The sequence below is a fragment of the Pocillopora damicornis genome, chromosome 12, assembly GCF_964200805.1.
Source record: "Pocillopora damicornis chromosome 12, jaPocDami1.2, whole genome shotgun sequence".
Taxonomy (NCBI): domain Eukaryota; kingdom Metazoa; phylum Cnidaria; class Anthozoa; order Scleractinia; family Pocilloporidae; genus Pocillopora; species Pocillopora damicornis.
In genome coordinates this window covers 13,132,642-13,197,991 of record NC_142681.1, presented here as the reverse complement: position 1 = coordinate 13,197,991, position 65,350 = coordinate 13,132,642, and the positions used below count along the sequence as shown (strand labels likewise).

The 65,350-nt window shown below is 39.3% G+C and overlaps 3 protein-coding genes, 1 long non-coding RNA gene and 3 pseudogenes across 9 annotated transcripts in view; 4 read left to right on the top strand and 3 right to left on the bottom strand.

Moving 5' to 3' along the window:
* The first annotated feature begins 1,330 nt into the window (after window positions 1-1,330).
* Window positions 1,331-3,007, top strand: LOC149036559 (uncharacterized; annotated as a pseudogene).
* Window positions 3,008-5,458: 2,451 nt separating this feature from the next.
* LOC113686432 (uncharacterized) lies at window positions 5,459-10,352 on the bottom strand (annotated as a pseudogene). Its single transcript, XR_016181635.1, has 4 exons — window positions 9,198-10,352; window positions 8,947-9,093; window positions 8,481-8,620; window positions 5,459-8,380 (listed from the first exon to the last, which is right to left on the bottom strand). The product of XR_016181635.1 is annotated as an uncharacterized LOC113686432 (transcript).
* Window positions 10,353-15,390: 5,038 nt separating this feature from the next.
* Window positions 15,391-39,869, bottom strand: LOC149036557 (trafficking protein particle complex subunit 11-like; annotated as a pseudogene). Its single transcript, XR_016181442.1, has 33 exons — window positions 39,843-39,869; window positions 38,795-38,964; window positions 38,135-38,205; window positions 37,548-37,662; window positions 34,017-34,089; window positions 33,325-33,351; window positions 32,933-33,006; window positions 32,556-32,652; window positions 31,606-31,739; window positions 30,981-31,041; window positions 30,462-30,542; window positions 29,652-29,739; window positions 29,278-29,357; window positions 28,882-28,960; window positions 28,540-28,592; window positions 27,916-27,987; window positions 27,462-27,597; window positions 27,082-27,154; window positions 25,905-25,962; window positions 25,241-25,375; window positions 24,681-24,858; window positions 24,227-24,352; window positions 23,995-24,038; window positions 23,468-23,562; window positions 22,487-22,546; window positions 22,007-22,072; window positions 20,613-20,720; window positions 20,071-20,122; window positions 19,208-19,319; window positions 18,696-18,787; window positions 17,469-17,602; window positions 17,083-17,250; window positions 15,391-16,217 (listed from the first exon to the last, which is right to left on the bottom strand). The product of XR_016181442.1 is annotated as a trafficking protein particle complex subunit 11-like (transcript).
* LOC149036558 (uncharacterized) lies at window positions 34,798-37,530 on the top strand. Its single transcript, XM_089189361.1, has one exon. The coding sequence runs from the start codon at window positions 35,526-35,528 to the stop codon at window positions 37,266-37,268; it is 1,743 nt and encodes a 580-aa protein (XP_089045487.1). The 5' UTR covers window positions 34,798-35,525; the 3' UTR covers window positions 37,269-37,530.
* Window positions 39,429-43,356, top strand: LOC149036556 (uncharacterized). Its single transcript, XM_089189367.1, has 2 exons — window positions 39,429-40,112; window positions 41,392-43,356. Exons 1-2 carry the CDS (start codon window positions 40,060-40,062, stop codon window positions 42,905-42,907), a joined length of 1,569 nt encoding a protein of 522 aa, XP_089045493.1. The 5' UTR covers window positions 39,429-40,059; the 3' UTR covers window positions 42,908-43,356.
* Window positions 43,357-44,729: 1,373 nt separating this feature from the next.
* On the bottom strand, window positions 44,730-61,374 carry LOC149036555 (uncharacterized). 4 transcript variants are annotated; one of them, XM_089189285.1, is made up of 5 exons: window positions 60,862-61,374; window positions 60,639-60,768; window positions 56,569-56,774; window positions 45,842-50,363; window positions 44,730-45,525 (listed from the first exon to the last, which is right to left on the bottom strand). In XM_089189285.1, exons 4-5 carry the CDS (start codon window positions 50,326-50,328, stop codon window positions 45,459-45,461), a joined length of 4,554 nt encoding a protein of 1,517 aa, XP_089045411.1. In that variant the 5' UTR covers window positions 50,329-50,363; window positions 56,569-56,774; window positions 60,639-60,768; window positions 60,862-61,374; the 3' UTR covers window positions 44,730-45,458. The 4 variants fall into 4 exon arrangements, with proteins under 4 accessions (XP_089045411.1, XP_089045410.1, XP_089045412.1 ...); XM_089189284.1 differs by lacking the exon at window positions 56,569-56,774 and having other exon boundaries at window positions 60,862-61,373; XM_089189287.1 differs by lacking the exons at window positions 44,730-45,525; window positions 56,569-56,774 and having other exon boundaries at window positions 45,838-50,363; window positions 60,862-61,373.
* Window positions 61,375-64,649: 3,275 nt separating this feature from the next.
* LOC149036554 (uncharacterized) overlaps window positions 64,650-65,350 on the top strand; it is a 3,640-nt gene continuing 2,939 nt past the window's right edge. Inside the window, exon 1 of the long non-coding RNA XR_016181683.1 lies at window positions 64,650-65,350. This exon is cut by the window's right edge and continues 1,219 nt beyond it. This is a non-coding gene — a long non-coding RNA (uncharacterized LOC149036554).

The following is a 65,350-nucleotide window of genomic DNA, read 5'->3' as shown; positions in this document are numbered from 1 at the left end:
GTCGCATTTAAGGAGCTTTGGTTTAATTTTGACAAAGTGCTGTCAAACACTTGTTGCAACATCGTCAGGAATCAAGGACATTTCGAGCCCGCTAACAATTATCAGCGGTATATCGTATTACACTCCGGAACAATAGAATATCAAGAGAATTCAATATGGCGGCGATCACGGCTCGATCTGCAAAGAAGAGTGTTTCATACCATGACTTATACAATTGGAGCACCGCAGATCTTCTATTTGATGAAAAGGAAAAGAAAAAGAAAAGAAGACCTGCAAGTAAATCTTTGGGATTTTTCGAGGCAGAGCGATGACATGATGTCAGAATTTTGATTTGCTTTAATTTAATTTTCTTGCTAAGACTACTGAATTTGCATTCAATGCCTGGCATATTTTTATTCCGAAAAGGACCTGAGAACTAATTTATTTCCCTGCAAGAGCATAAACAAATATGGCCGACGATTCGAAGATCAGCGTTGCTCGTGTTTATCTATTTCAGTCATAGTTTTCAACATGGTGTCTCGTCACTTACTCAACATGGAAAATAAGGGATATTCTGGCGCGTTGGGAAGTTTTTTGATGGGAGGAAATGGCAATTTTACAGGATATTAGGACGCTTCGAACTCTGTAGCAGTCAATTCGGTGTCAGGTTGTGTCGCCCCATTGCCTTGTCGCCCCAGGTTACGTCGCCCCAACCGAAGTTACGTCGCCCCAACATCGGAGTTGTGTCGCCCCAACATCAAAGTTGCGTCGCCCAAACGCGCAACTTCGCTTATCAAGTAAAAGTTTGTAAGATTCTCCGATCGATTTACGCGAACGATCGACTTATAACATAAACATAACACTGATGTAAGATTTATCGATCGATCGAAGGAAAAGTTTGTAAGATTATTACGATGTAACTCGATGTAACTTATTTCGAAAACCACCCGTTGTTTATTGTTTTTACAATTTCACAACACAAAATCTTTATGGAATCTGTTTGCTCAATAGATTAATTTACTTATTAAATCCTAAAACCATCCTTTTAATTTTAAACCGTTTTACAGTTTCACAACAAAGATCTTTTAAACGGACTGGAGCAGTGTTGTAATTATTATGCGGCAGTTTACAGTAGGTTAATTATGGCATTCGTTTTCTAACTAGGTTGGTGGACGCCGTCATTTGATTTTCGCGACACGACGCCAACTCGACCTACTCAACAGAGCAAAAAGCTGGTACGTGGATGCGACCTTCAAGCTGTACCGTCAGCCGTTTACCCAGCTGTTAACAGTCAACGCCTTCGTGAAGGCAGTTGACTACGTCAAGCAGGTGCCGTTGGTTGTTTGTCCTTATGTCGGGCAAACGGAAGCGTGATTACAGAGCTGTTTTCCGAGAGCTACTAGAGCTGTTACCATCCCCAGCGCTACGAAAAGTCACGCTAGACTTCGAGTGTGCAGTATGGAAGGTACTTCGACAACTGCTCCCAGACGTCAAACTACTGGGGTGCGTCTTCCATTGGACTCAAGCCCTGTGGAGGAAGGTTAGTGTCACTTACCATTATTTAGTATATTCTTGTTTTCTCTAAAAAATTTCGTCATTAGTTGTTTTTGAAGGCCATAATTCAATTTATTATTTATTATTTGTTAATGCCGTATAAAGTTTAAAAATATCGCCGTTCGTTGAGGCCACAATTCAATTGACTCTGAGTGTGTTTGTTGGTTGTGTACTTTCAAATAAATTTAAAGGAGCTACGTCTCAATATTTTGAGTCATTTATTCGATAGCCTAAATCATGACAATTTTTTTTTTAAAAATCAATGAACGGCGACGTAGCTCCTTTAAAACAAGTCTTCTTCCTTTAATTTTTCTAAGTGCAAGAGCTTGGCCTCCAGGTTTCGTACAGGGAGGATCGGGACAGCCATACTTTCATACGGAAGGTCATGGCTCTACCCTTCCTCGCTTTCCTTAAGCGGAGTTACTACTCTTCTGACCTACTACGAAATTTAGTACCGCGATGTCAATTTTCAAGACCATATGCCCTTAGGGCAGGAAGAACTGTGTCTGTACCTACCTCCTCAAGATCTGTTAGATTTGGAAATTTTTGTACTATTAAATATCAGAATCATGTGTAATATACTTAACTGCAATTTATCTTATTACTTATAGTATTTAATGTTTACACAATATTTAATATTTATATTTAATTGATATCTAAAATAGTTCTATGTATGCATAATGTAGAAGTATTTGTAAATTATGACCCGCCTTGTAATTCAGTTTCTACTGCAAGAAGGCTGAATAAACGATCATCATCATCAAGAAGAAGACATCAGGCCGCAGTTCCAGCGCCTCCAGCAAACAGCAAACACAGCACCTCTTCGCCACTTCACCGACTACGTATCGAGCACCTGGATCGAAAGCAACACCTGGCTGCCATCCTCTTGGTCAGTCTTTATGCAGTCGGTCAGGACCAACAGTGATGTGGAAGGTTGGTAGCTCGGTCTGCACACCAGAGCCCAGGGCAAGAGCCAGCTACCCATGTACTTACATATCTACCTGCTCTACAAAGAAGCCAAACTAACTTCCCTGAACGTGCATATGGTCGCAGAAAAGAAACTTCGACGAGTTCAGCGGCGCAGATATCGTCAAATCCAGGCTAAGGTATTTTCAATGTGGGGACAATATGAAGGGGGCGACAAGACGGCGAGACAACTTCTCAAGGCTTGTTCATTACTTGTTGGGCCGAGAGGCGCTTAAAACAATTCGTTAAGTTAGTTATAGAAAGTGGGTCGAGACACTCCAACTTTACGCTTGTTTTGTGAAGTTTTTTGATTGCCCTTTCCTCTACTAAAGCATCTTTTGATATAAAAACACGAATGAAAGGTTAGTTAATGTTACATGACTTCATTTTAAGCATGCTTTACATCAAACTATTGAAATAAAATCCTGAAGTAAGCCGAAATGTTCGAAGTAGATTTATCATCTTCGCAGTACACAGGTGCATTTTGAAATAACGGCAAGCGGGTCAGCTAAACTTAATACTTTACTTCGATGGGGCGACATAATTTTGATGATGGGGCGACACAACTAATATGTTGGGGCGAGACAACTCCGATGTTGGGGCGACGTAACTTCGGTCGGGGCGACATAACCTGGGGCGACAAGGCAATGGGGCGACACAACCTACATTCGTCAATTTGATCGAGAGCAGTTGACTTTATTTATGCACTTTCCTGTAATTGGCGAGTCTTTGGGATGGAGAACGACGGATTTTGAAGAACTGAATGGCGACCTAGGTCAATGATCAATGACAAAAGAACTGGCTCGGGAAGTAAGTGGTTTTTATTTATCGAGTCCCTGTGAGGTTTGATGAATAGCAGTACTGAATATGTCTCGATCGAGAGCAGACGGGACCATGAGCTCCTGATTGTTATATTTTAGAAATTTTACAAATTTCCATACAGTTTCTTATATTATTTGGTCGCCATTATGGACGAAATGCACAAGCGCGGCCGCCATCTTGTCCAATATTTCTGCCGATGAAAAGCGGAAAATCGAGCAACTTCAAGCCTTCAAAACGCGTCTTGGTATGTGTGACATCATGTCAAACTACATACTGGCACAAAGTTTGGTCTTTTTTCTAAAATAATAAGAAATAAAAAATCTGGGTAATTCAGAAACGTGACGGCAAAACATAAAGGTTTGCGACGCACTGTGGCCAGAGGTCACGAATTTGCATGATGCAAATCAGTTGTAGAAATCGCACCGCCTAACGGTTCTGGTGTAGGAAGGGCTCTTTTGACGGCTACAACATAAACATTACAAGAATAATGACCAGTATTTAATAGCATTTAATTCGTCTTTAAGCCAATGAGTTTTTTGTTTCATTTCTCGTAACTGTCTTGACGAAAAGCAAAATGTTTCAATAGCGTGACAGTTGTCACGTTGGATTAAAGGTGAAAATGCCGAGTAAAGCGGACACGATCCTTTTTCGTAAAAACTCCATTCTAAAGCATCCAGTCCTATATATCTCGTTTTGCATTACTTGTGTAAATCCTTTTATGAGTCTATATCAAACAATATCTAGCTGGCCTGATCCTATCTGACTCCAGGCTGACTGCCAAGTGCGGTTCGAAGGGGACTTTTTCGTTTCCGGTTGCGCCTTTAATACGGGGACCGCGGAGCTATGGGGTTGAATGGGCTGTAGCCCCACCAAGAACAATTTATTATTATCATTATTATTATTTATTTTAATCTTTGTGGTAAAAAAATTGACAAATTTTTCTTAGGATTAAAACGTGTTTCGGGTGATTTCAGAAGCTCTAGATTTTAAAATTTGCCAGGGGAGGCCCCAGGACCCTCATATATAAGTTGGTGCCAATGAGCTCACACTATACGGGAAGTACAATAGCTCCTCCGATCCAAGATATGCTACATGGCCCCCGTTCTATATCAACGTTCATAGAAAACTCAATTTTTGAAGCAGCCTTTTGCCATTTGCCTTTTAAACTGCACTGCAAGAGCAGCATCTAACAAGGTCTTCGAGCAGAGCGATGTAAGTTTTTTTTATTTTTCTCTGAACAACCCCAGGTGGTAATGCAAGATTGAAACTCTCGCAAAGGAGTTTTAAGATTGTAAGTTTGAGGTTTTTGAGTGTGTTATTCTCGACCATGGAACAGATGTTGTACTGTTGGTAATGAATAGAATGAGTTACATTTAACTGCTCAAAAATAGACTCCTTAACATTTGACAAATAAAATTCTTCCTCCATAGCAACCAGATCTTGCTCAGTTACAGCTTGTGCGCAGGGGGCTGTCTGCTGTTTCACTTTTGCTGCCATTCTGGAAAAAAATGAAGCTACTTGTTGAGTTGTCAAAATCTCAGGGACACCGAGCAAGCGCTCCCCGTTCAATCCCTTTGCTCTTCTCATTTCTGTTGCAACAATTTCCGCGTAGACCCTCTTGCCGCTTCCTTGTTTGATGGTAAATCTAACAGTCAGATACTCTCGTTGCTTTTCGTTAAACCAGTAAGCATTCTTTACGTGTTTTAAAGCGAAGCCTTCAGGCGGTGTTACACACCCACTGCTACGAGGACACGTTTCAGGAGGTAGAGGAATAGTTGGCACGGAACTTGAACCTTCCTCGGGTCTTGCAGCATATTTAACCTTCGCTTCATCAAGAAGTGTCTCCCTTTCAATCGTCTTTGTGCATGTTCCGAACGCGAGATGCTTTTCTAGAGAAGAGTGCCGTTGGAAACTACGCGTGCGGCCCTCTTTTGGACATTGAAACACTTGATCATGGTCTTTCGCTTCACGGCCATAGTCCTCTTCTTCTGCGTGATCCGTTGTGGAAGTTTTACTAGGCTCTTTAAGTTTTCTCCTTAGGGCGATCTCTTTAAATTCTCCGAGGGTAAAGTAACCGAAATATTTTGGTAATGGCGTTTTGTGGAAAATAATAACGTGATAGATAAAACCAAACACACCTAAACATTATCCAGAGCGAGATTTTGTTCGTTTCACATTGCGAAAATAGCGTTAGGTGCAGCTTGTGGACTGCTACCTAAATGAAGTAGAAGTTTCTTTTTCCAGTATAGCGTTCTAAATAAAAAAAACTTGAAATAAATTTTTATAACAAAAACTGGCGCCAGGTTTGATGTTTTCAAGTGATCTTGATTTCCAGCTTTCCCTTGCTGAATTTTTCAGTCTCAAAACTAAAGATCATGCTACATTATAGCTAGAAACTGCATAGAGAATATAACGTAAGGTTCACCATTTGTTCCTTCCAAAGAAATGCATTTGCTGGGGCCTCTATCAAATGCCTGCCACACCCTCATTCCACCGGGATAAAATCTGAAGTTGTTCTATTTACTGATGCCACTAATCTTCTGTCGAGTTGGGAGAACAGTTTCGGGTTCCCCAAGACTGTCTAACATCACTACACGAATCCCAGGTAGACCCCATGGGATAGAATCGTGTTTCCCATTTCCTTCGCATTGGTAACATTGTTCTCCTCGTTTATGAATCGTGTTATGTGTCCTTTAATTGTTGCAGCCATACGATCAGCAGGCCCTTTTCCGCCCTGGGGACCTGAGAAAGCTATCACAGAAACGCGAATTCCTGCTTCTTATTCTATTGTTGGCACTGACAATATAGTATAAGTGCTATGGTAGCACCCTGCGTTGTCTTGACGAAAAAATGCTTGATTGATTTCTGGGTGCTCTGATTTCGAAGTTCTAAGGATATGCGCCATAATGGAGACCACAGCGGAACTTCCTTGGGTGCAGTTCTGGATAATATGTAAAAATTCTTGTGACTCAAACTGGTCAGCTTGGCGGCGCACGAAAACGCATATAGACCAAGAGATGCTGCGCCTACCAAACCAGTCTGACTGAGATTCACGGTACTTGCGCGGTAGAAATTTCATGGCCCAGTCCTGGGTAATAAAGACTGAACCACTATCTAGCTATGTGAGAATCTTTAATCTAGACTGGTCTTGCCTCACTGTACGGAGCTGGTGAGCCTTCCAGGGATGAATTATGTCCCTGCTGTGCTTTACCAAGTATGTGGCTTCGTCATGATCATTTTTCGTGTGAAAAGAAGCTTCCTCAACAGCCACTTGAATCTCATCTAGAAAAGTACCAAGCTCTTCACATTGAAAACGGTGGTCCCCATGGGTATGTTGGCGCTTCTGCTGAAAACAGCTGTCACTCGGATCACTCAAAGCATATGACATACCATGATCTGCTATGGTAGCCTCATCGTCAACGTGCACCAATTAATATACCATCATTTCTCAGTATGTAAACGCAGAATAACAAAAACTTAAATCACTCGCCCCACCCCCCATTTCTAATATGTATTCTAATTGTTGCTATTAGTTGTAATTTTTGAAAGACTTAACGCTTCTTAGTTATAATAGAGTGCTTGCAGTCTGCATTTTCTCATCTGTCCAGTTCTTATCTCAGTCAGCGCGATTGCAAACCACGACGTTATCGTTTATCGCAGCTCGCGGCTTCGCCGCTCGCTTGCTTGATTTTCGCGTGCAGTAACTTGGCAAAGAAAAACAAGAGATTTCTCGCAGTCTAAAGTTATAAAAGTAGCATGGATAATTAGGGCTGGGGTAGAGAAAATCACAAATGCAGGCGATGTTAAAGCCCACCCTGAAATCAATAAAAGGGAGAACGAGTTAATGAACTTCAAAAGACCCTGTCAATATTCCATTTTAGAATTTAAAGTTACCGCTCAATACAGACATTACCGACGCATTCATAAAAGGTTAGCCTCGACATAAAGTGAATATTTACAGATTCCGGCAAGTAAGTGTTTTAAATTTAAAAATACACAATAGATAGAGTAACAAACAGGTCTTCTTCTCGTTGGGAATTTCGGATGGAGGCTAAGCCTGTAAAAAATGCTTCTTCACTTCTTTCATTCAGCGGTCATAGCAAACCCGAAACTGGACTAGTATTTCTTTGGGTAATATCTTATCTTGAAGTCCGCCTTTAGGTAAAGTTTTGAGTTCTTGAGCATTTCCTGCCATCTTCCTACCGTGGTATCTTCAACCAGGCCTTTTTGGTTGATTTAGGAGTGAAATCATCTTGTCAATGCAGAGGCTCCATCGGCTGCAAAATAGTCCAGTCCCTGGAAGCTCTTTCTAACCGTCGTGCCACAAGCAGCTAATACACGCAGTGGTGTTCTTTTACTGAAAGGGATAAACTCGACTTCTTCGCAATACTGCTCATATTGAACAGCAATTCGCTCTGGTATTAGACACTGAATCACATTTGGTACTTCTAATACGTTACCGTTACATTTGGACAGGCGTAAATTCTTTAGACCAAAAGGCATATCTTGAAAAATATGTGGGCTTGTTATGAACTGCAAAAAATGGTCAAGTTGGGCCTCGTCTATCCGTATCCTCGCTGAAGGCTGTACAGGAACGGGCGTCGCTACTCCATGTTGAAGGCGATGTAAGTTCGCCACAGTGTATCTATACTGGGACAGACCAGGAATAAATTCTCGTTTGGTAGAAAAACTCGCAGTGGCAGTCATAATTGAGAGGATTTGTCTCCGCGTGTCCCAGCTGCCGGCATTTTTGTACGTTTCTGCTATGGCCTCAAGGTAAAGACGTTGGGATGGGAGCATTATACCCTCTGCACCAAGCTCATCATTGACGGCCCTTGAAACTTGGAGTGCCGATCAAACGCTGCGACAAGGATATCTCTAGTGTGTTGTATGTACCTTCGTTTTGCTCTATCCGCTATAAAGGTTTGTTGGCACGAAGAACCACTTCACCGGAGCTAGTTGTGCTTGTGTTTTCGGATAACCCAAAAATGTAGCTGTCGTCAATGGAAAAGTGTTTTACATTCTCACGCATATATTCTGTACTATTTGCCTCAGCTTCCTAGAGGAGGGAAAAATATGAAAAGTAATTAAATGATCGCAAATTAACACAAGATACCAATTAAACCTATAGACTGCCTATCTGTTTAAACGACAATTACCAATGAAAGCGTTTCCTGTCTTTTATGTACGGACACGGGTTCAACAACAACTGTTGGCGAAGATAAGGCAGTTTCTGTTGAGTCCGCAGAAGTAGACACCATCATTTTACCCAGATGATCCCTGCATTACCTGCAAATAGCTACGGATTAAAGAAACACGGAGTTAGGCAAGGATAAATTGGCATGGTGATAGAAATGGTGTTATTCTTAGTCCTTCTTACTCATTAACGCTCACTCGTTCTTTAGCGTAACCTACAAGGGGATACCTCGGGATGATCCTCTTGGGCACATTGCGTCCGTTTTATTTGTCAAAAGAGGGTCAAAGCATTAAGAGTGTATTAGATTAACATATTTCTCCTACTAAAGCAGTGTATGGTTTGACTGCACTTACGCGACCCAACTGGGACGAGCATTCCAGTTTCTTTAAAAACGAACCAAGATTTTTTTCTGTCAATTCCACGATCACCTCGACAGGTTGTCGACTTGTGACCCGCTACTTCTGCTGGAACGCAACATCTAGTTTTGCCTGTTCGCCAGCGAGTACCGTACGCGTCTCCGTGTTTAGGTCATACCGGCGTCATATGTATCTGACATTACTGTGCGATGAAAATCCCTGGTAAAGAAAAATTAATTAGTAAATTAATTCTGTAGAAATTAATAGTCCAAATGCATTTATTTTGCAGTCGAAAATTGTAAATCAAAACGATCTTTACTAACCTGCCCGTGTAAGTAATAGTTTCCTTTCGTTGTTGACGCTTTTAACATCCGTCAAAATGTTATAACTCTTCCAGTGAGCTGTAACGTCCCTAGTACAGTCTTTCAATTCGACAAAGTCAGCCACGTTTGGATCGTTGAAATAGCGAGTCAACAATAATATAGTCTTCTGCAATTCAAATTAACAGAAAAATTCGTATCTATACATCAATTTACAGCCCTCTTCAGCAATGTCTACGGATTTTTTATTGTATAATTTCATATCATTTCCATATCAAAGAATTTTTTGACCATCTTTAACTATCTTTTTTACTTCGTAGTTCTCAAGTACGATTTCTACAGCTGATTTGCATCATGCAAATTCCTGACCTTAGCCACAATGCGTCGCAAACTCTTTTATTTTGCCGGCACTTTTCTGAATTACCCAAATTTTTTATTTCATATTATTTTCGTATAAGGACCAAACTTTGTGCCAGCATGCAGTTTGACATGATTTCTCACATACCAAGACACGTTTTGAAAGCTTGAAGTCGCTCAATTTTTCGCTTTTTGCAACAAGTGTTTGAGAGTACTTTGTTAAAAAATCATGTGAATTTTAAAATTAAACCAAAGCTCCTAAAAGTGCCACAAATAAAAATCAAATGAATTACATTTTGAAGTAAAAACATCCCCGATTTCTTACGAAACATCCTCCTTCAGTACTAGCACACTAAAGTTGGTCAATTTTACTGTATTTTTTGCATAAATAATAAGGTAAAAAACCAAATTTTCGTTTTTCCCCATTTTCTCGGACACATTTGATTTTTCAAACTTTGAGATATTTTTTTTGAATATATCTCCCTAAAAGGGTTTTCCAGGCAAATTAGCAGAACTTTTGATTTTTTAGCCTGGTCAGCGATTCTCGACATTTACAGTCGTGGGCTCTTAACTTCGTAAGGATATATATTTAGATATTTAAACCATTCTTTACGTTCTGTCTTTATTAACATCTTAAATCGCGGTTTGTTTGTAAACCTATAGCTGACATTTTGATATAAATCTAACTAAATAGTGCAAGAATCTTCATAAGTAAAAAAAAATTTTAGAAATTAAAAGAACCTCATCAGTTATTAATAAAGTATACTTTTTACACTTATGATGTCCTGTATGAACATCAGAACATCAGATTGGACAAGCAACTGCACAAACTTTGCACAATAAGCTCAGCTTGACTCACCTGAATAAAGAGCAGGCATAAGTGGTGAAGAGATAAATCTCAGAAAGATACAGGTCTAAGTGCAGGTATGACTTTATTCATGTACCTCCATTGTGTTCTATATGCTTTTCTTGTTTAGTTTACTTTATAAGTATCAACTCTTAGTATGGGTATGATCAGTACACACTACACAAGAAATTATCAAATGGATAGATAGATAGATAGTTTATTGAAATATCATATTACAGCCAAAAGGCTGAACTGCTTAAGTGCCGCTCCCGCTAAGAGCGGTCCTCTCGACTTCCCGTCGGAAAAAAAGTTTTCTTTTATTTTTTGCCCATGAAAAGAGTTTAGGACACATGTTTCAAAAATAGTTTAGTTGTTCTCCAATTCTCTTTTTTTGCTTCGCCACAAGCCAAAAATCATTTTTGGCCAGACCACCCTGCGAACAGCGATCGAAAGTGTCAATTTCAAAGATTTTGTCCAGCGCGCAGCGGCTGTAACGATGTAGCTCACGGAATTCTATCTTGCTACAAGTTATAAGGTGTATTCAGTTAGTTCAGAGACAAAATATGGAAACATCAGCTGAAATATTTTTCATACCAGCGTGATCAGAGGAGACCCTGCTCTTCGACCTTAATTTGCATATCAAAAATTCACTACTTTGTACGAAAGAATTCGCAAAATGCAGGCGTTAATCGGGCCGAAAAAGCATATCATTGCATAGTTTATACACCAATGAGGTCACGGATTACCTCAAACCCGCGGGTATATCTCTAGCTTCCATCCACCAACTTCTTAAGAAACAACGCAAATCCATGTGTTTGCTTAATTGCGCTCGTGTCAATGATCATTTGCATGATTCTTGGAATTGACCAAGATCTCCTTTTGACATTTCAAACTTCGTTCGTTTATCTTCTACGTTGAGGATTTTAGGCTTTCACAGCAACTGAATGGAGATTAGATGCCGAGTTGTCCTAAAACGTTGCGTAAACGTTATCGGTCGTAACGCTTGCGCGCTTGCGTGACTTAGACAAAGTAGACAAAGGTGATCGGAAGGCGGCTTCCCGATAATTTACGTTGAAATATCAGGTCATGAATTATGCAGTGTGGAGAAGATCAAAATTAAAGAATAAAATTTGGCACGCTGGTCATAACAGGCATGTCGCGTTGCTTAAAAGGACACAAAAACAAGTTAAAATAGGTTGCAGTGTTTATATTTACAAAACAACACGCATACATATGAGGTTCTTTTACCGACAAAATATCGAACATGGATACATTGATGTTTTGTTCAATTACATTATTGTTATGCGTTATAATACAAGTCTTAAAATAAAATAAATCAAATTCATCCGGAATACATCGATTTTGGATGTCATATATCGATGTTGTGCAGCATACATTGCTTTCCTGACTCATTCATCCGTGACCTTATATAACTAAAAGATGTTCCATAAAACTAAAAGATGAGGAAGCGGAAATAGAAATGACCGGAAGTCAGATTAAACAAGAAGCCCCGGAAACTAACACTTTCAAAATGGCGGGAAATAGAGGCAGACGATCAGTGAAGTTTGAGAAGCACTATGCAAGGTTTACGAATTTGGCTGCCCAACATCGAAGGATTTTTTACGTCTTTGGTTAGGCTACTGGAAAGTGCAGAAGGGCAAAGGAACACTGCGTCCTACGACTCGGCTGAATTTTTTAGTCGCCGTTTACGAAAAAACGAAAGAACTCTTGTCACTGACTCTAAGAATAGAAGAAGCCTTCCCAAATGAAGTTGAGGTGATCTCTGATCTAAACGAACTTGTTGCAACAGTTGCAAACTCTGCAAAATGACGCCGGTTTTCGTCGGGCTGATATCGGAAGAATTCTTGGATGAGAGTATTGCTTATGGCAAAATTAGTTTTGGCAAGATATAGACATGAGAGGATGATCCTTCTTTATCTTACTTTCAGTTAACAGTTGTGTTATTCTTGGGCCCACAAACCATTTTTATTCATAATTTTTCATAGGACATAAAAAATAACACATAGAATCATAATCACTAAGAGACTGAATAGGGGAGGGCGTAACTTGAGGTAAAAAATCTTTGTACTTGGTACAATTATCCATGACTTTACATATGTTTATGGGAATGTTTTGCTCCTTTATTGCGAGAAGTTTTTACTGCTCAAATTAATACAAAATCTCTGTTAATTTCCTAAGCAGTGGCCAAGGAATATATGCCAGTGGACCCTTCATATAAAACAATAAAATTTTCAAATCCGTTTGGGTTACTCAGGAAATGTTCCACGTTCAAAGTTCCAGTTTCAAGTTACTCATCATATTAACTGTTTTGTTAACAGCATGACAAACTCAACACTAACATAAAAGAGCTTACAAGAGCTAATTTACAAGGGTATAAACTTCTCTGCAATAGACATTATGCATGCAATGTAGCCATACCTTTACCTTTTGAGTGATTACAAATCAAGGCTAGATCTCAGGTTTAAAATGTTAATACTAAGAAGCATCTAGTACATTATGCCACTACAACATCATGTATTTTTTTCCCAGCTATTCAAAGTTTTACACCCCTTTGTATTAGTAAGGCTGTTAGATTTGAGATTATAACTGATTATTGTTACTGTTTCCCATTTACATTGTCATTAGTAATTTTATTCTTGGTATACTGACATGTATAACAGTAACCAATTTATACTAACTGTATTAAGAGTTCATTCCAAGTACATGAAGTTAATACAGTAAATCATGAATAGCAGTTTAAATAAAAAGAAGCAATCTGCAATACCACTTGGTAGGCTATGATTCCATCATGATCACCAGTTTGGAAGGCTGCATCTCCAGCTTCTTGCAGTGACAATTCTTGGTTATGTGTCAGAGTAGTAATTGTGTCAGGTACTGAAACTGCATAGTCACTCTGCATGTCAGGTACAGGCCCTTCTTCATCAATCCCATAATGATTGAATAAATTAACAGCCTTGCTGGCAGTCACATCTGTCACAGCCTTATACCCAGAATTTCTGAAATGTAGCATTCCTTGTATCCAGAGCTGATTGGGAGAGAAATTGCATTATGTGCTTACAGGATGATTATTCCACTGACCAATAAATTGGTTAATTGCATTATTAATCAGTGGAATGTAGACTAGATGAATACAAAACAGATGCACTTCATCTGTTGGATCTAAAATTCCACTGTGCTCAAGAAAAAGGAAAATGTTCAAAAAGCGGCTCACAATAACCCAGTTGACATCACACCAGAGATGCTCTATTCTCTAGTTATGAACAGATTTTTTAGTGATGTGGCTGCCTCTATTTAAACCTCTTTCTTGCAGCATGAAGCAAGCAACTTCTATGTTTTCCATTCCAAGATCACTGGGAACTCTTGATGGTAAATTGTAGTGCGCAACAGCTGACTGGAAATACTGCAGTACCGTTAAAGCCCTGTTATTGGTTGATACCTAAAGGAATACTATCATTCTTGAAAAACCATCTAAACCACCATGAATGATAATTTTGTATGGCTGGATTAGTTTTGGGTTGCCATCAATGTGCCTTTTGGACACCATGAAGACAACAACAAGAGGCATTTTTGACCACCCATGAGTAACAGGCATGATATTATAAATATAAACACTGCAACCTATTTTAACTTGTTTTTGTGTCCTTTCAAGCAACGCGATATGTCTGTTATGACCAACGTGCCAAATTTTATTCTTTAATTTTGATCTTCTCCACACTGCATAATTCATGACCTGATATTTCAACGTAAATTATCGAGGAGGCCTTCCTATCACCTTTGTCTACTTTGTAAGTCACGCAAGCGCGCAAGCGTTACGACCGATAACGTTTACGCAACGTTTTAGGACTCGGCATGTAATCTCCATTCAGTTGCAGTGAAAACCTAAAATCCTCAACGTAGAAGATAGACGAAGTCTGAACTGCCAAAAGGAGATCTTGGTCAATTCCAAGAATCATGCAAATGATCTTTGACACGAGCGCAATTGAGCAGACACATGGATTTGCGCTGTTTTTAAGAAGTTGGTGGATGGAAGCTAGAGATATACCCGCGGATTTGAGGTAATCCATAACCTCATTGGTGTATAAACTATGCACTGATATGCTTTTTCGGCCCGATTAACGCCTGCATTTTGAGAATTCTTTCGTACAAAGTAGTGAATTTTTTATATGCAAATTAAGGTCGGAGAGCAGGGTCTCCTCTGATCACGCTGGTATGAAAAATATTTCAGCTGAAGTTTTCATATTTTGTCTGTGAACTAAATGAATACACCTTGTAACATGTAGCAGATAGAATTCCGTGAGCTACATTGTTGCAGTCGCTGCGCGCTAGACAAAATCTTTGAAATTGACACTTTCGATCACTGTTCGCAGGGGTGGTCTGGCCAAAAATGATTTTTGGCTTGTGGCGAAGCAAAAAAAGAGAATTGGAGAACAACTAAACTATTTTTGAAACATGTGTCCTAAACCCTTTTCATGGGCAAAAAATAAAAGAAAACTTTTCTCCGACGGGAAGTCAAGAGGACCGCTCTTAGCGAGAGTGGCATATAAATCATATATAAGTAGAAATTATTATCAATATACGCGGCCAAATAGAAAATCGGCCTCTTCAAAACACACGCACAGCGGGCCGCAAAAGACTGACAACGGGCTGCTAATGCATTATCAGCCCTACAGCTTACATGATGATTTGAAGTGACTTTGAATTCGTCATTCACTTAGCTTGTATTATTAAAACTCGTATTCTTGATATCATTTGGCCTTGTTTATTGATAAAGCGAAGAGAAGCGCTCGGGCCACAAATGACACTACAAGGGCGCAAATAATCAACATTCCCTCAAAAAGTCATGTTATTCCCTTATTCACAAATGCTGCAATCTGATTCGCTACGCAACTACGTAGCCTCATACTGTCCAGGTGACTAAAAAAATCATGAGCCTGTTCTGTTGTTAAGTTTTGAACGAGTTCAACTTAGAAGTTCAACTAAACAGTTTAATCATTCGCTTTTGATTTCTCTGTGTGATAATTGATTCAGGCTTGGCCCAAGTCAACGACCACGCGAAAGAAATCTTGAACTCATAGGGCAATTTTCAATCTAAGATTACATTGGTTTTGCTGCGCTCTGTCATTTATCCAGAAAACTCGGGCCACTCTCTTTCAACCAATCAGATGCAAAACTAAAATCAACCACAACTTGGTCGCCCGTGTTTTCCCGCGCTTTAGACAGTTTGGTTGTGTTCACTTTGATTTCTCTTTGGCTCTTCAAAGTATTTTCTTTCTTTTGATTGGCTGTTGGGATTACTTTGATTTCAGTTTTACGACACTTTATCAAAAAGCGTTCTATACGAAATTTCAAGGGTTATTATTAGTTATTGTTATGTCACTCCAAGTCAACAAGAGAGAGAAACTCACAAACGGAGCAAATATCTCCAGGCAAGTCGTCGTTCTATGTAGTAGCACTACTCTTAATTTCTTAATCCACCCAAAGGAAGTAGTGCAACTGATTCTACGTGATATCGATACGACATGCGCGCAAAAACACATAAGCGTATCTTTTAACCACAGAGTTGTTTGGCCTTAAACATCCTGCAATTCACCAGCCAGTGGACAAAAGCCCCCACTAAAGAATTTCCTTCATGTGGCTGGCAGTTTACAGCGGTTCAAATCTCCGCTGCATCACTTTGCTGCTTAAAATCCTATTGTGACTATAACTGGAAAGTTTGCCTCCAGTCTCCGCTGTTCCATTAGCTATCTTTAGTACTCGTAACCAGGCTTCTTCTCAGATTCCAATTCCCGGCCTCGAGGCTGTGTGATAACAGACACGTTATAAATGAGTTTTCCAATGGATTTCCAGTTTCTGATTATGGTAAACACTTCTATACCTGATTTTGCATAGATATCCTACATGCTAACTTTTAAAACTTGTGACTAATCCATTTTATGACTAATCACTGGTATTCCAGTCGCTAGTTGTACTAAAAACTTCTAGACCTGTTTTCGCAAGGATATCCTACGTGCTAACTTTTAAAACTGATAACTAATAAATTTTTGGTATGTGTAATTTGTTCAGACAGTCGGTCCACGCTGTGTAATAACACATTACACAGCCATCCCTTCCAACAAGGTTACTGCAGCTGTTTATTTTGTTGTTTTGTTTTTCCGTTTCAGGGCCGTAAAGGTGTTGCAAATACGGCCACAGGGCCTGAGAATTCACATCCACTTTCAAGTCAGGAAGTCCTCATAAGTGACTTAAGACAGAATTTCTCCTTACAATATCAAAACAATATAAAGCAGACAAGTTATGAGAATAAAAAAAATCAACTAGGGGATTATCAGTTGATCCATCAACAAATTCTCCGAACTAACATCTAAAGAATCGTAAGACAGACAGTAAGGAGAGTTAATAAAAATATCTTGGGAGTGAAAGGGTTAAAGGATACAGCCTTTCAGCGAGAAGCCAGTATGGCGATTTGGATCATAAACTTTACGGTAGTCAAACACTTGAATAATTTATAACTAATTTAGTGAACCGAATTAGAGCGTAGAAACATCTTCTGATGATTGTGTTAATAAATAAAACCAACCAAATTGAGCGTTATCCGATGTTCTGCCAACGCGTTGCAAAATATTTGCATTTTTTCACGTTTTGGACATAAAAAAAGTTTCTTACCTTTATAAAAACATTGGTCGGAACCAATTTCTGCGTATGTTCATCTCAGCTAACCTGAAAGCGAGGCAGTTTGAAATGCAGCTTGGGAAGAGTCAAAAAGCCCCCGTAAAGAGGGTACAAACTGAACTTGAGCCTGTGATCGCCAGTTGGCAGCAGACGAAATTGAATCTGGAGATGAAATTCATAGTTAACAACTATTCACCAAAGTTGCGTTGGCTTCTGGCGAATTCCGCCCGCGTTTCTCGTAGATAAATAGCAAAGGATATTGGGAGTTTGAGTAGCCAATCAGTGCGCAGTAGCCGATGATATATTTCTTCAATCATATTATTTCACCAAACCCCCTCGCATGAGACAAGTTTTACGTGTAGCAAGTAAGCTGAACTAACCTGTTTATGACCTGAATACATAAAGGCGTCACTTGGCTCCACTGTGACTTCGACTTCCTGACCTTGAAGCGTTCTATTGCGGACGAGATAGCTTACGGAAAGTGGGCTCTGTAAACAGCCGTATGCAGGCAAATCTGAAAAAAAAACGGTACAATAAATAAATGTTTTTTCTTTGGTCTTGTAACGAGGTCGTGCCTCCATGAGGATTAGAGCCCCAGAATTTCGACTTCCGCTCTCGAATGGCAAGCTTTACTTTTTCCTTGTCCCACGCTTGTATGAAGAAGAAAAAATATCTTTCTTTACTTTATTACGGAGCTTTAAATTTACCGTCTTTCCTTTTCTATTCATTAACAAATACATATATTCAAAGATAATTTGGTTTTATCAACTGAAGTGATAATGTAAATTGGCCACCGTAAAGGATTTCTACAGCTGAAGTATCGACGTAGGGCTGACGCTCGAGAGGTCCGCTTGAGAAACTCTTTACAGGGACCAATTTCTTTTATTAACTTTGTTAATAAAACATGACTATTGTTCAATACCCCCACTGACGTAGCACCAAATTATGTTTAAAAACGTACCCCCTCTATACATTTATTAACACTGAGTTTAACCACGTTTTCTTATAAGTGGCTTTTCCTAGTGCGTGTGAGGTTTCCTCATCTCTTGAACAATTTGAAACCCTGTAAAACGCGCAGTAAGAGTGCTTTCGCACAACCTTATCGACTTTATCGTGTTTATGCCAATTGGCCCGGAATTTCACCAAATTGACTGTAAGTCTGATAGTTGTAACACATTTGGACGAATTTAAGAGATCCTCGCAGCTAACAACACTACTGAAATAGTAGTTGAAAATAGGACCTGAAAAAAATTTCAGGCCCGTACGGGATTTGAACCCATGACCTCTGCAATACCAGTGCAGCGCTCTACCAACTGAGTTAACAAGCCAACTGGGAGCTGGTCAATATGTTGGGTCCAAATTAAACATCCAAGTGATGAATAATGATTTTAGATATATGAAATTCATACATTTGCACTGCGGTGAAGAAACGAATTTAAGAGATCCTCGCAGCTAAGAACACTACTGAACTTGTAGTTGAAACATAAACTCACATCTGGACGACTTTGCCTGCACAAAGGTGGAGAAGCACGAATAAACCTTTTCCAATATAGTTTGATTTTGACGCTTGGCATATTGCCGTATGATTAACCTTGCTGGAAACGTACCTGCCTGTATCGTAAAAGGAACACTCTCTACTGTTACAGAGGGGAAAGTGAGCTCTGTGACCACAACTGGAAACTTATCAGCCGCAGAAGTTCTAAAGAATTAAAACAATGTAAAATGATTAAATCAAGAAACGAAAGGACTTCTATATATTCCCCTAAATAAGGTTCAGTTGAAAAGGCATCAGTGGGTCCACTGAGTGTTGGCAAAAACCACAAAACCAAAGTAATAAAATTGGTTCATCAGAACCAATGAGATCACGAAGAAAAATCAAGCAAACTGCCTGAAGCGCGGGAAAACGCGGATGGCCAAGTCGCCACTGGTTTAAACTTTGCATTTCATGATTGGTTGACAGAGAGAGAGAGAGTTGTGCAACTTTCCTACTCCAATCACAAAGCAAAGGAAGGCAAGACCAAATTTTGAATGCAGTTCGGTAATACAATCGGTACTCAATTGAAAATTGCTTCAACTATCTCACTTATCTTAGACTCCCTCGAGTTAACCACGAACTTACCGTCTCCACTGGAGGGCAAGACTTCCAATGTTCACGACCTTCAGTTTACTGACACCCTCTTTAACAGCTAAGCAGTAGCATTCCGACGCACTTTCACCCTGTTGCAAAGAGACTGGGACCACCATACATGACGTTAGAAGGAGAAAACAAAAAACAGCAAGCAAGTCGGGAATAATTGTCAGTTTTGCACAAGAAATCTTGCACCCGCAATTTGTATATAAGGACACATAACGCAAAGCTGTATGTTCATATGAAAAGGGGCCTTGAAAACTCCTCAACAAAATATACCTCGTATTCCCATGCAAATTCTTACCCCCTTCCTACATTGGTCTAAAAAATCGCTCAACCTTGTCTGGTATGTTTGTAACGAAGAGGGGCCTTGAAGACGCCTCAACAAAATTCTTCTCGTATTCCCATGCATCCCCACCCCCCCTCTCTCCATTGGTCTACAAAATCGCTCAACCTTGTCTTGTATGTTTTTAATTAGGAGGGGCCTTGAAAACAGCTCAACAAAATTCTCCTCGTATTCCCATGAAGATTTCCCCCCCCCCCACCCCCTCTCTCCATTGATCTACAAAATCGCTCAACCTTGTCTAGTATGAGGAGGGGGCCTTGAAAGCCTTGAAGCTCCTCAAGAAAATTCCCTTGTCTTCCCCTGCTGATTCCCCCCTCCTTCAATTGGTCCAAAAAAACGCTCAACCTTTTCTAGTTTCCCCAAATGTTCGGCGATTAGTTATAAAGAAGCCTAATCCACTCTAACGACGAGAATCGCACAGTTTTTTGGGGGACAGCAATGCAAGTTGTTGCATCTTTAACTAATTCCGATCGGTTATTCTCGTAATACACAGACATGTATTCCTTACTTCCTTGCAACTGCGATCCCATCTCTTCGCCCACAATATTCACTTCTGGAGACTGAAATCAAACAAACAAACAAACAGTTCTCCAGAATTTCTGCTTCTAATTCGAAGCACAGTTGAAAGTAGGAACCGACTATTCTCAAGAAGATATAGGTTCCTTGTCAATCCTCGATAAAACCTGAATTTCTCAGGCTACTTTTTCTTCAAAGAGTTAAATTGCAGTAAGTTTGAGAAGATCAATTCGAGACATGTCATCTTATCCAAAGGTTGAAAAATAATTCATGACATATTATTTTCGCGCGGTTCCGGCACACGCACGAAAGCTGTAGTATATATACATTCCCAGCTTGACTCGGGGGAGGGGATACTAAGTGAACCCAGAGATTCACTCTTCCACTTAATCGAAGATTTCGCTCCGACTCACCCCACCGCACCCAATATCTTGCAGCACTTGCTCTCCTGCTCCATTAACTTATCTTCACGACTATATTTTCTAAAGGAAGACAAATCAAGTTTTTACGAACATAAATTGTTTGTAAACTCACCATATTCAATGTAGTAGTGACCATGGTAACAGGCCAAGGTGAGGTGCATTTGATGCCAGCTAATAAGAGGAATGGTTCTTCTTCGAACAGCTGATCCAGTCTCTCCAACTGAGAATAAACGCAAATCAATGATTTGAACTCATTACATTGCTTTGGTTTACACCCCCCAAACCCCTCATAAAAAACAAACAAACAAAACAAAACAAAAGCAAACCACGACGACGACAACGAGGGCATAACAAAACAAAATATCTAATTTTCAGAACAATTGATCGGCACGTGCATTTCAAAACTTTGTACATTTCTTACCCATTTTTTGCAAAACAAAAACTTGAAATCAACCAAATTTGTGTGGTCTGAACGGAAAACCCGATGGCAAACTATCTAAGCGCCCGTTTGGAACTCAACGCTGCTGCCATACGTTAAGCTGAGGTTGACGTGTGGCGCTACAAGAAGCAGTAAACGCATTTAGCCATTCGCGAAATTATAAATTCATTTTTAAACCATCGTCTACTGCGGCGTTGCCTTCCTGACTGCCTGAGGTCCCCATTTACTAGCCTAGACACTGCGTTACTTTGTATAGGAACCTTACAATTGAATTTTCATCGCGTGCTAAAAGACAACTTAGCGCTAATCATCAATTCAAACCACAGCACCCTCATTCAGATGCGTGTTAGTCAGAAAGTGTTTCTTGATGTACCAGACCAGGTTTATATTCGTAGAGTTATGCAGCGATCAAAAATTTTTGACGGATTTATAGATGCATTAATTTATGCCATAACTTTCCATGTAATAAAGAAAAAATTTGAGACAAGAGCGAGAGCAAGTTTGATCGATTCCAAGAGACGTTAAATTACATCGTAAAAAATATTGCCTATTTTCCCTTACCTGTCAGAGACAAAGAGATTTCAAATGGCACAACAGTCTTGATAACAACACTTTCCTCCTTGAGCGGCTATAAATCAGGACAGTAGAGAAAGAAGAAAGCAAAAAGTCGTCGTGATTTTGTATTCACCAGGTAGAGGATTTTTTAATTGCGTGTCGAAAGAAATCTGAGATTACTTGCGTTCTATCATTGGTCCAGAAAACTTGCGCCACTTTCTAAACCAATCAGATGCAATACTAAAGCCACGTTTTCCCGCCCTTTGGGTATTGTTGTTTTTCTTTTGAGTTCTCATTGGCTCTTTCAGTTATTTCCCTTTCTTCTGATTGGCCGTTGTGATTGCTTTGGTTTTGGTTTTATGACAGTCAACCGAAAAGCGCTCCATGTTACAAGTGCAACTCACATTCACAAGTGCAACTACATTACAAAGCGAACGAGAATTAAAATTAAATGTGGAAATACTGAGAGGTAGCCTTACTTTTACTTTTAAGAAACAAAAGAGTGATCTCACCTTGGCACAGGTACAGGTGACTGGCGAAGAATTTGGTTCAACTTGGACATCTACAGTATAGATAATCTGCATAAAAAAATAAATAAAAAAATTAGCAAATGACTAGGATTAAGCATTGATAGGAATCTTTTCAAAGAATGCAAGATATCTTAACTTGAAACTCGATCCTAAGAGAGTAAGAACATACAAAAATATTACGTATCTAAAGGTATTGTATAGAGATCTATTAACTACGTACTGAACGGAAACGCATAGCCCGCAGAACATGCACAATAGGGCGAACGGAGGCAAGCGGAAGTGACGTACGAGGGAAAGGCGGGGAAAAATAAGGCACTCCTCCCCTTTCTCTAATCCTCGTTCGCCTTAAAAACGCCTCTTCTGCAGGCTACCTATTGCACGACAATTTGACTTCAGGTCTCTAAATAGACGCCCAAAGAATTGTGATTAAAGGTGCAATTATAGCTTACTTAAGTATTATACCTTTGCTGTTACAGTCCGCGATCCTACTTGAGAGCATTTGACGAAGTACGACCTCTCGATCTAGAAAGAAAAGACGAAAGGGACACATTGATAATATGCAAGACGTGAACTACGATGGTTCATTGGTGTTAAAGCCTTATTTTCCTGCACACAAGACAAACGAAGTAAAGGCAGTTTTTTTAATCCAACAGCACTACATGGAATATCAAAAAGAAATAACGCGCGCAACGAGTACAAATTACCCTCGATATTGTACGGTTATTTCGACAGTTGGTTACTTTGTACTGAAAAAAAAAACCTTGTAAATAAAGTAAAAAGATGGTTATTTTTAAGATCGGTAAAGAAAAAGAGAAAGGTGTTTTTCCTCAAACCTTCGGATTCCGCGCTTCGATGCTTTACCACTGAGCCACAGAGACCCTATGGTAAGCAATTCCCTTTACGAAGCTCATATATGACACACGTCCTGTATACTGCTAGGATCAGCAATGTCGTTGGCGTCATGTTTTGTAAATAGAATAAGAAAGATAAAAAAAAAAACCTTTTTGACAGGTTGGCTATGCTTTGCGTGAGTTGGCTTATTGGAGAAAAGAAAGGACGACATTTTCGTATAAATAACTCAGTTGGATAACGAATAACTTATCAGAAGTTTTGGTGTATAGTATCACTGAGTATTTTCATTCGTTGGTTTCAAATTTGAATCGGTTGTCAAAATACGGCAACATCGTAAAAAACACAGCCATACTACACACCAAAACGTCTAAAAGGATAAAAATTCAGCGTGTGTCATGAGGTTCTCAATGTGAACAAAACAATAAATTCACCACCACCATCAAAGTTTTCTGTACACAAATCTCACGTGTCGCAAATCAAATTTCACTCTGAAATGCATAGCTTCTTGGTTAAAGGTAGAGACGCAAGGGTCGAAGATAAAATTCGTAGCCATGCACGGCCAAGTATCATCCTTTATACAACCTCTCATACCTTATCAGTCATTCCATCCACAGTAAATTCCAAAAAGTTCGTTGCATCTCTCTCAGCCTGATCTGCTGCGGGTACTTCTGAGTAAATCAAAGCGCCTGGAAATACAATTAACAGAAACTTGACATTTTGAACGAAAACACATCAACAAAATAAAATTTTAATCGGTTAAATTATGAATGCAATTTGGAGCAGTTTTCAATTGAGTGTTAGAAGTAAACAAAGATTTCATTGATTTCGCTTAACTTCGCTGTGTGATTGGTCTAGAAAACTAGCGCCCCTCTCTCCACCAATCAGATGTAAAACTTCGGTTTTACCTTGAACTCTAATTGGCTCTTAAAGTTATTTTCCTTTCTTCCGATTGGCTGTTGTAATTCCTGTGGTTTTAGTTTACGACGCTGAATCAAAAAGCGCTTTAACGCTCTAATCTTCCGACACAGGAAAATACCCAGGCTCTCTCAGATTGAATATCTTTATTGACATATGACAATATAACATTTGGGAAGACGTTGTTGTTTTAAAACACTCACCTCTTTCGGGAGATTCCTGCTCGTCCTGAAATCCAAGCCATACTCTAAAAAAAGGCATTAATTGTTATTGTAACGCTTGAAAGAGGAGTTAGGTTCACGAAGACCGACAAAAGCGCGAAAATGTGAGAAAGGCAAAGACATGTTGCATTACTTTCAAATGACGGTAGGAGAGGAGAGAACTGGTTCACGTTCTTTTTTAACACTTAGATAAAAACACACTAAAAAGGCATACCTAAGGTCTTTCAGCGGTGTATCTTCCAAACTCTCAACAACCAGCTGAAGTTCATAAAGCTCGTTTACGAGGGCGGGTGGTTCGTGCTTCGGTGTGATATTAACTCTAGGCTTGCGCGGTTCAATTCTGGCGTAAAGAGTTCGCGAAGGGAACAGATATCAACAATAAATTCCACCTTGCTGGGGTCGTAATTATTCATTTGACTAATTACTTTCCGAAGAACTCTCAGTGTCATGTGATTCAAACCTGTAAGCAATTACCATTCAAGTGGATACCGTTCTTTGCGCGCGTTGATTGGCTAACTGGGAGGTAGATACGTTAAAAATGTTTTGGATCACTAGTTATTCAGTTTGTGTGGTACAAACTGAAACAACAATTCACCTCTACGTCTGTTAATAATTGTTAATATATACTCCACTCCGTAGCTAAAGATTCAGTGGAAAACAAGCATGACTTAATTTTCGAGATGACCTTTAACTCATCCCAGTCAAACTGATCCTCCTTGCTGGCAGATTTTAAACCATATGATACAAAGGGAGGTTTTGGTTACCAGTCTCCCCTCCCCAGCCACTCCACACCAGTACAGCACACCGAGACTCACGGGACCCCAACTCCAGAGCAACGGAGGTGACCTAAGAACCACAACGAAGAAAAATAAATCTGAAGTTCCTTTTAAAGCGGTCTCCTCTGGAAAAAAGTTTTCTGTCAAACTTTGCCGGTGACACCACCGAGAGATCTGGGTTTGAGCCCTGGGTTGGGATCACAGAGTAATGTTCTTGGACAAAAATTCTTTACTCTACACCTAGGAATGATAAAGCGTGGGGAAGCAGAGGGAGGGGGGCTTACTTTGGACCGATAGCAACACTCTAAACATAGATTCTAGTAAAAGACCATTAGCTTTTCCTCTTTTGGCTACTAGTCTCGTTAGCTGACTTCACCAATTATCATTTCATACGAATAAATTATTGATACGTGCAAAGACTCGTATGGCGAAGTATTTCAGTATTTTTTTACCTGAAGTAGTTTTCCAACATCCTCAGGCTGGGGCACTAATTGAAACGGTATGACTTTGGTCTTTGCTGGAAGAAGATACAATCCACCCTCCCCTTGAGCGGACCCAGTCTCCACAACACACTGTTGGTTATAAAACTAAGATAAAAGATAAAAGAAAATTGAGTCAGGCCAGTAGAAAATGCAACCAAATTAGCATCCAGAGTGTCATGACATGACTACAGGCAGGCAGACACGAAATTAGCATGTTCCAAGCATTCAATCACAGCTGAGCACCAGAGTATATTAGTGACGCGTACTCGATCGACCTCATCGCCTGAAGAAGACTGACAGTATGCAGTCGAAACGTTGCGATCCACATCCGAAGTGACTAAAAATGATTACATTTCACTTTTGACGCCTTCAAGATCATAGACAATGAGACATCAGCTTAACGCCATATGCAAAACCAACCTAATCGTGCTTTTATTATCCGCGTTTTCCTACACTTACTGTTGTACACAGTTGTTTGATGTCAGTTCTCCCTGGTGCATTTTATGGTCGACCTTCGTTCCGGTTAGCTGTGGTAGTTACCTTGCTATTGTAAGCGCGAGACTAAACTGTGCTTTAATATTTTGGCGAAACAAAGTAACACTAGCCTTACGTATATAGGAATATTTTAACTTACCTGATTGCTAAAGAAAACGGCAATCTTCGAGAATCGGATGGGAAATGGGCAAGAAACCCTGAAATATAACAACACACAACAACAACAAGTGTTTAGACCTTTACTTGGAACAACTTTCAACTGATTGTCAATGGTAATCCGGGACTACATCAGTTTTTCTTCGTTACGGTCAAAGATCGGTCTTGAAAAGTGGACCCACTCTCTCGACCAATCTCCCGCCTTTTCCCGCGCTTAATGGCAGTTTGTTTGTACGCTGAGTTTTTATAAGCTTCTCGTGATATTTTCCTTTGTCCTGAGTGAGCGTTGTGGTTATTTTAGGTTGCTTTACAACACTCAATCAAAAAGCGCTCTCAAAGAATCACCGAATCGTCACCATGCATAATAGAGCTAAATAACTTCAGTGCTAACAGTTTTGAACCAAGGTTGTGGTCTCTTAAAAGCTTCCTCTTAACCATATTCTTCCCACGAGTAATCAGAAATTCTTCATACTTTAATGATTTGTACAACAGACAGTTTACGAGAATCAAGAAAATGATCCATCAAGGGATATTCAAGAAAGAGACGACATGTTACGGTGCGTCTCTTTAATAATAAATCACAGATGACATCAGAATGCATCACTTTTTGGTTCTTTCCAACATTTTGAGGTCGTCTGTGATCTATTATGGAACAGACGTACGGCATCATGGAATCTGTTTGTCAAATATAACACCACATCCTCCTTGCATGATTACCTGTCTAGTCCTACACGTAGGAAAAGCTTTTCTGTAGAGCAGGCACGAAGTTAGCCTTTTCCAAGCGTTTAGTGGGTAAAATGCGATAAAGCGCGACAGTAGCAGCAGAGTGAAAACCAGAGAGGTTTAAGGTCAGATCGCGTGCTTCATAACGCTCACAAAGAATCACCGAATCGTTACCATGCATAACAGAGCTAAATAATTTCAATGCAGATGTCACATTGTGTCACTTTTTTGTTATTTCCAACATTTTGACGTCGTCTGTGATCTGTTAATGAACAGACACACGGCATCATGGAATCTGTTTGTCACGTATAAAACGAAATTCTCATGACTCGCCATCAAAAGAAAAATCTGTCATTTGTTTGGAGAATTAATAAGAGCTTGAGAGTTAAGGGTGAAAGCTGTTTTGGAGTAAGCGACTCTAAGAAGACATTACAAACCTTAAGTAAATTTGAAGAAGGATGGTAGAATCTGCTGTTGTTGAAACTGAATCAAAGACGGCCTTGCATTCCACTGAAGAAAGAACAAAATTGAAAACAACAGGAAATATTAAAATATCACACGCTCCTTAAGACAAATAGAAAAAATTCATTCATTCATTAATATTTTGAACTTAAAAATTTTACCCGTCACCTTATCAAGTCTTGGTTTCAAAGGGTATTAAAGAAGAGTTTTTTTCTACCCTACAAGATTTTAGTTGTTGTATTTGGAAATTGAATTTAGGAGTTTCTACAGCTAAATTCAGTTTCCGCCTCTGTGAACTGTGAAATGATATCAGCGCAAGGAGAAAAAATACACAATAGAGTTGACATTTTCTTACCAAATGGTGCTATTAGTTCCATCTGTATGGTAAATACTTGGGGTGCCTGTGGTGTCACTTTAAGTGTTTTCTATAGCTTCTTAGCTTCTTCCACTGCTTCAAAGTCACAGCCTGGCTCGGGCTCAGGACATTCATTCTGTTTGTAATTTTCCAATAAAAAATAAGAAATGATACAGAGATAAAAATTCAGTTGTCTTTTGTAACATGCTTGTCCTGTAACAAGCGCTCAACGAAAACTAGAGTTATCCACGCGCGAAAGATCAGCCATGCGGGGATGAAAACTCTCTTTCCCGCGCGTTTAACTCGCGTTCAGCCGCGCGCGTGCTTTCTATGTCTAAATCACCAGTGTCAGGGTCCTAGATGACAAAAACAGAGAAAATTAGCGTAAACTCATTCTACAATAAAAGTTCCTCCATAAATCCTCTTTAAACGACCATTGGCAGAAAGTCCTTACCGACATGACGTGAATAAGATTAGTTTGATATCTTGTTTTCTCTTCAGGTGAATTTTCAACATCTGATGTTTTCTTGAATCAAGGACTTTACCACTAATACAATAACAAATATTGGGTAAAATGTTTCACTAACGTATTACACCGCAGTGAATTTGACTTAGGCAAAATCAGTACAGCTTAATACAACTACAAATGTCAATATTATCCTAAAATTCCCAAATTTTGCAACCTTATTAATTGGTTTCCCAAGAATACCTTGCGTTTTGAAGGCGCTTTTCAGCCTCTCCACCTGACTTAGAAATCAATTTAACCCTTTAACCCATAAGAGTGACTAGCATGAAGAACCAATAGGAACTCAAAGCAACAACAGGCACCCTGCCTGAAGCGCGGGAAAACGCGGAAGACCAAGTCGTGGTTGGTTTTAGTTTTGCATCCGATTGGTTGAGAAAATGGCGCGAGTTTTCTTGACCAATAACATAACGAAGCTAAGTTACACCAATGCAATCCCAGATCACTTTGCATTGAAAATAACTCTACCCGAAAGAATCACTTCACCCAGAAAAAAATACTACGTTCAGTTATTCAAATGATAGGCAGCATTTTCAAGGATACATCTTCCCGTCAATTCAAGCGAAAGGGTGATATATTCCTCCACATTGCCAACCAAGTACGCACACCTGCAACAAGAGTTAAGACTAAGGATATACGAATAAATAAATCTAAAACTTGAAGTTTAGAAAAACTGTTTTGAACGTTTTACACTAAAATTGCTATTCATAAACAACCTCTTGGCAATAATTTGACGTTAAACAAGAAGACAAACAATCAAAAGCCTCTTTGGTTGGTGATCATTTCCTTTATTCTCATGACCTTAACATGTGATTCAGGGCTGATATTTTAGGGAGAAATTTGATGCTGGTCACTCTTAGGGTTTAAAGGGTTAAAGTGAAAAAAGAGAGAACTTACTCAGGTATCTCTTCATCCTGGGTGATTTGTACTTTTTAAACTGAGCCACTGCACTACTGAGAAGGGGAATGATAACCCACTGTGAGAGAAAAAAAAAAGGAGCCAATATTCTAAGTACCTCAACCAAATATACAAAGTAGGTTAGCATAAATAAAGAGATTGATGGTAAGAGTATTTGCTAACAAGGTATTATGTAATACTGGCAATTGGGATTTCAAATTCATAATTGCTTTGGTTTGGCTAGAAAGCTCATTGATGCAATTGTGCACAACCAAAAATTCACAGTCATATTAACCTTGCATTTAAACTTAATTTGTCACCATGACTTCTCCCTGACATTTATCTGATCTTAATTTTCTTGAAATGAAAGTCTGCCAAACAATACAGTACACTTACAGAATGGTCCACTTGGATTTCTTGGGACTGCAAGGCTATAATTCCAGCCTTCTCTATTCCTGCATCTGGTGGTTCTGTTCCTACAAATATATTAAGTCAAATGAACCCAGCAGTTCTACAAATTAAAGGAAAGTATTGCATCTCAACAGATCAAGTTTCAAATAAGCTCAAAAAAAGGTTTTAGAATTTTTTTTTTTCGACAGAGTGTTTTTAATACACGAAAAGTTTTCTCTTATCAAATGGAACAAAATTCTAACACTGAGCTTTTCAACCAGTACATGGTTTGCAAAGGAAAATTACTGAGTGTCTCAACACCTTTTGTACTTACTCTAAAAAACACTGCGAGAGGAAAAAAATTATATATTTGCAGTTACCTTGAAAACCTTGTCTCCAAGGTCTCTGACCATAGAAGTCGAGATTTCCAGCATTTTCTAAGGGATTCATAGTAAGTGGAGTGGTAGTCTAGAGATGAATTAATAACAGATTCCAATGTATTAACTAAAAAGTAACTCATCAGACTCAATGAACAATAAAAGTTAATTACATGCAGAAAACAAATGACCCTTTTGAGTGGTAGTTAATTAGTTTTTGGTTAGGTGTACTCTGAAGGGAATCTATGACCCTTTCTTGCCACTAGTTTACATTCAACATTATCCCACACTACAAGGGTGGTTTAAAGTCTAAGGCAATATTACTTATTTCAAAACCTTCCCTGCCCCTCCCCCAAACAATTTCAAATTTTGTGTGCTTTGTAAACGTTACTAGGATGTAGTGCCTAAACTTAGGCTTTACCAACATTGTTAGAGGGGGGGGGAGTTCTGTGTACACAGCTGAATTGGCAAAAGATGGCCTTTTGTAATATGTTTGGATATAGGATATCTTTTTGATAACTGTCCAAACAAGCTTTGACCTCCATTGTAGCTATGTCCACCCATGTGCACAAGTATGTAGCCCAATTTATCTGGGTAAGGCCCTCCAGGAAAAGTTCTTTGGAAATAATTTGTACTTCAAAATTACCTAAGTCAGACAGTTCTAGTCTTCAAATTTTTATTGGTAAGTTTCAACTAATGATAAAAAAATGGTCACTTTCATTAAGAAAAATATTGCTCCTTAGAGTTTGTGTCTGTCACTGTTCCTTCAGATCTTTCTCAGCAATCCTCTGGCATGATAATAATTTTACTTACATGACACAAGCCCTGGCAAAGCTGTCTCCTGACAATGGCATTGTTTGCTGCTTGTTGATAGTAAAATCCTGGGTGTTGAGTCTGTGATAAAGTAACAGTTAAGTCTTTACCAGAATCTGAGAGTATGACTGATTTGGACACTCTAATCAGTCACTAGACCAGATTTGTTTGGGCACATTTACATCAATCCTATTTATTAAGGTGCCTCTCTCTGTTTATAGCCAAAATTTAATTAGGGGAGAAAAGGTCATCATGATTGTTAAGAGATGACAAAAAAGTACCTTTAAAACAGAAAAACACTCCATTCTATTCATTTATATTGCATACAATTATCATAAGAGATATAGCATAATGGGAGACAATTTTTTCTTTATTCTAAATACCAATTCAGAATACTTAGTAACATAATTAGTAAGAATTTCTTTCTCTTCTTACAGATGTATTGTTGTTTGTAGATTTAATAAATAAATATTTCATTCATTAAACCAATATGCCAACACAGATCTTCTACATTGTTACCTGTAAGGCGGTTAAACCATTTCTGATGGCTTCATCAAACAGTTCTCCAAATAAACTGAACCTGTATAAATTTTTCACATACTTTGTTATTGATTAAGCCTCTATAATTCCCTACCATACAGCATGTTGTATTAGCTTTGACAATTATTCATCATTGAACTGACTAACAATTATTTAAAAGTCTCCTGTTTTCATCATTTCAGTTCCATTACGTTGAAAAGTTCAGTCAAAAATTTCACTTCAACTTGACCTGTTCTTGATCTAATGTTGTTAAGAAACAAGAGTTGTTAGATCCTGGTCACAGCTTGGGTTTCTTTGAAAGCAAAAACCTTCTAGAAAACAAACCAAAGAGGACTCACCACATCAAAGCTTATCATGGTTTCTGTAGCATAAAGAGACTAAAAGTTCTCTCTCTGGATTTGATGCCACATATAGGTCTAATAGATTACCCCCTACCCCCACCCCCCAGCATTTTTGTCAAATTCCCTTCATAATTGGCCGATACTTATTTCAACTCTGGGGTGGAGGGAGGTACTTTAGCTGTACATATGTAAGTGCCCAAAAAACAAACTGAATGCAGACCTTCCAGTTAAGAGTGAGGAGGCTAAACAGAAAAAATACTCACTGTTTGGAGAGCCAGGCTGAGTGTTCAAAGGCTAAGTCAGGGCAGCCAACCTTTTCCTTAAACAAATCCACATGCTTTCTGAATTGTGATATGGCATCTAATGGGACTGATGCTTGGAAACTTAGACGGCAAATCTGTGAGACAATTAATAAAAATTGATTAATACTGTTTGGTTGTCAGGATAACTCAAAAGTCTGTAATATATGTTGTAGGAGGGATATAAATCACCAGATATATTGGTCCCATGGGACATTTAAATTCCACTGAATCTAAATTTAGCATCAAATGTTTTCAAAGATATTTGGTTTTTTTGTGACCACTCTGCCAATAACCATTTTGTTTCTGTTTGTCACTGTTTCCAAAACACTCCTGTAAGTGACCATATTAAAAAATGTTGGACACTTTTTTGGTACTGTGTTTCTCATAAGCAGTCACCGACAGGTTTGTTATAAAATCAGAGAGAAATAAGGAATATTTCATCAACGTTGTAAGTGACACTTTCTATAATGTAGTTTCATTCTGAAATGAAATTGGATGGTTAAGTGGGTAAACTGATTTCAAGAATTAATAAATACCAAATAAGTACTGTACCATAGTTCACTCATAACTTTCTGATTATATTTTTCTAAAATAAACTTATTAAATGGCCACCTCCCTAAAGTGCCCACTTAAGAGTGACTTGACTGTACACCTCAGACTTAGAATTACAGATGGAGATCTTTTGATTTAATGGCACAATTAAGGTATCTGGTGAAAAATTTACCTTGCATATTTGACAAAAGGAGTACATAATCCCAAAAATGTAAAATTACGTGATAAGAGATCATGTCTTTAACTCATCCAAGATGTACAATGTCTTCTTCACATCATTACTTTTATGTAACTATTATTGCAATGGTATACACCAAATATATATTGATTAGAGTTCTAAAATATGAAAAAACACAAACCTTGTAATTAATAAATCCAGCAACAACTTTGATCTCTAGTATGTTCATGTCAGTTGTCTTGATTTCTCCAAGAAGACTGTATGCTTGCCTGTAGTGCCTGGGGTTAAAAATTAAAAAAAGTCTTACATCAATCAGCTGATGTCTGGTATGTTAATATGCAAATGTAACTAACTTGGGAGTTTATGTTGAGAGATCTCCAAGGCAGGAAGACTGAAAATATTGGGGGAAGAAATCTGTGGCAGGAGTTGCCAATTTTGTAAACTGTCTTTGGCTGTCATGTGGCAAGGCAGAACAACTTTTAACTCTCTGTCATTTTCTTTCATAAAAAAAAAATTTGCTCCTTCTCCTCCACAAAAAATAAATACTGACAAACTTACTTGATAGCAGAGTGAGGGTCTTGTCTTAGCTCATTGAAAAAGGCAACCTTGAATTGGTGTCGCACCAACAATAGCTACAACAACAGTAGAGAAGCAAAATAAGAGATTTATGAATTGTTGAGGCCATGTGCAAAGCAAAATGTGGTCAGTGATGTCTTTGGTGGAATATAATAATAATATATATATAAGAGGGTAGCAAAAAAAAGGCACCGAATGAGAAACATTTCAAAGTAACACCCTTCAAAGCTGACATCAACAAGCTTTTTCTGCTTAGAATTCTTGGTAACTCTTTCCCTCAGCCTTTCACTAAATGTAGTTCTGTAGTTCGAGAAGAATCCATCACATCAAATTATTGACATACAAAGATCACTTTTGCAAAATAAAGTTCTCACCTGATGAGTTCCTTTGTTAAGAAATTCCTAATGATCATAAAGAGCATGAAAACATAATAAGTGTCATTTCATTCTGTATATTGATAAAATTTTACCTTTTGTGCTACAACATAAAATTATTTTGATGGTAATTCTGGCTAGTGAAAAGGTAATCTATAGAAACAATGCATTGCGCTACCAGGCAAGCTCTACAGGCATGTATATGACCCAGAATTTGGCACATTTTCCAACAGACAGTTTTAGCTACTGGTACTTTTCTGTCCTTGATCTGAGAAGAGAAATTTACTTAGTACAAGGGGAGTGTCCTACTAAAAAACCTAATGGCTTTACCATGAATTTATGTTGAACTAAGGCAGTTAAACCAAAAGAGTCCAAAAAGCTAACCAGAGTGCTATCTTTTCCCCTTTTACTGACTAGATGAAAATTCAATTCAAGATGTACTCGGAAACTGTGGCCTCATCTTCAATCTGTGTCATCCATCTATATGTACAAGACAATGTAGACAGTGACAGTTGAAAATAAATTTTAGACCAGGACCATTCAACAGTGGACACAGTTAATTACATTGGCCACTGCATCTCCCTAGTTTCCGCAGCATGAAGCAAATACAGGCTTGTTGTTTCCCCCTGGCTGGGATTTTAATAACCTGACCTTCTCCCTACTCCCTTAAATTTCCAGAATTGCAACTTCACCTTGTGGGCTTTAACTCTCCTACATTCTCCATGGTAATAACTCTGTGCTAAATCATAAAAAGCATTCTCCAGCCTTCAAAAAAAGAAGAAGAAGAAGAAATATTTATCTCATAAGTTTCAAACCTGTTCCTTTTTTATTTTGAAGCTGCATGAATTTCATGTCCCATGAATGACTACGATAACTTGTAGTATGATCATTCAACTGTTTAACTCCCATGAGTGACCAAGACAGAATTTCTCCTTACAATATCAATACAATATCAACTAGATTAGAGATGAGAATAAAGAAAAATATCAATTTAGGGATTAAAGGGTTAATCAGATGAAAACACAAATCAATAGAGAGGCTGTTAACTCTCTTGGGAAAGTCTTGATAAATGCTGATAACATCTGATTTTCTGATAGATATTCCCTTATTTTTAAAACATTCTCATCCCATGTAAGTAACTAAACAACTTGTAGTGAGTCTAAAGTTAGTTTAACCCTTTAAGTCCCACTAGTGACCAAGACAAAATTTCTCCTTACACATCAGTACAATATCAAGCAGACAAGTAATTAGAATAAAGAAAAGTATCAATTAGGGAATTATTGGTTGATCCAATTCCAAATTCTCCACACAAACATCACATGAATTGTATGGCAGACAGTAAAGAGAATTACTAATGAAATCTTGAAACTGAGTTAAAGGGTTAATAGAGTCTGAGGCTTACTCATGTAAAAGCTTTTCAATTTCTATCTACTTCACTGTCACTTTTTCCAAATAATTCTAATTCTCACTAACTTAGTCTTTATTGTGTCCTGTTTTGTAACTTTTCTTGATCAGACGAATACGACAACAACTCTGGTTCAACCACCGCTGCAAAGATCTTGGTCTCGTTCCGGCCGGACTATCGACTTAGGTCCCCGTTGAACACACAAGAGGCCATCCAGATCGTCAAATCCACCTGCCGACGACTGGTCAAAGCGCGGATTAACGACTGTCACAGAAGACTCAACCACTACAATAACAAATTACAACAACTACTTGACAAACTGAAACAGCAATTACCGACTACCTTACTCGACACAGTCACAGCTATTGCCGACAGAAGAGCCGACAAAACGAGTTACCAAGCTCGTGACAAACATCAACAAAAACTGACGAGACTTCAACATAACAAAGACAAAAGACGACAAAGAACCGACGACAACTGGGTCAGGAACATCTCTTCCCGTCCCCTAGACAAGACTGAGACTCAAGTACTATCTTACGGACTGAAACACTCAGTGACGCCTAAACGTATACCGACCGAGTCTATTGTATCTAGTGTTGAGGCGGCTCTTTCTCGTCAACGAGACTTATCAGAACCTGCCAAGGACAACATCAGAAGCAGAATTGCTTCCACGATACAATCAGCCTCTATAACTGACAGCAACTTAACCAAAGACGAACAACAAGCACTGAAACGACTGAAAAACGACAAGGAAATTGTTATACTACCAGCCGACAAAGGACGTGTTACTGTTGTTATGGACAAGACTGACTACTATGACAAAATGGACGCACTTGTTAACGACAAACAAACTTACGAATTACTTAAACGTGACCCGACGCCAGCACTACAACGTAAACTCAACAACAAATTACTTACGCTCAAAAAGACTGCAGCCTTCGACACTCAACGCTACTACCGGCTGAGGTGCTCTGTACCACAACCACCTAAACTTTACGGACTACCGAAACTACACAAACCTGGGATACCTATGCGACCTATAGTCTCATTCTGTGGGTCCCCGACGTACCAACTGTCGAAATACCTTACGACGATACTGCAACCACTGACTGACAAATCGAGACGTAAACTACAATCCACTGAGAACTTTATTGACGCTATCAAAGACGTACAGATACCTGACGACTACAAACTCGTGTCTTTTGATGTGAAATCACTGTTCACCAGTATTCCACTTCAATTGGCTCTACAGTGTACTGAAACCGCCATCCATCAGTCTACTGATGCACTACCATTACCGACAGAAGACATTATGGACCTACTTAACCTCTGCCTTACATCGACTTACTTTCAGTACAACGGGAAACACTACAAGCAGTTGCACGGAACAGCTATGGGGTCGCCGGTCTCCGTTGTTGTCGCAGAAATTGTGATGCAAAACATCGAGGAACGCGCCCTTGCAACTTGCCGACAAACCATACCGCTTTGGTTACGCTACGTAGACGACACATTTACCGCCGTACACAAAGACGAAATTGACGCTTTTCACAATCACCTTAACGAACAAAACACCGACATTCAGTTTACCAGGGAGATCGAAGAAGACGGCAAGCTTCCTTTTCTCGACTGTTTGGTAGGCCGAAACAACAACGAACTACGAACAACAATATACAGAAAACCGACGCATACCGACAGACTTCTTGACGAATCATCCTACAACCCGACTTCCCACAAAGCTACGACTATCAAGACATTGACAAGACGAGCACAACTTGTTTGCAACACACCGGACAGTTTATCTGACGAAAACAAGTACCTTGACCGTGTTTTTGACAAAAACAACTACAACACTGACTTCATTAGACGAAACACTCACAGGGTGACCGACACTACAGAAACCAACAGGGACTCCACATCTATCACGACTACAGCTACTATACCCTACATCAAAGGCACTTCTGAGGCTATCGCACGGATCCTACAACCTTACAACATTCGCGTAGCTCACAGGCCTATAACTACTTTACGACATTTGCTGACCAACGTTAAAGACAAAGACGAACCCAACAACAGACAGGGAGCGATTTATAAGATCGAATGCTCCGACTGCCAGGCCTCCTACATTGGTGAGACTGGTAGAAACCTTAACACGCGACTAACTGAACACAAACGATCTACTAGAAATGGCGATGTAAACAATCACATTTCTGAACATCACCGACAAACTAATCACAGAATCGACTGGGACTCTGCTAAATGCTTAACCTACAGTACAAACTACTTTCAACGACTGACTCTGGAAAGCTGGTTCACTAACTTAGAACAGACGCCTCTCAACAGATGTCAACAATTACCAGCACCTTACAAACGACTCATTAACGACGTGAACAAAACCGACAAACAGACCGACAAACAACAGACGGATCGAAACCGACCAATGACTGTTAACAAACTCTACATGAGTCTTCCAGCCAATCACATCACGGCTAAACAGACCAATCACGTTCAACAGACCAGACTTTATAACATCATCGACTGACAACTATTCCTTACTTGACTCTGAAGATGACTATCGCACAGATAGTCGAAACGTCAGTCACCAACAACAGTTCTTCTCAGAACTACACTCACCCGGACGATCACACTACACAAACTTTTCTTGATCAGCTAGAATAAATATGATAGAAAAATATGAAACTCTTACTAAATAAATCTTTTCCTATATTTGACAAAAGTTGGGCTTTTACATTCAACTGCAAACTCAATGAAAACCAATCTCCTCAAAATCAATCTAAAATGATAAATTTTGAACAAATACCTAATTGTGTAGCCAATCAAGTGATCTGTATGTGGAAGGACAAACAATGATTTGGCTGACAGGTCACATGCACTGCACAGTGTTGCTGCCCTCTCTAGTGCTTGTAAATCATCACCTGTGATTCATTATAATAGCAAAAATTTCCTCCATGAAGGGTACTCAAATCTTTGGATACAGGAACTAATATGAAATAACATATTTTTTTTTCTGAAGCATGTCAACAGGCTGGAATCTTAAATTCTTGACTTTGATTGGCTAATTGTACTCTAGTCACTGGTCCAGCTTGTTAAAATACAGTTTTACAATCATGTTATTCTACGTGGGAAGAAACTGTGCCCTTGACCTTGATTACAGACACCACTCTGGGGCAATACTCACCACTTTGGGTGCAGTTTTTCCCCATTTTCCAGCCCATGCCTAGCTCAATAAATGACATGTAACTCTCATTGTAATGCCTCTGGCAGATTTTTAAGATAGACCTGGCAGTCACTTATGGTTTGACGTTAGCATGAAAACACTAAACATGGATCTAAACTATCTACTTAATAACATCATCTTCTGACTTCTATGTATTTATTGATGTTTACCTGGAGGAAGAGGAGCATTCTTTTGGATAAGAACCACAGCAACCTTAGAGTTCTGGTCTTGAAGACTGGTCCTGCTCAGAAATGAAAAGATTGCTTTGAATGGTTTAATGTACAGGATTGAAGTTATAGAATACAAAATTATTCATTGTCCTAGGTATAATTATTTTTTTTGCATTCAATGAGCTGATAAGTTCGAAAGTAACAACTTCAAAAGTTGTAATGTTCTTATTATAACTTACAAGTATCTGATTGTCACTTGGTAAAGAAGGAGGTTTCCAGAGTGTCAAGAGCACTTACTGTTGTTATGACAAACATATTTCATGGTTCTTATTTGAATTGCACTCTAAATCACAGGAATTGTTAATTAAGCTGATGATTGGACAAAAGTCTTTTTCTTTTGTTAATTAAACAATTGTTTTTTGCTCAAATTTATGTGTTAGTTTGATATATTATTCTGTGTGTGTATCCATTAGAGAGCATGGAATAAAGTTTCTGAGTTGTACAATGTCATAAAAATCAATAAATACAATGGAACCCTCTTGTCTAAAAGTCAAACCACACTTGTCATATTACTTAAAAATTTTCAGTCATGTCATTAGTGCTAATTAAAGTTCACTGTTATAGAGGAGTAAGATGACATTCTCACCCTCTTGTTATTACCTGACTCTTTCTAGCTTTGAAGCACATTCAGTTTGCCTGTCTTTCCACTGAACGTCATCCCAATCCAACTCATAAAACATGACCACCACAGCAGGAGAGAGATAAAGATGTTTGTGCATCCATTTTGTCTTCAAGATACCCTTTGGTATGTACCACTCATAGGTAGAACGCTACAAGGAAACAAGACTCAGTGACAAAAAGCCAGCATATGCTCGCATAAGCAGAGGAAGGAATGCGTGATTTATGATTTGTTCATGTCGTCCGGCGTTCACACTCTCGTTCTTTCTTACGTGATATGTACTTGTAAGACCTGATATGGGCTCGATACAGTTTTCCCGTATTATATGAGTGATTCATGACCTATGATAACCACTAAATCTTGTATTAGTGTTGTATTTCCGAGGTGTCAAAGACATTGATGAGAGATCAAACATGAATAGCAAACCATCCTCGTTCATTACTTATGCCGCTAATTGTCTGGGGTGGCTAAGTTATGAGAGAAAATTGTGGCCGAGGCAATAAGCAGCTGGGTACGAAAGAGCCAGCTGCGAAAAACGTCGCCGAAGGGGAGGTGGGGGTGAAAATTTCTTGAAAGTTGCAGGTTCTGATTCTCTTTGAAAATGCCCCAAATCTAAGCAACAAATATTTTAATCCTTACAACTTGGTATGAATATCTCCATAAAGCTAAAATGAAATGTTAATCAACGCATTTGTGATGACTTTATGTTAAGCGTTATAAAAGTTCTATGAATTCTCAGTAGTTCTCATTGTGTTATTGCCCAATCATAACTCTTCTTCGTTGTTCGCTTGGAAAATTCGTTTACGTCACCCGTAAATTATGGTATTCCTTTGTGGTGCACCCTCTCCCAGGAGAAATCCAGGATTGTCCCTGTCTTCAATACCTGCCAAGTACTATTGTTTCTCAAAAGAGTCTTAATTGAAACGATTCACGTAATTATCATAAATCGAGTACCTATTCAGTTAGCGAGACGATTTTTATCGAGTTAATTCTCCCCGTTTTACTGCGACCGATCCAAGTACGCTTTGCCTGTGTAACACTGGGGAAACGATACATTACTATTAGATGCTGCACATTCCAGTGAGATATATCACAGCATGGAATGTTCCTGCTCTGTTCTGCATTTGAAGACCTCTTTGAAGTGACCAGCAGGCCAAGCTTAACGCGTTTGAAGTTTAAGTAACGAGTCTAAAGTCGTGTCGTAAGGAACACTCAAAAGTGTTTGTCTTTTGTCGAGCACTTTCACATGATGAGAGGACCAGAAGTGGTTTTGTTTGTGGGTGTGATCTTCGAGCTTGGGTGAGTGTCAATAGAAATGATGTGATTTAAAATGGAAAACATTCCATCGCGCATGCAAATTGCCTATTGTTCTCGAGACATTTAGTTGCAGTAGCGAAAAAATTCTAGATCCGTAATATGAGCGGCGAGGCGTACACGAGATGGTTTTAATTGGTCGTGATTTTGTGCCCCATCCCTCGGGGAATAATGGCATAGCTCATTAACTTATCAGGGCTGGGTTAAGAGACAAAGGAATAAAGGGGGTAAGTTTCTAAAGAAACTGTGTGCTACGTCGGCGGGAGAGTGTAACAGGGTAATTTAGTATTATCAATTGACTTGAGAACGTAAATTGGCCACCGTAAAGAGTTTAAAAGCTGACTTTTCGAGCGTTAGCCCTTCGTCAAATTTATCTTTCAAATCGGCACTCTTAATCCCCTCGGTATCAACGAGCGCTTTTCATTCAACTAATTTTTTTGTAAAGTTGTTTTCCCGTCACCACATTCCCACTAATATAGCGTAGCTCCATTTTCTGCACAAACATTTTTTAAACCCATACACAATCCACAGTTCCTCCAATCCCTCTGACGAAGGGCTTACGCTCGAAACGTCACCTTTTAAACTCTTTATGGTGGCCAATTTACGTTATGAACTCAGTTGATAACGCTAAATTACCCTGCTAAGAGACAAAGGCCGTGCAAAAGTTATTCTTTGTGCTATTGTTTCGTCTTATCTCAAATCTACCCGATGATTTTTAAAGCTGGCTATTCAATGTACTTAAGCTTTCCAAAGGCGGTTGGCGCATGAATTTCTGCCAAAGGCAATTGCATGCCAAAATCTTGTTGAAAATTGTGAAATCAACAAATATATCACGTCATTGCAATTTTTGCCAACAATTTTTCCCAGCTCCGAATCTGATTATCCGAAGAGTTTAGTCGCTCGATTTCTTAGAAAACGCTTCAGGCGTGTAACTTAAGGTTTCTCCAAATCATTTTCCGTTTGTGGAACCTGGAACATGCAAGTGAAAGCTTGATCCAAAGTTTTGTTGTTTTTGCCAGCAACTTCCACGCAACTATTAAACTCACCTGTACTCTTTTTGTTATCAGAGTTGTTTTCCTTTTCGTTAAATTCAGGTCGAGTGAAACATCGGCAAAGTATTTGTACGCCCGTTGGTTCTCGTGCGAATCTTGTTTTCGTGAAAAATCCTTGGGTTTACCGAGTTCGGTTGATGCGTAAGATATGGTAATTGCTTTGTTTGGCCAAACGACGAATCCTAATGCAATGTTGATTTATTTTTTTTAAGGATGGGGATAAGTTCTACCCGAAAGGCATTTGGCAGAGAAAGCATGGCACAGAACATATTTTTGCGACGCGAGGGAGAGCGGCAATACGTTATCAAAGAGAAATCGAGTGAAGTCGATGATGGAGAGTTTTTGCTACTACGTCCAAACTATTTAGCGTCGGAACCAGAGGACATACCCGCTGGAATGACAAACGTGAAGCGTCCTGGTAGATTCTTAACTGCTGCCGTTGGGGATGGAATCTCGGACGACACGTCTTCCATTCAGGCCATCGTTAATCACGCTGCAAGTTCCAAAAATAATAAGGTATTCTTCCCTCGAGGTGAATACCTCGTAAGCAGTAATATCGCCATCCCTGGCCCGGTGGAACTTCACGGAACACAGAGCGGTATCGCAGTTATCAAGTCCTCGACTCCTTATGTTTTTCAAGTTTACAATGCTTCACCAGTGAAATCGGTTTCATTGAATAATGTGTACTTCGATGGAATTCGTGTGAATTTTGACGGTGGAGTCAATCGAGAAGTCCCTGGACCAACAGCTATGAGTAAAGTTACCATAAACAGCTGTGTATTCTTTTCATCCGGGAGGCCAACTCCGAGAAACGCTGAGAGGGAGCAGTTGGAAATGATGGACCTTAGAAACAGTAATGTGTACAGAAACATCTGTTTGCGCGATTCTAATGCGTATGGAGTTGCTTCAAAATTTACCTTCACTGTGGGTGTAGAGGTGAGAGAAAACATATGTGGGCTGGATTTAGGCAAGATAGGCTGGTTAGCCACCAAAGTTGAGCCAGCATGGTACTGGCGAGATCAAAAACAAAAATTAGAATTCCTTATGACTCATTACAATCTGGAATCTGATCAAGGCTTCTTTCAAAGTTGTTGTTATGAAGAGTGCGACGAAAGGATGAGAATCGTGAAAAATATCTTCAACGGAAGCCCAAACACAGGTCGTTTCCGAGACCACGTGATGTACCTCAAAGGCTTCAATATGATGGAAGTTGTAAGTAATTACGTCAGAGGCTGGCCAGCGGATTATTCAGGGGGCATTAAAGCTCGAAATGGAAAAAATCTATTGGTTGCCCGTAATTACCTCGACGACACAGGTATTTTTTTGTATACTCACAGAACAATCAATCCATGTCTCTTTAATGGTTTGAAGAACGTTGTCATCTACAGAAATCACATCGTGCAACAAACCAATCCTGGTCATCTCACAAGTGGTATCTATTATTACGAGCCCCATGATATTGGGATAGATTGGAACATCACTTACTCCGCTAATGTATTTGAGATCGTTGGAGTAAGCGACCCCACTAATTACATATGTATCTGGCTGACCAATGGCGATCTTTCTCAACATCACGTGCTCCAAGACAACTTCTATTATGGTACCAAAATGCCTGTGAAGCTGTATGCTGACGACAGTACTCCATTGCATGAAACAGAGAAAAACAACGATAGTATTACAAATTGGTACAACTATCCACTGTACAAGCTAAACATTCCCACTTATTAGACAGTGCTAAATAACATCTATTGTTATTTGATTATCGAACTTTATTTGCATCGGTGATCGAAGAATTATCCTTTTTAAGATTACAGCGCTCCAGAAGGATTGAAGCGAGTGATGAAAGAATCAGTTTTTTCTAATTAAAATCAAAGTGTTCAGTTTAATTATAATCAAAGATGGAGCCGCTCTAAGTTAGGAACTTGCGCGAGCGGATATTTTTACCCGATTACTAAAGAACTTCAAGTTGGGGGTAACGTAACTTAAAGTTTGAGGTGACGCAACCATGTTTCGAGGCGACGGAACTTGGGGCGACCATCCAGGAGGGCAATTTGTCTCGTACCCAGGCCTTGTGCGGCCGGCCAAGCCTTTATATCAGTTACACGGTGGGTACGAGATTAGGGAACGACATCACCTGTTACACCTGTTACCTATCAAATACTATTTTATCTTCAAAATTTTAATTTCTTGAAAGGCACAAGAAAGTTCAATTGTGTGCAAGTGAAGAGAAAAGTGAATTTTTCTTTAACAAAAGGTATACTGGGGCACTTCAGTACGACATAAGGGGGGTCGGGAGGGCGGTAGCGAGCAGCCGATTGAATGACTGATTGATAACTTTATTTATCCACAGAAAAGAACCCCTTCAACTTGATTTATAAGTAAAATATCTAATTGTGTTTGGCTATTCTATCAAATAAAGCAAGATAAATTCTGTCATGCCTGAGGCTGCTTTGCACATTAACATGGATGTTGCTACTAGCCTTTGGTGATTTGATGATTAAGAGTGTGTCCACGAAAGCACCAGGCAGTCTTGCTACGTGCCATCTCACTGATTCCAATGAAACTTTGCCAGTTTCAAGGGTCTACCCCAAAACTCAAAAAGACAAACTGGTTTCTGTTTTGTTTTTTTCCGGGGGTGAAATGGACCACCCTCCCCCTCCCTGCATTTATCTCCCACCAAACGCGTGGGAGATAAATAAAAGTTTTTACCTTCTCAGTTTGTTCCGTCAAAAACGCTTTTAATTTGAAGTCACGTCGACCTCGACAGAAAAGTTAGGCTCACCCTGTCAGAATCAACAGTTTGATAACGTAAATATCTAATAAAGTACGTCATTGTGCTTTTATCACAGTAATGAAAAAATTTGCATTTGCTCACGCTCGCCACATTTATTCTTTGGAAAGTTATTTTACGGGAGGGCAATGTCACTTAGCTTGGCCTGTCTTGACTCTGACTGACGAAAATTGCCGACGATGCGGCGAGGTGAGCCCCATGAAATTATTGTCAAATGTTTTAAAAACTTTTTCTACCACAACAGAAACAAAAGCTGGTCGCTTACAAAATTTCAAAATGACTTCTAAATTTTGCTAAATCTTAATTTTCTCGTACAGGGCCAACGCACCTTGAATGGGTCTTTTATTTGATGTTTTACTTCTATGTAAAGATTAGTCTCTATAGCACCCAAATGACTCAACATCGCGAGGTCGGTTAATCAGGACTCTGAGAACTGTCTTCCGTATTGTCCGTACACGATACGAAGGGGTCGGTGGTTTGAAACATAGCTCACGGAAAGGTTTCCAAACAAACGCAGCAAGAATTCATCTCTTTAATTTCCTTTTTGAAGCAGAGCGAAGTGGAGGAGGGAGGGGGGTGGGACGTGTAGGTTGGGGTAGGAATGAGAATTCCTCATGCGCACATGCGTGGACCGCATGCAGACACTCCTACCACTTGCATCATTTATCCCACCACCTTGCCGCCTTAACAATGAACAACAGTGCTATCTGTTTTACTCTGTAACCTGGTTAAAATAAACGCTCACGATATTTTCTAAGATTTCTCTCAAGCCGTCTTTTATTTTAGCGTCTTTGAAATTACTACATAATCCCTTTAGAAACTTTGCCAAAAATTGTATAAAGTGTGCTAAAAAACAAGAATATTTTGATTCCCTAAACAACATTTTGACAATGACCTGAATTAAAAACAATTAAATCACTATGCAAACATACTTTAACTCAAACATTAAGATGCCTAAGTGACTTGTTGAACCAGTTTCAAAATATTGCTGCCGTAATTTTTCCACTTGATACTGATTAAGTTTTTGACCTTGAAAGCTTTTTCCATGGTTCTATTTGGAAATCCATGAATTTTTTTCCAATCTTTTAAGCACTCAGAAGTAGTACTGGAACTGACCAAAAGAAAAGCTTTTCGTAAAGATTTTAAATAAAAAAATTTAGGATTCTGTTAACGAAACCTATAACAAAAGGCTTTGTAAGAAAACCCTGTAAGACTTAACTGGTTCGTTTTTGATGCTTAAACTACTGTTTTAACTTTGCTGATTTCACTTTACTTAAGAGCCCTAAGTCAATAATGTTTCGTGCTAATTATATCGGCCGGATAAGACAATTTTTGTGCAGAAAAAATATTCTCGGATACGTAGCCAATACCTCCCTCTGAGAAGATCGGAAAAGAGAATGTAAAAAATTGAAATTAATGTCCTTAATTTGAGGTTGGCCTTTCCTTAATTACACAATAAAATAACGGATAGAGTATTTTCTCTACTTATTAATATTGGTTATCCGTCGAAAAGTCTCTAAGGTCTGTTTCCTTCGAGCTATTCTCATCTTCTTTCCTGTAACAAACGTAAAAAAAAACAATTATAAATAACTTAATCAACATTTCTTAAATAAAGCAAATACAGTTCTACCAGGCGTAATACGTAGGCAAATGTACACTTTTTGAGGCCCTTTCGAGATTCTATATTTTACACCCAACTGGAAGAATAAATTGTTACTTTTTGAAAGAAACAAAAAAAAGGGTATAAAAACAACTTTGATTTTCAAGTTGACAAAGGATCACCGCCGACAGTCAGCGACCAGTAAGTCAAAGCCACCTTCACATCTAATTTAACTTTAATTTATGAAATACCTGTCCTCACCGAGTCTTACCTCTGCTTGCCAAACTCGAGCCTGACATCATCTCCAATCAGCGTAAACGAAGCCCACTCAGACACTTTGGTAAAGCCGTTTTTTCTCATCCACTTCATGGCCTGATGAAGGGATTCACCGGCACTTTCTCCTTCAACAAGGTGTTTGTAGAACCGACTCATCAGCTGCTCTGTTGCTGAGTCTGAAATGGTCCATAGCGCAACCAACACAGAGCGAGCACCGGATCCTAAGAACGCGCGGGCAATTCTTATAACTTCCTCGGCTCTCATCTGTCCACTTCCACTGTGAGAGCAGCTAAGCACCACCAGTTTAGCTCTGATTTTTACTCGTGAGACATCAGCCATCGTCAACATGTAAGCTTCCTGTGGTAGGATAGCGTTCCGACCGTTAGGAGCAGGAATGGGAGAGAGGGCAATTTCTCCCCTCTCGGCGTTACAATGGGCAGCAAAATGTATCAGGCTCACTGAACTTATCCGCTCAAGTACCGCCTGCTTCGTTGCTTTCTCGTCTACCAGGGGCGGAACACCCACCAATCGTCCGACCATCTCCGCTTCCTTTCTTGCACCTGGCAATGGCAGCAGCCAATCAACCTTGGGATTGCCTATTACCAAGGCACCAGTTTTGCTGTGATAATCCTCTGGACTTTCTCGAATGATCTTGAGTGTTGTCAAAGAAGGAATGACACGGATCCTATGAGTCTCCGACAGGTATTCGGCCCCCTCCTTTTCACGGAGAGCAGCAAACGGAACTTGGTACAAACAGCGGTCAGGGACGATTATGACTTCAGGCTCCTCAAGCAAATCATAAACGGGGGCAATAAACATTTTGTAACACAAAGATAGACTTGAAATGACTCCTTCGTTCTTGTCCTCGTGTTCCTCCACGAGTCGCAATCTTGCTGAGCTCTTTTGCCCGAGGGAGAGAGGTTGCAAACAATCTGCCAAAAATTTACTTAAAGGCAAATCTTTGGGCAACCCAGCCTGAACTAGATTCTCTTCCACAGATATTCTTTTAAAGTGAAGGACTCCACTTGTTTTCAAGATCCACAAATGCAAATCATTTTGAAAATAAGAAATGTACAGACAAGTACAGTTGTCTTCCTTTCTAGAGATGTCTTCAATGCCAAACCAAGATTGTGGATTAGCAGAGATGTGCGTTTCAACCGAGTACTTCTCTGTCATCAAGTCTGATAGGCCTCTGGCTCGAACCAACTCCTCAACGTAAAGAGCATCCCGAGAATTTCCGGTGGCACAAAGCAACTTAGAAAGCAGCTTGTGGGTAAATGTTCCTGAGTCCTCCAGAAATGATGTTCTGAACTGATCATTGGCGCCCAAGAAAGATCTCAGCTCCTCATACTTTTCAATGCACAGGTGAAGACACAAAAGGGAGTCTTTGAGTTTATTTTGAAATAAATACAAAATAGCGTGCTCTTGAAGGATTTGGAACTCTTTTCTTCTGTCTCCAATATCTCTAGATATGGATAAAGCTTTCTCCAAGCATACTTCCGAAGCTTCATAATCTCCAACAGTTCTAGACACAACTCCAAGGTTTGCAAGATCTGCTGCCTCCCCTTCCTTATCACCAATTTCAGTTCTGATAACAAGCGCTTTGTGGAGATGCTCTTTAGCCTTGTCGTATTGCCCGAGCGACTGAAACACAGTTCCTAGGTTTCCACAACATGATGCTTCTCCTCTTCTGTCGCCAATTTCAGTTGTGATGACAAGCGCTTTTTGGAGATACTCTTTAGCCTTGTCGTATTGCCCGAGCGACTGAAACACAGTTCCTAGGTTTCCATAACATGATGCTTTTCCTCTTCTGTCGCCAATTTCAGTTCTGATGGCGAGGGCTTCTTTGAGATACTCCTTGGCCTTGTCGTATTGCCCGAGCGACTGAAACACAGCACCAAGATTTCCGTAGTCAGTTGCCTCTCCTTCTCTGTCGCCAATTTTAGTTCTGATGACAAGCGCTTTTTGGAGATACTCGTTAGCCATGTCGTATTGCCCGAGCGACTGAAACACAGTTCCTAGGTTTCCATAACATGATGCTTCTCCTCTTCTGTCGCCAATTTCAGTTCTGATGGCGAGGGCTTCTTGGAGATACTCCTTAGCCTTGTCGTATTGCCCGAGCGACTGAAACACAGCACCAAGATTTCCGTAGTCAGTTGCCTCTCCTTCTCTGTCGCCAATTTTAGTTCTGATGACAAGCGCTTTTTGGAGATACTCGTTAGCCATGTCGTATTGCCCGAGCGACTGAAACACAGTTCCTAGGTTTCCATTACATGATGCTTCTCCTCTTCTGTCGCCAATTTCAGTTGTGATGACAAGCGCTTTTTGGAGATACTCTTTAGCCTTGTCGTATTGCCCGAGCGACTGAAACACAGTTCCTAGGTTTCCATAACATGATGCTTCTCCTCTTCTGTCGCCAATTTCAGTTCTGATGGCGAGGGCTTCTTGGAGATACTCTTTAGCCTTGTCGTATTGCCCGAGCGACTGAAACACAGTACCAAGATTTCCGTAGTCAGTTGCTTCTCCTTCCCTGTCGCCAATTTTAGCTCTGATGACGAGCGCTTTTTGGAGATACTCGTTAGCCATGTCATATTGCCCGAGCGACTGAAATACAGTTCCTAGGTTTCCATAACATGATGCTTCTCCTCTTCTGTCGCCAATTTCAGTTGTGATGACAAGCGCTTTTTGGAGGTACTCTTTAGCCTTGTCGTATTGCCTGAGCGACTGAAACACAGTTCCTAGGTTTCCATAACATGATGCTTCTCCTCTTCTGTCGCCAATTTCAGTTCTGATGGCGAGGGCTTCTTGGAGATACTCCTTAGCCTTGTCGTATTGCCCGAGGGACTGAAACACAGTACCAAGATTTCCGTAGTCAGTAGCTTCTCCTTCCCTGTCGCCAATTTTAGCTCTGGTGACGAGCGCTTTTTGGAGATACTCGTTAGCCATGTCATATTGCCCGAGCGACTGAAATACAGTTCCTAGGTTTCCATAACATGATGCTTCTCCTCTTCTGTCGCCAATTTCAGTTGTGATGACAAGCGCTTTTTGGAGATACTCTTTGGCCTTGTCGTATTGCCCGAGAGAATGAAACACAGTTCCTAGGTTTCCGTAGTCAGTTGCCTCTCCTTCCCTGTCGCCAATTTTAGTTCTGATGACAAGCGCTTTTTGGAGATACTCTTTAGCCTTGTCGTATTGCCCGAGCGACTGAAACACAGTTCCTAAGTTTCCATAACATGATGCTTCTCCTCTTCTGTCGCCAATTTCAGTTCTGATGGCGAGGGCTTCTTGGAGATACTCCTTAGCCTTGTCGTATTGCCCGAGTGACTGAAACACAGTACCAAGATTTCCGTAGTCAGTTGCCTCTCCTTCCCTGTCGCCAATTTTAGCTCTGGTTACGAGCGCTTTTTGGAGATACTCGTTAGCCATGTCATTTTGCCCGAGCGACTGAAATACAGTTCCTAGGTTTCCATAACATGATGCTTCTCCTCTTCTGTCGCCAATTTCAGTTGTGATGACAAGCGCTTTTTGGAGATACTCTTTGGCCTTGTCATATTGCCCGAGAGAATGAAACACAGTTCCTAGGTTTCCGTAGTCAGTTGCCTCTCCTTCCCTGTCGCCAATTTTAGTTCTGATGACAAGCGCTTTTTGGAGATACTCTTTAGCCTTGTCGTATTGCCCGAGCGACTGAAACACAGTTCCTAAGTTTCCATAACATGATGCTTCTCCTCTTCTGTCGGCAATTTCAGTTCCGATGACGAGCGCTTTTTGGAGATACTCTATAGCCTTGTCGCATTGCCCGAGCGAGTGAAACACAGTTCCTAGGTTTCCATAGTCAGTTGCCTCTCCTTCTCTGTCGCCAATTTCAGTTCTGATGAGAAGCGCTTTTTTGAAATACTGTTTAGCCTTGTCGCATTCCCCGAGTAACTGAAGCAACGTTCCTAGGTTTTCGCAACAGGATGCTTCTCCTTCTTTGTCGCCAATTTCGGTTGCTATGGCAAGGGCTCTCTCAACATGCTCCTTCGCTTTTAGGTTCTCGCCAAGTTTATGAAGCATAATTCCGAATCTTGCGCAGGCGCTTGCTTCACCAATTTGTTCACCAGTTAATCTCTTGATATTAACTGCTTTTACGTAAAGTTGTCTGGCATCTGTAAACCTGTTTTGACTCTCAACAATCTCTGCAAGAGCTAAGCTTATATCTCCTTCTCTTTCTAAGTCACCAGACTCGCTGTATAAGACAAGCAGTTTCCTGCCGTATCTTTCCGCACTTATGTAGTCAGAGATACGACGATAAGCCTTGAAAAGAAGTAAATTGAAGGCGCTGTAAAATTGTAGCAGTAGTGTTTTAAATTGGTCTTTGCTGTTTTGATCGGTGTTATTTAGCAAAATCAAACATTCGCTGCATATCTCAATGGCTTTCTGAATGCGATCTGAATTGAGCAGGAACAGGACAACTAGAAAGGCGATGTTCATGAAAGCTATCATGGCTTCTGTCGTTAGATTTCCATTGCCATCCTCTCCTGTTATAAGGGAAACGTTATTTTAATAACAAAAGTTAACAGAATGACTCTGGATTCACGATAAGTCACTACAAACAGGAACCCATATATGAAGTTACCAAAACGGGCTGGAAACTTTTTGTAACGAGCTGAAAGTGTTAGAATTCATAATATCGAATTAAAACAAAAAATAATAAGTGAAGAAGACGCGTGGATAAGTACAACTGGAACACATCAACGGATCACATTCGGTGAAACTTGTTTCTCTCTTAAGAGGGTAAGCTATCTTTGCGCGACAATCGACCCCTTGTTTCCGAAGACACGGTCACGGTCACGGTCACGGTCACGGTCACGGTGAACTTTTCATTTTTCTAGCGGGTGTGATTTGCGTGATCGAAGCCAAAAATACTGAAAAAAAAAAACTAAGTGACTGTATTTCGGTTTGGCACGTCACACTTTCTAACCGATGATGGATTTGAGCATCCAAAAATGAAACATCTTGCTCTGTTTAACGGGAAACGTCAGGCTTCAGTATTCATCTCTTTTGGACCGGTTGGATTTGCAACACGAGATCGATCAGATCGAGAGTACAACTAAAGCTTCTGTCTTTAAACAATAAGCTTCTTGTGGGTGGAAATTCACCCATTGTGCTCATAAACTTTTCATTTTCTTGCGGGTGTGATTTGCATCGAAGACAAAAATAGTAACTATTATAATAATAATAAAAAAAAATAATAAAAAATTAAAAAAGAAAAAGGACGCAGTGGATCTGTAATTTGCTCGAAATTAACCACATCACTGGTGTTACCTTTGAAGGCGTTCATCCAGTTACTGAAATGTGTCACTGAAAACGAATCTATTCTTAGCTGATGAGAATGATAAACAATTTGTGAGGCCACAAAGCTTTGCGACGAATTCATTTCACTCCGGTGCCAATCTTCGCACAACATGCCATGACTTAATAGTATCAGGAAAGGACAGGACAAATTAGTAATTAGCAATTGCCTTTGGAATTAAAAGGTTACTCATACCTCAAGTAACCGTAAAGTTAAAGCTTAAGTTACGGTAAAGTTATTCTAACAAAACAATACAAAATTGTCAATGTCGCAGCTGATACTTCTGAAAGTGAAACGACAAAAACATTTTGCACTTTTCCCCTAAAAACATCTTGACTAACTTTAAAACCACATGATACTGTTCTGCACGTTTTTGACCGTATAAGAGATAGAGAAATGTTTTGGTTGTCATTTTACCAGTAACCTGATGACGTGATGGAAGTAAAAAGATTGCAATCTCCCTTCTCCCACATTTATAAAACGATTTAATTATGAGTTTGTGAAATAGCAATGACAAAATATTTAGATTTCAAAGAGAATGTTGTTGGAGCTCATTTGAAAGCCTCACAATACTTCTCAACTAATTTAACGGCTGGGCTTCGTAAACTAATTACATCTGAAAAGTAAGCGCAGTGATCAGTTACACTTCCTCCGGTTCCTCACAGAGAACTATGACATCTTCCTTCGTGAGCACGCGGTCATAGACTGACCTCTCTTCTTATGCGAGACCTTAGTACTTTCACAAAAAGCGAACAAGGTCACGTGAATTACTAAAGAAAATTATGGACACCGGAAAACCACGAACTGTAACACTGCAAATATCCTCTGACAGTAGTAAAGGACAGTCCGCATTATAAATATGTCTTGATATAGGATTCATTTTAGTTTTTGGCCACGTGATTGTAGAAACCATCAGTTTCTCAAATTAAACAATGCTGAACAATCTTAGCTAATGAGGTTGAATATATTGTATAAAACCATAAAGGTTTGAAGAAAGCCATTTAACGGTGGAGATCTGAAGCATCCGTTCAACGGAAAAGACGCTTATACTGTGTATGTAAAAACAGTGAATTTAAGAAAGTTTCAGTTTCTCTGAAAAAATTAAAACATCTTTCTTCGTGAGCGCGCAGCGTCATAACTTGTCTTCTTATGCGAGGCTCTGGCGCTTTAACAGACAAAGAAACAGATTACGGCCTTAAGAAAAATATGTACCGCAGAACGTAGCCCGCAGAGCAGGCGAAATTTAGGCTAGCAAATGCTAAGTAATTTCATAACGAATATTATGGCTGCCATCTTTGATTTTAATAGCAGCGGAAGGCTGGGGAGAGGAAAAATTTATACCAAGGGGGCGGTCGACGGTCAAAAATAAGGAGGGAGGGTGGGGGTAGGGGAATGAAGAGTAGGGGGGTAAGGGGCGGGGGAGGGGAGAAAAAAAACGGTCGGAGTGGCTCGGGTAACTTGCTCGAAAATAACTACATCATTGGTCTTCCATTTGAAGGCGTTAATCCAGAGACTGAAATATGGCAACAAGTAAATGACATCAGAGAGAGTAGCTTGACTTTGCTCGACTTTTCGGTAATAAATAATAGTCATAATCAATAGTTCAACATATTTCTTTTGGGAACAGGCGAGAAGTGGAAGAAATGGACTGGACGACAGTTACGTTGTGGGATCTGCGTATCTGCAAGGCACTGTCTTTTTGTTTTCTCTTTTCCTCGGGCAATTTTAAGAAAATTGCCACTGGAGGACACTAACACCGAGCGATTATTTGAATGATAAAAATTCAATATGGCTTAGGTTCTTCCTTCTTATCGAAAAGTAACAAACAATTGCAAGCTTGACAAGCTTGCTTCCCGTTTAATTTAGTATTGACGTCAACATCAGGGACCTTAAGCAGTCAGGATGGCAACGCCTAGGAAGACTTCGATCAAAAAAATGATTTTCTGCCTTTAATTAAATTTAAAAAATGGCTGCATGTGTTTACCGTCTCATACGGCACCACACCTCTACTTCAGCATAACGTAATAAGAGAAGCGTTGAGTTCCAAATAGAAATTAAAATAATTTGCTGTCGCGGTTTCGGTTCGCAGACGACGCAAGTTGTGGTGATTTCACGTTGTTGTTTTGCATAGGACGGCAAAGAAATGTACAAAGTTTTCAAACGCACGTGCTAAGCTATTGTTCTGCCAATTAGATTTTTTGTTTTTCCATGTCCTCGTTGCCGCCGTCGTGGTTTGCTTAAGGTACTCATTACCTGATTTCTCCAAATTCGGGGAAATTTCATTTTCCAAGGCTACACGGTCAAAGCCAAAACAAGTCGCTTTTGAGAATTATGGGCTCACTGTAGTAGAACGAGGGTCTTAATGGGGTGATGGCTTTTACGGCTAGCGGTTAAAATTTTGCCTATTTTACGACTTATGGTTAACATCATTCCATTCATGAGTTGTTACCAGAAATTTTTTTTGAGTTTAATTTTGTTCACGACTAACGGTTAAAATTACACAATTTTTACGCTTAACAGTTAAATTTTTTGGGCGTTTTATGGCTCACGGTTAACCTTCTTAATACCCTCAATCAAACACTGTTACCGCCAATATTTGATTTGAAAAAATTAAAACTGTGATAAAAAATATTTAACAAAATCACTGAGAATAGCAACTGATCAATTATCAAAGACGATCGAGAAAAAGATCAAAATGGTAAGTCTTTTTTTCCCTAAAGTGATTCATTATGTAGGAGTCGTGAACTAATGATTCTCATTTCACAAAATGTTAAAATTAGAAATGTATCTCTAATCTTGCAGAAGATGGTGAGAGTTAAACTTCCCAGTTTTCATGCGACTTTCGAAAATTCAAAACGGAATTCGAATACTAAGGGAGAATTAATGAGAGGAGGATATGAAGAGTGAATCAGCATTTACTCAGAAGATTTAAGTGTTCCAATTCAAACGAATGAATTTCGGTTTTGTTCTGATCCTTCGGACCCTGATCCACTAGCTTGCTCCCCATAACAAACGAGACGTAGGTCCTTCATCAGCAGTGTAACCAGATTTATTCAAAGTAAATTTCGTGGTGAAACGAGAAAGCGTTTTCACCGGCGAGCACGACAATTACAATCCCCGACAATCACATGGAAAACTCCACTAATACCTTACGATGAAGTACAATGCTTAACTGTGTTTGTGACGCTAGACGCGTGACACGTGACACGTGTGACAGAACAAGTTTTGTACGTCACACTTTTATAACCAATGATGGAATTGAACATGTCAAAATAACTTATTTCATTCTTTTTTAATAGGAAACGTCAGGCTTCTGTGTCCATCCCTTTCCAAAATTGGAATTTCATCACAAGATCGATACCAGTAGAACGAAAGCTTCTTCCTTTAAACGGTAAGCTATCTGTGCGCAATAATCAACTTTTCATGAACTAATATGGAAAACTGACCAGCAGTTTACTCCGCAGTGAATCGATTTCGGTTTTGCACGTCACGCTTTCATAACTTCAAATCGACCATACTATTCTTTCTGACGTGTTCAACTCTCCTAACTTAACAGCGAGTCACACAACGCGTGACGCTCTCATGAATTAATCGTTTGCTTTTTCTCGAGACGTGAGCTTGGACCGCCTCTGCTGACATCAGTAAAGGACATTCTGCATGATAAATATGTCTTAATATAGGATTGATTTAAGTTTTCGATCACGTGATTGTGGAAACCCGACATCAGTTTCTCAAATTAAACAATGCTTAAGAGCCCACGACTGTAGATATCAAGAATCGCTGGCCAAGCGAAAAAAATCGAAAATTCTGATAATTTGCCTGGAAAACCCTTTTAGGGAGATATGTTCAAAAAAAATATTTCGAAGTTTGAAAAATCAAATGTGTCCGGGAAAATGGGGAAAAACGAAAATTTGGGTTTTTACCTAATTAATTATGCAAAAAAATACAGTAAAATTGACCAACTTTAGTGTGCGAGTACTGAAGGAGGATGTTTGGTAAGAAATCGAGGGTGTTTTTACTTCAAAGTATAATTAATTTGATTTTTATTTGTGGCATTTTAAGGAGCTTTGGTTCAATTTTAAAATTCACATGATTTTTTAACAAAGTGCTGTCAAACGCTTGTTGCAAAAAGCGAAAAATCGAGCAACTTCAGGCCTTCAAAACGCATCTTGGCATGTGAGAAATCATATCAAACTACATGCTGGCACAAAGTTTGGTCCTTATATGAAAATAATATGAAATAAAAAATCTGGGTAATTCAGAAAAGTGCCGGCAAAATAAAAGAGTTTGCAACGCACTGTGGCCAAGGTCAAGAATTTGCATGATGCAAATCAGTTGTAGAAATCGTACTTGAGAGCTACATAGTAAACAATAGAGTTAAGATGGTTAAAAAACTCTTTGATATGGAAGTGATATGAAATTATAGAATAGAAAATCCGCAGACATTGCTGAAGAGGGCTGTAAATTGATGTGTAGATACGAAATTTTCTGTTAATTTGAATTGCAGAAGACTGTTATTGTCGACTCGCTATTTCAACAGCGCTACCTACACCTAACTACAGATAAGGGCCGCTGTATAGTTCACCATTTTTTTTGAGTAGTGGTTTATTATCGACATAATTCTTAGTTGAATAGTTACGTTTTCTGCAACTGCGATAATATTTCTTTTGAAATATCTTGGATATCTTGGAAAAAGTTATGTGAGTAAACAAAGTCACGCAACACCGCAAGCTTCTGCTGTGAAGTTTTTCACCTCAAGATAACAGCCCAACTATTTTTATGCTATTTACTCTTATCTTTTTCGAAAAAATGGCCACATTTCTGTCATAAAACTTGATAAAAAGGACTTACGTCACGGTAGCAATTATACCGTGTTGTAGTCCGGGCGATAATTCTCTATGATGCAATCACGGTCTTTTTCTTAAAGGTAAACACGTGCAAGGTTTTTCATAGAGCATAAACAGAAAACGATGTCATTCTGTAGCTTTGCTTCTCTCCTTGGGGGGAAGGGGGGGGGGGGCTTGTGGTGCAAGGTCTGAAAATCCAAACATGGCTGACTTTGTCGAATTGAAAGACTGTACTAGGGATCAAGTGTTTCTATGTTCAAAAGAGGGCTGCACGCAAGTTTCCAACGGCACTCTTCTCTAGAAAAGCATCTCGCGTTGGGAACATGCACAAAGACGGTTGAAAGGGAGACACTTCTTGATAAAGCGAAGGTTAAATAAGCTGCAAGGCTCGAGGAAGGTTCAAGTTCCGTGCCAACTATTCCTCTACCTCCTGAAACCTGTCCTCGTAGCACTGGATATGTAACACTGCCTGAAGGCTTCGCTTTAAAACAGGTAAAGAAAGTTTACCGGTTTAACGAAAAGCAACGAGAGTACCTGACTTACCATCGGACAAGAAAGCGGTGAGAAGGTCGACGCGGAAATTGTTGCAACAGAAATGAGAAGAGCAAAGGAATTGAACGGGGAGCGCTTGTTCAGTGTCTGAGTTTTTTTTACTTAACAAGTAGCTTCATTTTTTTCCAGAATGGCAGCAAAAGTGAAACAGCAGACAGCCCCCTGCGCACAAGCTGTAACTGAGCAAGATCTCGTTGCTATGGAGGAAGAATTCAATTTGTCAAATGCTAAGGAGTCTATTTTTGAGCAGTTAAATGTAACTCATTCTATTCGTTACCAACAGCACAACTGTCCCATGGTCGAGAATAACACACTCAAAAATCTCAAACTCGCAGTCTTAAAACTCCTTTGCGAGAGTTTCAATCTTGCATTACCACCTGGGGTTGATCATAGAAAAAAAGACATCTTACGTCGCTCTGCTCGAAGACCTTGTAGATGCTGCTCTTGCAGTACAGTTTAAAAGGCAAATGGCAAAAGGCTGCTTCAAAAAATTTAGTTTTATATGAACTATAATTATATGATAGATTATATAATTTATATGATATAAAACGGGGGCCGTGGAGCATATTTTGGATCGGAGGAGCTATTGCAGTTCCCACGTAGTGTGAGCTCATTGGCACCAACTTATAATTATCTATGAGGGCCCTGGGGCCTCCCCTCCGAGGAGGGCCTCCTTTTGTCTGTTTCTTAGTACGCCTTTCTTAGTACAGAAAGACTGCTGACAGGGTGTCCTGGGGTATGCTCCCCCCGCAAATTTTGAAATCTAGCTTCTGAAATCACCGGAAACGCGTTTCAATCCAAGGAAAAATTTGTCAAATTTTTAATACAAAGATTAAAATAAATAACAATGATAATAACAAATTGTTCTTGGTGGGGCTACAGCCCACTCAACCCCATAGCTCCCCGGTCCCCGTATTAAAGGCGCAAACCGGAAATGAAAAAGTCCCCTTCGAACCGCACTTGGCAGTCAGACAGGATCAGGCCGCCTGGATGTTGTTCGATATAGACTCATAAAATAATTTATACAAGTAATATAAAACGAGATATATAGGACTGGATGCTTTAGAATGGAGTTTTGACGAAAAAAGGATTGTGTCCGCTTTACTCGGGAACTTCACCTTTGATCCAACGTGACAATTGTCACGCAATTGAAACATTTTGCTTTTCGTCGAGACAGTTACAAGAAATGAAACAAAAAACTCATTGGCTTAAGAAACGAATTAAACGCTAATATATAGATTTAGCCAAGCCTAAAAGCGGAACTTGCATTTTTTTTCCCCGCACGTCTCAAGGGCACAACAGCTTGCCCGGCCAGGACTAGAACCCGGGTCGTCCGACTCGTAACCCAGTGCACGGTCGCACGGTCGCACGGTCGCACGGTCGCACGGTCGCACGGTCGCACGGTCGCACGGTCGCACGGTCGCACGGTCGCACGGTCGCACGGTCGCACGGTCGTACGGTCGTACAACCAAATTTTTTCAGCTTGATGCGTTACTACTATTTTTCATAATTATGGGGCTACACTCTGCGTGCTCCGCTACTGAATGCTGGTCATTATTCTTGTAAATATCATATTGTAGCCATCAAAAGAGCCTTTAATTTCATACACCAGAACCGTTAGGCGGTACGATTTCTACAACTGATTTGCATCATGCAAATTCGTGACCTCTGGTCACAGTGCGTCGCAAACCGTTATGTTTTGCCGGCACGTTTCTGAATTACCCAGATTTTTTATTTCATATTGTGTTAGTATAAGGACCAAACTTTGTGCCAGCATGTAGTTTGACATGATGTCACACATACCAAGACGCGTTTTGAAGGCTTGAAGTTGCTCGATTTTTCGCTTTTTGCAACAAGCGTTTGACAGCACTTTGTTAAAAAATCATGTGAATTTTAAAATTAAACCAAAGCTCCTTAAAATGCCACAAATAAAAATCAAATTAATTATACTTTGAAGTAAAAACACCCCCGATTTCTTACCAAACATCCTCCTTCAGTACTCGCACACTAAAGTTGGTCAATTTTACTGTATTTTTTGCATAATTAATAAGGTAGAAACCCGTATTTTCGTTTTTCCCCATTTCCTCGGACACATTTGATTTTTCAAACTTTAAAATAATTTTTTTGAATGTATCTCCCAAAAAGTATTTTCCAGGCAAATTATCAGAATTTTCTATTTTTTAGCCTGGCCAACGATTCTCGATATTTACCACGTATGCAATAACATTGAATTCAAGAGAGTTTTAGTTCCTCTGAGAAAATTAAAACATCTCTCCTCGTGAACGCGCAATGCTATTACTTATCTTTTTATGAGAGACTCTGGCGCTTAAACAGACAGAAAAAAGAAAAGATTTGTGCTCGTATGCCCGTCTATCGCGTCCTATTTAGGTCGACATTTTCAACACTTAGTGGTCATATGATAAACTGCCTATTGACTGAGTTTGGTTGGGCCGGACGGGAAAATATTTGGCTCTCGGTCATGAAGCAAGGACCTCGCTGCGCTCCTACCACTCAATCAATAAGTACACAGTATCATTCGGTTTTGTACGTCACACTTTAATCACTCATGATGTAATTAAACATGAAAAATGAAAAGAGTTATTCTATTTTTAATGGGGAACGTCAAGCTTAAGTGTTGAGTCTTTGAAAAGTTTGATTTACATCACAAGATTGATCACGGTACAACCTAAGTTTTTTTCTTTAAACGGCAACCTATCATTGCGTGACAATCGACTCCTTGTCTTCGTGAACTTTTCATTTCCAGCGGAGGTGATTTGCATGATCGAAGCCAGAATTGCTGAAAAAACTGAGTGACTGTATTTCGGTTTAGCACGTCACACTTTTCTGACTAATGGTGGATTTTAGCGTCCAAAAATGAAACATTTTACTCTGTTTAACCAAAACGACAGGCTTCAGTGTTCACCCCTTTTGGAACGATTGGATTTGCTTGACGAGATCGATAAGATCGAGAGTACAAGTAAAGGTTCTGTCTTTAAACAGTAAGCTATCCGTGCGTGAAAATTGGCTCATTGAACTCATGAACTTTTCATTTTCTTATGGGTGTGATTCATAAATTAATGGTTTGTTTTTTCTCGAAAGGTGAGCCTGATGTCAGCCTCTACTGAAATCAATAACGAACATTCTGCATTATGAATATGCCTTGATGTAGGATTGAGTTTAGTTTTTGATCACGTGATTGTGGAAACCGTCAGTTTTTCAAATTAAACAATGCTGAAAAATCTTAGTTAATGAGGCTAGAATATATTGTATAAAACCCTTACGGTTTGAAGAAAGCAATTTTACGGTAAGGATATGAAGCATCCGATCAACGGAAAAGTGCGCTTATAATATGTATGTAATAACAGTGAATTTAAGAAAGTTTCAGTTTCTCTGAATCAAAACATCTCTCTTCGTGAGCGCGCAGCGTCATGACTTATCTTCTTATGCGAGACTCTGGCGCATGAACAGACAAAAAAACAGATTACGGCGTTTAGAAAATTATGTACTGTAGAACCCGCCGCTAGTATCCAAAAATTTAAGAGAATCGTATCTCGACCATGAAACGCTTGTGTACATGTAGAACGGAAATTCAATTCGAATCTACTGCGATCTCTGAATCGATCGTTAAATACTCCTAAAACAAAATCAAGTTAATAGCTAATGCAGATCATAGCCACTGGAAAACCACATAATGAAGCACTACGGATTTCCTATGATATCAGCGTTGGACAGTCCACACCATAAATAGAGGTCTGAATTTAGTTTTGTGATCATCAACTTCTCAAATTGAACGATATTCAATAACCTTAATTAATGCAGATAAATTATACGATATGAAGCCACAGAGATTTGAAAAAGTCGCCGTAGAACCAATTTATTTCACTGTGGTGACAATTCAATCGCGCCATCAACCGCTCTAACGAAGGGTTAACACTCGAAACGTGACAAATAGCAAACAGAAAAATCAAGAAAGCAGCAAAGAGCCTAACCTCGATACAGTTACTAAATAACTAAAGCTGATAAAAACTGAGTGATTAGAAAACATTTTCAATCGCACTTACCAAGATGTTGACAATGTGGCTGATGCTTTCAAAATGAAACAACAAAAATGTCTCCTTACTCGGAACTGGTTAGATCAAATGACCACCACAAACGCTATAATATCAAGCCAAGCTTTAATAATTATTCGATCTAAAAGAAATACATTTATAATTCGCAATTAGAACAAATGCAAATCAAGTCTTTATCTTGTAACTTAATTCAAAAACTTCAATATAAACTTACTTCTGTGGCGGGTCGTTACAACAGTCTCACTCTACGGGTTAGCAGATTCTCCAGGTAAGCGGATTTAGAGACAGAAAAACGATAACAAAATAACTTCTTCCTCACTTCGATTCTGCTGAAAAACTGACTTGAAACATAATAATCTAACGCTTTTAAATCAATCTATTGAATTATTGTCAATCACGATTCTTGTCATCGAATAAATCTGTCAGCAAGAGGCGAAACGAAACAAAAAATAAGGAACCACTTTTCCCAACCTTCCGAACTTCCGCTGTCACAGTGTTCTAGGTATCCAGATCACGTGTGTTTAGATTATTCCCATCTCCCCTCTGGGCTAATCGAAACAAAAAGGAAAAGTTTCAATTGCATAATTTTGTGTGTCCGACGGTGTGCCTATCTATCGCGTCCCATTTAGGTTGAAATTTTCAACAGTTAGACGCGGAATGTTCGTTACTGATTTCAGCAGAGGCTGACATCAGGCTCACGTCTCGTGAAAAAACAAACCATTAATTTATGAATCACACCCACATGAAAATGAAAAGTTCATGGGTGCAACGAGACAGAAGCTTTAGTTGTACTCTCGATCTCATCGATCTCGTCAAGCAAATCCAATCGTTCCAAAAGGGGTGAACACTGAAGCCTGACGTTTTGGTTAAACAGAGTAAGATGTTTCATTTTTGGACGCTAAAATCCATCATTAGTCAGATAAGTGTGACGTGCTAAACCGAAATATAGTCACTCAGTTTTTTTAACAATTCTGGCTTCGATCATGCAAATCACCTCCGCTGGAAAATGAAAAGTTCACGAAGACAAGGAGTCGATTGTCACGCAATGATAGGTTACCGTTTAAAGAAAAGAACTTAGTTTGTACCGTGATCAATCTTGTGATGTAAATCAAACTTTTCAAAGACTAAACACTTAAGCTTGACGTTCCCCATTAAAAATAGAATAACATTTTTCATTTTTCATGTTCAATTACAGCATGAGTGATAAAAGTGTGACGTACAAAACCGAATGATACTGTGTACTTATTGATTGAGTGGTAGGAGCGCAGCGAGGTCCTTGCTTCATGACCGAGAGCCAAATATTTTCCCGTCCGGCCCAACCAAACTCAGTCAATAAGCAGTTTATCATACGACCACTAACTGTTGAAAATTTTGACCGAAATAGGACGCGATAGACGGGCATAAGATCACAAATCTTTTTTTTTTTCTGTCTGTTTAAGCGCCAGAGTCTGGCATAAGAAGATAAGTCATGACACTGCGCGCTCACGAGGAGAGATGTTTTAATTTTCTCAGAGGAACAAAAGCTTTCTATATTATTGAATTAAAACTTTCAATGTTATTGCATACATAGTATAAGCGTACTTTTCCGTTGCACGGATGCTTCATATCCCCGCCGTCAAATGGCTTTCTTCAAACCGTTAAGGATTTCAACCTCATTAGTTAAGATTGTTAAGCATTGTTTAATTTGAGAAACTGATGCCGGGTTCCACAATCACGTGATCGAAAACTAAAGTCAATCCTTTTTTAAGACATATTTATCATGCAGAATGTCCTTTACTGATGTCAGCAGAGGCGGCCCAAGCTCACGTCTCGAGAAAAGGCAAACGATTAATTCATGAGAGCGTCACGCGTTGTGTGACTCGGTGTTAAGTTAGGAGAGTTGAACATGTTATAAAGAATAGTATAGGGAACGAATTCGAAATATGGTCGATTTGAAATTATAAAGTGTGACGTGCAAAACCGAAATAGACTCACTGCGGAGTAAACTGCTGATCAGTTTTCCATATTAGTTCATGAAAAGTTGATTATCGCGCACAGATAGCTTACCGTTTAAAGGAAGAAGCTCTCGTTCTACTGGTATCGATCTTGTGATGAAATTCCAATTTTCACGTAATGTAATTGTCATGTAAATCACACCCGCTAGAAAATGAAAAGTTCATGAAGACATTGAGTCCATTATCACGCAAAGATAGCTTAGCGTTAAAAAAAATTAAACTTAGGTTGTACTGTGGTCGATCTTCATGTAAAGACGACAAATATGCAACAAAATGCGCAGTAAACATCGAAATGTAAGAAAACAAGGAAAATTTTGGAAAAACATTTAGAAAATCGTTTTACGCGCCCTACTTTCAAAGAAACCATGGAAAACTATATATCGCTAAAAAGCTTATGAAGTATAGAAGAAAAGTTTTAAAAGTTTCTTTTTTTCCAGCAAATTTAATTTCAATGTTTTCTCTAAATAAGGAGCAAATGAAACGAAAGTTTGAAAACTTGACCAGATCTTGTTGACAGTAACCTCAAATCAAAAGTCATAATTCCTTTTTGATTGCATTTGCTACATTACAAAAATGAAGAAGCCAGATTTCATATCCAGTTCAACTGTTCAATCAGTAACTTGTTGGTGTGGAAATTGAAGATATAATTAAATTTTAAATACATAATTTTATATTTCCAATATTGAATGCTAAACGTTATGAGTCAAGAGAACAACACAGTTCTATACACTGAAATACTGTTTATTTCATCTAAGCAAAATCTTCTGACACGAGTGGTGCAAACATGAACGTACGTCAAATCGTTCAGAGCTCAGTGAACAATAAAGAGCTATGTTCGCCTTCGTGTTGTCATACCTCACGCACTTTCTGTCAATCTTGATTGCAACAGACGACACGCAAGCCATGTGCAACAAGCTGTAATATTTCTTTGCAATGATAAACGTTGGAAAATACCAAGGGACACTTCGTTGCGGCTGAACGAAGACAAAAATCATGCTGCCCAGGTCTCGAATGCTGGATGATAAATTGATTTTAAAAGAGTGACATATAGTTCCCCTTTTGTTGTGCTCTGAGCAAACACCGGTCCCTCGTAAAAATGTCGATTTTGAAATTAACGCAGAGGTCATATAATCGAAAGAACTCAGTGGCGCTGATTGCAAAATGAGAAACTTTACAAAGTGAGGCTACATTTTCCAGGATATAAAACAAATAGTGACGTAGCTCCATTAAATTTCCTGAACATGAGAGTCATCCAATATATTGACCACATATTTAAACATTAAGTCAAGTACATGTGTATTCAAATTGTGTCAATATTGGTTGAAAGCGAAGGTAGTTGATTAATTTACCTTACTCGACCGATACTGTTCCAATGCTGGACTCACGCTTAAAGACCAGCGGTTATTTTCAAGTAGGCCCAAAATTACCAACCAATTGCCTAAATTTAGATAAAGTTTGCTTTTTGGATGTTTCTCAGATGTCATTGGCTAATTTTCACCTGGTTAAGATGTCACTTTTTTACCTATGTATTTTCTACCCTTCTTTAACTTCATGCGCTTGCTGTTTATCGGAATAGTAATTAATTGCTTATCTGTTTAAGTTGTCAAATTTTCCACGTTTCGCATGATTCAATTCCGATCTCTCCAGATTCACCGTAGAAGGAAATATCTCAGTCAGAAAACAACTGGTTTCCTTGGTTTCCCATCCTGTTATCACTGAAAACTTTCCACAATATTCTCTTCGAATATTTTTTTTTTCTCTAGTTGCTGCTTCCTGTTCTCTGTTATCGCACTTAGCTTGTTTTGAAGCCAAAACAAATGTAAAATACAAAATATACCACCGACAGATATTGGCTACGTAAGTAACTAGAGAAAAGGCTGTAAAACGGACAATTAAGAAAATGCACGGTCCTTGAAGGCAGCTGTTCCTCAGTGAAGGCGAGGCTGATCTTTGGCGAGGAAAATGGCTGTTGTACAGTTCTGTATTTTAGCGCCGTTTGTGGCTTCCAAAAAAATTAGCAGTATGTATAACATGTACCCCAACATGATCATGCTCGATGACAAAGGAAATTACAATGTTTCCTACAACTACAATGAGTCCGCGGACACACTGGAGTTTATGGTGCACGTAAGAACCACAGTTTAGGTTGGTTTCGGTATTGCTGAAGTAGCATCAAATAATATGAGTTACTATGATGTGGCAATAGGAGGAGTAACAGATGACGGAACAAGCTATCTGCAGGTAGGTCGGAATGACAAATCTTTTAGATTTTGTTTGTTAGATAGTCTGTGGAAAACCATTACATCAACTCTTGAAATTCTTGCAAATGAGCCTAGTTATTTTGAAGTATAATATACAGATTTGGCTAAGCCTTAAAGCGGGGGTCAGGGTATTTTTTTCCCGGCACGTCCTGTCAACAAAATTAAGCCCCTTTTGTTGACAAAGCGCGTATTTTAATGGATTTTAATCCGCAACGTCCCCGTCTTCCTGTAGGGAACTGATTCTATCGTAGACGCTGTAGGGTTGCATTTTAAAGTCAATACGCAAAATTTGGGGGCCTCCAACATTTTCGAAAACAGGAACGAAAATTTTGGAAACCGTTAAAAAGTTTTCCCGACAATATCCAACCAGATAGTGCCAGGACACGTTTAATATTGGGGCGTGTATGGGCAAGTATGTGAAATTGTAGTCTCCACCTCTCAAAACACT

Excerpts from the sequence above, each read along its gene's own strand:
- LOC149036558 (XM_089189361.1), top strand. The coding sequence starts at position 35,526 with ATGGACAAGACTGACTACTATGACAAAATGGACGCACTTGTTAACGAC.
- LOC149036556 (XM_089189367.1), top strand. The coding sequence starts at position 40,060 with ATGATGAGAGGACCAGAAGTGGTTTTGTTTGTGGGTGTGATCTTCGAG. Across the intron at positions 40,113-41,391 it reads GGTGTGATCTTCGAGCTTGG|GATGGGGATAAGTTCTACCC; the intron begins GTGAGTGTCAAT and ends ATTTTTTTTAAG.
- LOC149036555 (XM_089189285.1), bottom strand. The coding sequence starts at position 50,328 with ATGATAGCTTTCATGAACATCGCCTTTCTAGTTGTCCTGTTCCTGCTC. Across the intron at positions 45,526-45,841 it reads CTCGAGTTTGGCAAGCAGAG|GAAAGAAGATGAGAATAGCT; the intron begins GTAAGACTCGGT and ends CGTTTGTTACAG.